The sequence below is a fragment of the Papaver somniferum genome, chromosome 7 (assembly GCF_003573695.1).
Source record: "Papaver somniferum cultivar HN1 chromosome 7, ASM357369v1, whole genome shotgun sequence".
Lineage (NCBI taxonomy): Eukaryota > Viridiplantae > Streptophyta > Magnoliopsida > Ranunculales > Papaveraceae > Papaver > Papaver somniferum.
Genome location: NC_039364.1, coordinates 264941867 through 265008469, shown reverse-complemented (window position 1 = coordinate 265008469; position 66603 = coordinate 264941867). Strand labels below are relative to the sequence as shown.

The 66603-nt window shown below is 36.1% G+C and overlaps 6 protein-coding genes and 1 long non-coding RNA gene across 10 annotated transcripts; 4 read left to right on the top strand and 3 right to left on the bottom strand.

The window, feature by feature from the left end:
- Positions 1 to 483: 483 nt before the first annotated feature.
- Positions 484 to 3151, top strand: LOC113296519. The gene is made up of 4 exons (XM_026544824.1): positions 484 to 1573; positions 1857 to 2346; positions 2447 to 2614; positions 2812 to 3151. Exons 1-4 carry the CDS (start codon positions 484 to 486, stop codon positions 3149 to 3151), a joined length of 2088 nt encoding a protein of 695 aa, XP_026400609.1.
- A 630-nt stretch (positions 3152 to 3781) lies between these two features.
- On the bottom strand, positions 3782 to 4629 carry LOC113296518. Its single transcript, XM_026544823.1, has 2 exons — positions 4504 to 4629; positions 3782 to 4315 (listed from the first exon to the last, which is right to left on the bottom strand). The coding sequence occupies exons 1-2, from the start codon at positions 4627 to 4629 to the stop codon at positions 3782 to 3784; spliced, it is 660 nt and encodes a 219-aa protein (XP_026400608.1).
- Positions 4630 to 15722: 11093 nt separating this feature from the next.
- Positions 15723 to 18719, top strand: LOC113300323. Of its 3 annotated transcripts, none has more exons than XM_026549544.1 (3): positions 15723 to 16142; positions 16440 to 17428; positions 18007 to 18719. In XM_026549544.1, the coding sequence occupies exons 2-3, from the start codon at positions 17110 to 17112 to the stop codon at positions 18195 to 18197; spliced, it is 510 nt and encodes a 169-aa protein (XP_026405329.1). In that variant the 5' UTR covers positions 15723 to 16142; positions 16440 to 17109; the 3' UTR covers positions 18198 to 18719. The 3 variants fall into 3 exon arrangements, with proteins under 3 accessions (XP_026405329.1, XP_026405330.1, XP_026405328.1); XM_026549545.1 differs by having other exon boundaries at positions 16249 to 17428; XM_026549543.1 differs by having other exon boundaries at positions 15723 to 17428.
- Positions 18720 to 26707: 7988 nt separating this feature from the next.
- On the top strand, positions 26708 to 29718 carry LOC113300322 (FACT complex subunit SPT16-like). Its single transcript, XM_026549542.1, has 3 exons — positions 26708 to 26897; positions 27345 to 28784; positions 29177 to 29718. The coding sequence occupies exons 1-2, from the start codon at positions 26842 to 26844 to the stop codon at positions 28771 to 28773; spliced, it is 1485 nt and encodes a 494-aa protein (XP_026405327.1). The 5' UTR covers positions 26708 to 26841; the 3' UTR covers positions 28774 to 28784; positions 29177 to 29718.
- A 1364-nt stretch (positions 29719 to 31082) lies between these two features.
- Positions 31083 to 32698, top strand: LOC113296517. Its single transcript, XM_026544822.1, has 2 exons — positions 31083 to 31652; positions 32552 to 32698. Exons 1-2 carry the CDS (start codon positions 31083 to 31085, stop codon positions 32696 to 32698), a joined length of 717 nt encoding a protein of 238 aa, XP_026400607.1.
- A 17111-nt stretch (positions 32699 to 49809) lies between these two features.
- On the bottom strand, positions 49810 to 52624 carry LOC113300320 (FACT complex subunit SPT16-like). 2 transcript variants are annotated; one of them, XM_026549540.1, is made up of 3 exons: positions 51727 to 52624; positions 50630 to 50677; positions 49810 to 49946 (listed from the first exon to the last, which is right to left on the bottom strand). In XM_026549540.1, the coding sequence occupies exons 1-3, from the start codon at positions 52561 to 52563 to the stop codon at positions 49905 to 49907; spliced, it is 927 nt and encodes a 308-aa protein (XP_026405325.1). In that variant the 5' UTR covers positions 52564 to 52624; the 3' UTR covers positions 49810 to 49904. The 2 variants fall into 2 exon arrangements, with proteins under 2 accessions (XP_026405325.1, XP_026405324.1); XM_026549539.1 differs by having other exon boundaries at positions 49890 to 49949.
- A 2358-nt stretch (positions 52625 to 54982) lies between these two features.
- Positions 54983 to 58456, bottom strand: LOC113300321. Its single transcript, XR_003335711.1, has 3 exons — positions 57929 to 58456; positions 56795 to 56860; positions 54983 to 56586 (listed from the first exon to the last, which is right to left on the bottom strand). It is a non-coding gene; the product is annotated as an uncharacterized LOC113300321 (long non-coding RNA).
- Positions 58457 to 66603: the final 8147 nt, after the last annotated feature.

The following is a 66603-nucleotide window of genomic DNA, read 5'->3' as shown; positions in this document are numbered from 1 at the left end:
TAAGTTTTTAGCTTATTTTAGCTTTCGATTTGATTATCTTTCTGTTTTCTTTTCAAAATCAGGTTTGTTTTCACTTTCATATCGTATTATCCAACAGTACATATATGACATACTCATTGTTTCTGCTACAGTTTTTGAATCATGTTTAAGATTTGAATTCTGGATCATGGAGATTGGTTGTGTTCTGTTTGTTTTTTATGAATCTTGTTCGTATTTATTCAGTTATTTGGTTAGATTGTTAAGTTTTTAGCTTATTTTAGCTTTCGATTTGATTATCTTTCTGTTTTCTTTTCAAAATCAGGTTTGTTCTCACTTTCATATCGTATTATCCAGCAGTACATATATGACATACTCATTGTTTATGCTCTTAGATTCTGTTTCTTGCATAGATCTCTCACTTTTTTTAGTTTGACCCATCAGTACGTATGTGAAATACTGTATTTTAATACTGTTACATCTTTGTCACATTTGCAGGTTCAAAACATGTCTGATGCAGAGTGTTCCAATCCAAATACCTACTGCTATGCATACATTTACTATAAGCATCATCATTTTTCTCACCTCGTTACTTTTAAGTCTAGTATTGATGACCTGAAATTTCTTATTTGTGAAAACTGGATAACCTTGAACCCTTTTGAGATTATCATCACTTATGTTGAGAATGGTGTCAAAGTGCCTGTGATTGCTGACTTTCAACTTCATGGTCTCGCTGCCTTGCATTTTTCAAAGAAATCGGCGTTCTTTGAGCTGCATGTGGATTTTCTTTCTGCTGGTGGATGTAGTTCCTCTACATTCAGCGACGTCGACAACAATTCAGAACTGATTAGGGCATATAGAGATAGTTATGAAACTGAGGGAAAAGAAATTGTTAAACCTCTTCTGTCCGATGGGTGGGAGAATGTTTTTGATGATCCTAACAAGCTTTTTTGTGGTGGTGTTGATGTTGTTCGGTTGGCCTGTCAAAAGTATTGTTTAAAGACTGGGTATCGCGTAACAAAGGTGAAGAATGATCGTGAAAGGTTCACAATGAAATGCAGTAAAGTCCCATGCACTTGGATGATCCATGAAGTTGCTATTGATTCTACTTGCGATGTTTTTAGGATAAAAAATTATGTTGGGAGGCACACTTGTGGAGCTGGTGTGAAGTTGAGAAGTCCTAAAGTATCGAAGAAGCAGGTACACAACCTTATTCATGATCGTGTGATGCACAACCCACTTATCAAGCCTCGCGAAATTGAAGATTATATAAAAGTTGGTGCTGGTGTTAATATCAAATATCGACATGCATATCATGGTTTGGAACGGTCACACCATGAAATTTTTGGGAATGATGTAAAGTCTTACTCTGATCTGGTTTGGTGGGTGAATTCATTGAAAGAAACAAATCCTGGCTCTTATGCGGATTTTCAGTTTAACGATGCAACTCAGACATTTGAAAGGTTATTCATCGCAATAGGCGCTTGTATTGAAGGTTATAGACTTTGTCGACCAATGATTTTTGTTGATGCAACTTTTCTGACCGGGAGATTTAGAGGTACCCTTATGGATGCTACTTGTCTGAATGGGAATCAAGGCAAGTGCTCTTTGTTACGTTTTAATTGTTATTGTTTACAAGTTATTCACTGCTTTTAATCGTTGGAACTTTTTGAGTATACCATTTATGTACTGAAAAGTTATTGTGTCTAACACACACTAATTCATATATGTAAGCATAAGACCTTTTTTTGAGTACAGTATGTCTATTATGTACTGGAAATTCTTAGTCTATTTCCCAGTACATAATATATGTTACGTCTATGAATCTAACAACATATTTAGTGACAGTATATAATATATGTACTGTTTGTTTTTTCCAGGTTTTTATCCGCTAGCCTTTGCATTGGTCCCAGGAGAGGATGTTGACAATTCGGATTGGTTTATGTGCAATCTTAGCAACATTGTTGATGACCGTCCTATCACCTTTATGTCTGATCGTCATGAAGGATTGTTGAGGGCTATTCCTAAACACTTTCATACTTCCCATCATGGCTATTGTTACTACCACTTGCAAGGAAACTTACCAATCAGGAAATCGGACGAGAAGTACAAAGAAGTTATGGCTTGTTTCAAAAAAGCAACTTATGCTCTCACACCAGCAAGATATGAAGAAGCACTAATGGAAATGGAGTTGATGGGAAGGCCTGGGGTTGCTGAGTATTGCCGCAATATGCCTAGGGAACATTGGTCTAGCGCGTTCTTCACTGGCTGTAGATTTGGTCAGACTACATCAAGCGTTGCTGAGTCCTTCAATAATTGGATTCGGAAAGACAAGAGGTTGCCTGCCTGCGCCCTCGTTGACATGATCAGGTTTGTGTTGTGTGTTTTTTTTGTTGGTGTTTTCTTTGTTTTTGGTTCATTTTTTTTTGTTCAAAATTTATTACAGGTGTTCTTTTTGTTCCATTCATAGGTTACGCGTTATGGAGTTGATGAATGAACGTCTCGAAATGAGTCTTTTGATGGACCCAGAGAAGCTCACTCCTACCTACGAGGCGTTACTTAAAGAACATATTCAAATTGGTCGAGTTTGGAATGTTACTCAGTCATCTGCGTATGAGTATGAGATTCATTCGCCTAGGTTAGCTTTATCCCATAAAACAACTTTTACTGTACTATAACATACATGTAGGAGTGAATCATATGTTTTGTTTTTTTGTATTTGTTTGCAGTGCTGCATATATGTACTGCTTTTAAGTTATTTGTGCTGAAAATATTTTTACGCATCTGCAAGTCTCACACTGTTGATCTGCTGAACAAGACTTGCACCTGCCAAAGATGGCGTGTTTATGGTTTTCCATGCTCTCATGCTACAACAGCTATATCTGCCAAGGGTGATCGATACGTAGATTATATCGAAGACTACTTCAAAGTTACAAATTTTCAGCAGCTGTATTCAATTGCTATCAGACCAATCCCCAACTACAACAGGCCAGAGCAGTATCTGCCAGAGGATACTATTTTTCCACCCCATCCACGAGTTCCACCAGGTAGGCCAAAGGGAAATCGTATCAAGAATGCATGGGAGAAAGCTAGGAAGTCCGTCCGTTGTTCCAACTGTAAGAAGAAAACTCACCACAACAAGGCAACGTGCACTGTCATTCCTTCATACCCATGAGTTTTAGATTTTCAGTTCTCCCTTATTAGTTCTATTGGTCACAATACAGATTCTGTTTTGCGCATCATTTTAAATACTTTTGTTCGCTTTTTTTAGAGTGCTGAAATTATGTACTGTTTGATATCTTTATGGGTCAAGGTACTTTGTGCTCATTTAAGACTCTTTTAATGGTACTTTGTACTGCATTATCCACTTTCAATATTATTGGTTTTCAGGTTGATTTCCAAGTTTGTTCAAGACTTTCTGAGCACAACTATTATGTACTTTCTGTTCAATTAAGACACACCAAACAAAGAGACCAGCTCTGAGATTCATGTTCTCTCCCATCATGATTAACAAATTTAGAGAGTCATATTCTTCAATTGACTCTAATAGCTGGTCTATGTTACATAATACACACCAAAACACTTCATACTATGGACTTTTACCATCCAACATGTCAACATTTTTATAAATCCAAACAACTGTACATAGATTAAACACAAACACCATAGTTTCGAGAACAATTGTTATCAAAATAAATAAGAATAATTACTAAACTTTGATATTTTCTAAAACAAACTAGCAAACTCTGAATATGTTCTCTATGATAACTTCTACTATGCATTCCTAATTCATATAAGCACTGTCTTAAAAACCTTTTGGAGCATGAATATTCCAGCTCTCCGCAGGAGGAGATGTTGCTGAGAGTATTTTGCATGCTAAAGAGATCCTATTCTTATGTATTTTGTCCTTTAGTTCTTCTGGGTCTCCCAAGCTCATTCGCACTCCATCAATTACTTCCTCCTTTGCAACTTTCTTCATGATGTGCATGATATATATTGCACAATCTGGATAGTCTCCCTGTTGAGGTGTTGGGTAACTAATCATCTTTACTCTGCTTACAAGTGGAAGGCGCAGGCTCGACAAGCGTTCATTAATTGCTAACAAGCAGTATTCTGCCATAAGATTAGCATTATCGAGACACTCATTTTTGGATACAGCTTCCCAAGTGTTGTAGTGGAAGAATTCGCCTTTCTCGCATTCATACACAAGAAGCGTCCAATGCACGTTTTGGTGTGACATTGGAATAATAATCTTCCTGGTTCCTTCCTCCATATTCCTGATGGGTAAGAATACAGCAGTGTTTGCTGCTACTTGATGTACTGGGTCACTTAAATAAAACTGAAAAGAATTAAATTTATCAGTGTAGTAAATATGTACTGAAAATTATAGTGTAAAACACATATATGAAAGCATAATATTTGTTACAACATCAAAAAAAAATTGTTTCGTTTTATTTTCGCAGATATGCTATGCCCTTTACAAAGACATGATGCATGTTGTTTATCAAGATAAATTGGAAAACATACCCAGCCTGTTGGATCAATGTGGAGTACTGGAATGTACTTTCTCTTTCCATTCACTGGTTGCTCATTATGATATGCTTTTTTCAGTTGGTATTGCCAGTAATTTATAAGATCTCCCTCTAAAGCCATGTTATGTAGCAGATCTTCAAATGTCTCTGCAGATAATATGTGATGACCAATCACAGCAGGAGCTTTCCAAGCACTGTTGCTGCAAATTCAAATAATCCAAATCAATTATAAGTTTGATTCTAAACGAAGTACATAAAGTTTTGTTAAAATGAAAGGGACATATCCAAGAGAGACTCACATTGAGGTAGCTTTGTCAAAAAAAGGAGAGAGAAGCGCTCTTTGTTGTGAACTCAAATCCTTATAGAACGGAGATTTCCTTAGGCTCAACAACTTGCGTGCATTCTTCACTTTTTTAGTAAGTTCTTGCAGATTTGGATCACCTTTAACTTTTCTCTTTCTCACATTCTCGCTATCCTTTTTCTGAACTTTCTCTGTTGGGCAATCTTTTCCAACTGGGTTTTCAGTTATGGACTTTTTTTTCCGCCTTTTATGTCCCGACAGTCCTTTGCCACTAGAAAACTCAGGATCAACTCTTTTCTGCGGGTGGCTCTGAGTTACTGGCTTCTGAGGGGTGTATGTGATTTTTGGAGTAAGTTTCTTCTCCTTGGCTGAGATAGTCGGCTTTTTCTTCTCCTTGTCCATGACTGACGTAGTCGACTTCGCTATTGGTTTGACTTCATTACTCTTTGTAGCCAGCCTATCTTCGAGTCTCTTGGAAAGTGTTACGTCATCTTCCTATGATGTTTGACTAACTCCAGGTTCGTTATCCTTCAATATACCATAAACGTAAAAAAAAAATGAGAGACTAAAAAAGCAAAAAAAAAAATGAACAGAATAGAACATATGTATTCTTGGATTCTTTTCAGTACAGAAGTTATGTACTTTTAGTTTCACTGAGTACATAACATATGTACTGTTGGTTTTTCCCATGTTATTGAACATATGTAACATAAGTGGTCCATTAAGTATTGATAAATTTGTTACTTTTCACTTTTTTGGTAATTATAATTACCTTCTGTAGCTCAGAAAGAAGTTGGAGAGTCTCAGCATATGCTTTAGCTTTTTCGGCGCTCATATTCTTCTTCAGTCGAGCTTCCTCTGCCTTTTCAGCATCTAAAACTGGATACTTCTGTTTGAGAATCGGCAGCATTAGTACATATGCTAAAAGCATCATTAAAAACAAAACATAAATTCATTAAACAGAAGTAGATTTAGGTACTTACAAGACTCTCTAATTGTTTACTAGGCTGTTGTTTTCTGTCATTCTTCATTTTCTTCTTCCTTTCTACTTCATTGAATGGAATGGGATCCCAAGGTTTCCTTATTCCCTGCATTTGAAACAAATCAGACTACGAGCTATTTGACCAAAAATTGATATACGTACTGCTGGTTATATGTATCAGAAGGATATATGTACTAGGTTTAGAACATGTTCATACTTCTTGTTCAGGTTGCTGAAGATCAGCTTTCAAACGAGCTTTTTCAGCTGCAGCTAAAACAATTGCAGAGGCTTCATTAAGTATAGGTGCAGTATCGATTTGAGCTTGCTCATCCGAGGGATCCGTTTGAGCTTGATCTGATGCTCCTATAGCAGCTGGAGCTTCATTATGCGCAGGCGCAACTGCAAGATGGATTTGAGGTGGATCAGGTGCACCTAGATCAATTGCAGGATGCTACACCTCTTCTCCATTTTGATCACTTGGTCCTAAACCCAAGTCAAAAGTTGGTCTTGAAACTTGTGATGGAGGATCCAGATCTTTAGCATAAAATTTGTCGAAGATTTGAGAAGATTCCATTTTTTCCAAGCTTGGTAAACTACCAGTCGACGGGTACTCCAGACTAAGAATTCCTAAGGATGGATAAGGATCTCCCATAATTTCAGCTTGTAGATATTTTGAGTACTCATCGGTATAAATACCCTTCCCATGGATGGCCAGGTCAATCAGTTTCTCCATCGTCACGGTATGCAGTTCTTTGAGACTCGGCAGCTCACAAACCAAAGGCATAAACTGCATATTCGGCAACATTTCTTCAAGCGATGCACCCTACATAAATGCAATGCCAAACCGTATTATTTTATAGGATGACAAAGTATAAAATTGGTAACTAGTGTAACGTTCAATTCGCTCACCTGTCTATCTCTAAGAGAACCAATTTCCACTTCAATATTACCCAGAACTTGTGTCGCTGCTATTTGTTGGAGTTCAGCCTTTTCAGTCTGTTATTCAACATAAGGTGATATGTTTTTAATCAGTATTGCAGATATGTACTTGTATGTTTTTTCAGTATAGTATATATGTACTGACAATTTTTATTTTTTTACAAACTAAACTAATACTAGAAAGAATATAACTTACCTGTGATGGTTCTGGCATGCTCTTTTCCTCTTGCAGCTCTTTCACCTTTCGCTCCAAATCAGATCTAGCCCAAATTTTAAACTGTGAAACTTCAATATCGAACTGTGTGAGATTTTCTTCAGAGCCCCCCATAACAGGAATTGTTGGAGTAGCATTTCCCTGTTCATTCGAATTTTCTTGGGTATCATCTGGAATTTCCTGTTCATCCTCTGTTACCAAGGGAGTAGTTGCTGATGGAACGGTGTCATCCAAATCATCATGCCCTTCTTCAGAGCTACTGCTAGATTCTTCTTCTCCCGAGTTTGGTTGTGGAGGTGGGTAAGCTCTGTGATATATATCATTCAAAAGCTCTTCTAGGATACTCACATCAATGGGGAGGCCGTCCTCTTTCCTGCTCTGTAATTCACACCATTTTTCTGCAATTGTCAGCCTCAAATCTTCATTCTTTACTTCCAAATCCTCGAATTTTTCTTGCCAATCTACTGTCAATGGCACTTCTTCAACTGGAAGCCTTTGAGCAATTTCATTCAACATTTATTTTTCATACATAGTATATTCATCCTTAAATTCTTTAGAGAACTGTAAAAGTACATATAACGCACACATATAACCAGTTTTTGTATCAGTATAACATATATGTACTCAAATAAATAGTGCATATGACACACACACAATCATTTTGGTCAATCAGAAAAATGCTTTTCTGATAGTGTCCTACCTAAAACAAATCATTTAAGTATAATTATTTATGAAAACACAAATAATTATACTTAAATTCATCAACTTTAATCAGTTTTTTAGATATGTACTGGTGCATCATTGTTTCCTAAACCAAAACTACAAGAAGCATCATGAAATAAAACTTATCCTAGTAATATGTATTGTTTTTCTTAGGGACTTACTGTGTATTGTGAAGCCTCCATATCCTTTAGAAACTCAACAGATATTTCTTTGATGTTCCACCTTTCCGCTCTTGGAAGGTATCGATCATCTGGTAACGTCACTGGTTTCACCAAGTGAGTATGCTCCGCATACAACAACTATGACAAAAATAACATCAATAGAATCAAATACAGAAACTTAAATGACAGTAGAGTAAATATGTACTTGGAAAAAAAAAAGCTTGTACTAGATGATCGATACCAACAAATAGACGACACAACCAGTGATGTCCTCGGGAGTGTTGTAGTTCTGATTGATTTTCTTCTCTAAGAAACTATGTATCAGGTCAGGCCAAGATACATTCTTTGACTTCTCAAGATCATCAACTAAACCAAAGTACTTTTCTTTGAGTTTATGAGCATCTTTTGTTGTAAAAAACAAAGTAATACACATAAACAGGCATAATAGCTTAACCATATCTTCAATTATTTGTTCAGTTTCTACTCTTGGTATCCTGTACTTCATATCTTCATCATCTTCACTATCGGTTACTTGTTCATCATTGTCATCATCATTGTCTTCGCCACCTTCAGATTTACAATTCTTGATACCAGTACGCTTGAGCAGTTTCAAGATGGCATCTTGTAGCATTGGTCTTGTAACCGTGTTGCTATCACCAAAGTGTCTAATGTAGAATGGTTTCTGCCTCCATCCACCACCTACCATCAAAAAGGTGTCATCAGTTCTTCTTCCTGCCATTCTTGGCATTCCAAACATTACACCCATTTTTTCTGGTGTCGACGTGATAATGTGTGTTTCACCTCTTCTAACAAACTCAAATGTGAGCTCATTCTTGACTCGACCCCTTTTGTAACACTTCAAGTACTTTTTCACTGCAGCTTCCAACTTTTCCCAATGACTTTCTGAGTACTTAGTGTGCCAGAACATCAAAAACATCTGTCCATAAGAAGATTCGGCTATCTTTTCCAATGTGGCTTCACTCAAAGTATATTTACTCGCCTTCATTCTGGCAACCAGGCTATGTAATGCTGTGAAACCAGACCTATACAACTTCCTAACAGATTTTGGCACAACCTTACCTGCAAAATTTAATTGGTTTTATTTCAGTACAACATTTATGGACTACACATTCATCATCTCAGAAACACAATCAATCACTATTGGCCTTATGTTCATATCCAAAGATCATTATCACATAAACAAAGAAACAGATGAATTTAGAGTACATAAACACTACAATGTCTCAGTTTTTAGTTATGTACTGCCAATTATGTGCCAGAAACACAAATAGTGGTAAATAGACACATAAACAATGTTACCCATTCACTACTGGACTTATGTACTGCCAAAAAACAACCTAATTAAGAAAAAACCTCAGTATTTGATATATGTACTGCTGGCTCTATGTATTAGAAATAAAATGAAACAAATTGCATATCACTTTTGATTCTTATTCTACAGTTTTATAGTTATGTACTGCCAATTCTAAGTGCTAGAAACACAAAGTAGAAGTTGCATGTAAACTCTGATAGGTTTTCATAAATTTTTAATCAGTACTTCTAACATGTACTGGTGGATCTATGTCCCCAAAACAAAAAATATACTGAAAGTGTTAGAAATAGTACCTTTTTTCTGAATTGGTGCGTTGTTACTCGGTTTTCTTCGTCTTCTTTTTAGTACATCTGTATATTCATCGTCCGATGAACTTTTTGAAGTTTTTTTCTTCGATTTCGGTGTTTCAACCTTGTTACTCTTTTTCCTCTTTGATTTTCGTCTTGAAATTCCTGATTCTTCTTCTGATGACCTAAGAGCAGTACTATCATCTCTTATTATTTCTTCTTCTCTGATTGTTCTTTTGATTTTTCATGTAACCATTATTAGGTTTTTAGATTTTTCTCTGAATCAGACGTTGTTTTCAAAGGGAAATCGTATGATTGCGAATGAACTTTGAGATCTGTTTTGTTAGAATATGGATATCTCAAAATGATTGAGATTCTCTTTGAATTTTCTCTGTTAATATTTCAGTTTCTCTGTGTAACGTTATAAACATTAATGATTTTTCTGACCGTTTAAGCGGTTTTGTACGAGAATAGATAGTGGGTGCATTCTTCACACGTGGTAACTACTAGGGTAAGCTCGTCATTTTGCTCTTTTCAAAATATTATGGACCTACTGATAAGTATAAAAACCGGTTGGACCCTACTATAACTAAATATATGGGCTTAGGACCAAACAACAAATTTTCCTTTAATCAATTATTTGGGGATTTTCAAATTTAAGGCAATAATAAGGTTGATTTAGATAGTAATATGAATGGGATGAGACGGCTATTTTTCCTCGAAACTTATGTAAGAGGTATTTACATGATTTTTACTCTCATTTTTTTATAGCTAAATGACTTCTCATATTTTAATTTTATATTAAAATAAATAAATAAAGAAAACGATGACAGATAGAGTCCTTTACATAGAAGGCAAGCGAGTAACAAGCTGCACCGCAAGCCCTTTTTGGATAGCAAAACTTATCCTTTTAAAAACAAACTCCATCGAACGGGGAGTCATGACATTACTGTGCATGACTTTCTGAACTCTCATTTCATTGAAAAATTAGTAGGGTTTTCGGTCACCATGACCGATTGAAGAAGGTAAAATTAGAAGAAGCTATTCAATCTTTAATCAACGCGTTTGGTTAAAAGGAAAAAAATTGTAGTACTTGTCTGTAGCAGCTTAATGCAGTTTGGTATTCAATTCTGGATGAGGTCCCGGGGATTTTCTACTGTTGCAGTTTCCTCGTTAACAAAACTTCTGGTGTCTTATATTTTCCTTTTCTACATTATATTATTTATCTTCATAATAGGATTTACACAAGTAGTACTTATTCAATCTTAGAAGATAAGTCCATATAATTGTGATTACGAGACTTGTTTTTTGTAGAATTCGTATCTTAAAAAATAGATAACAAGTTTATTACTTGGCAGAATTCGTACCATGACCGATTGAAGAAGGTAAAATTAGAAAAAGCTATTCAATCTTTAATCAACGCGTTTGGTAAAATTGAAAAAATTTGTACTACTTTTCTGTAGCAGCTTAATACAGTTTGATATTCAAATCTGGATGAGGTCCCGAGGTTTTTCTGCTGTTGCAGTTTCCTCGTTAACAAAAATTCTGGTGTCTTGTGTTTTCACTTTCCGCATTATATTATTTATCTTTATAATATAATTTACGCAATTAGTACGTATTCAATCTTAGAAGATAAGTCCATATAATTGTGATTAGGAGACTTCTTTTTTGTAGAATTCATATCTTAAAAAATAGATAACATGTTTATTACTTGGAAGAATTCCGATTTGATTATTTGGGTACGTCTAGGTTGATCTTGGATATCGATTTTTGAAATTTTCCAACTACTCTTCTTAGCAATCAGGTTCATGGACTCCTTAGTCTATACATACTGATTGAGAAGGGATAGATATATAAACTCTACATGCATATTTCCAAGTAAGATCATTAAGGTGGGTATTCTTAGCTTGTTACACACAAATTAAATATACGTTCATTAAGATATCGATAACCGTACCTAAACGTGTATGCCGAATTGGCTCAATAATAGTCAACCGAAGTTAGCCATATGAACACTTTCCACTTAGCCATATTCATCTAACACTTCTATACCAAATATGATGATTAATCAATCATGATAGATAATCAAATGAATCTAAATGTGTTTCATTAGAGTTATTCAATTTGTTCAATATCTCATCAAAATAATCATGAACAAATTGAATCAAAATCGGATTGATTCGTAATCGTACAAAGTACTTTTACGAGAATCGATCATGAACATTAAACCCGCGGTTTGAAAACATAATTTGCATTCCTTATATAATTAATGTTTTAGTTCATGAGTATGAAGATCACAGAAAAATTGATTTCAGAACTTAAACCACTGTGTTCGCAAACTGGGAAAACAACAGTTCCGGATTTGGCATAGTCAAGTCGTTCGCAAAACTGGTTCGTGAACAATCGTTCCGGACCTAACTTGATCCAGTTCGCATATTAGGTACGCAAACAAGAGTTCCGGACTTTTTCAGGTAAATCCATTTGCGTAGTAGGTACGCAAATAAGAGTACCGACTTGAATTTCACAATATAGTTCACATACTAGGCATGCATATCCAGACATGGGTTAATCGTTCTAAACTCTTATTTCAATCATTGAAAAATTAGAAATTTTTGTTTGTTTGTTTGTTTTTTTTTTTGGGAAAAATTAGAAGAGTTTTGAAAGTAAGGATGAGTGAGTTTGAGAAATTCTATAGAAATTTATAAATTCTTGTGTGGTTGAAGTTGAGTATCTATAAGATGGATTTCTGGTCGTTGGATGATCAGTCACAAAGCGATGATCTTAAAATCGATCGGTTTAAAGACCAGCGCTGGCATTTCAATGATCAACATGTTGATAAGATCATCGGGTGATGGAGTCTTTATCGCCCGGTAGAAACTCCATCTCGTATCTTAAGTGTTTTTCTTGACACTCATCCTTATCTCGTAGGTAGGGCTGCCAACGGGTACCCGATTACCCGGAACCGAACCTGACTCGGGTGTATCGGGTCCGGTTCCAGGTCCTTAGATTGGACCCAATAGCAAAATCACTACCCGGCGGGTGGATCCGTTAGGAACTGATAAGCTTTCGGAAACGGATATTACCCGCCGGGTATTTGAATTTTTATCTTTTACTTGTTAATTTTACTTAAAATTAAAATAATTTGTGTAGTTTCGCTTAATTTTGTTTCATTTTTTCTTTAGTTTCTTATGTTTGATGTTAATTAGAACATTTTCATAAATATAATAATAATTTTACATGAAAGATTATTAGCATCAAGCTAGCGTAACAAATATAATTGATTTTAGAGGACGTGATAAATACTCCGACCTGACGGGTATTTAAGAATTTTATCGGGTCCGGGTCCATTAATTTGGAAATCGGGACTCGGAACTGTTAGGACCCGAAACCGATTAAAATACCCGGATCCGACAAGACCTGTTGGCACCCCTACTCATAAATATGCGAATTTGACGTTTTGGTATATATGATCATAAGTGCTAAGGTGCAAAATCATGGTTCTTGACATGTACATATGAATAGGCTTAATTGGAGGCTAAATGTGTGTTAAGTACAAGATGGAGGACACACTAAGACAAATGGATATACAAATCAACATTGCTCTAACAATGATGAATTGTGATGCTAAATCGGGAATTGGGCTGACTTTGTGTGATTATACAAGAAATACCAAAGAAGCCAGGGGGATGTATTCCACAGCAACAACAACAGAGCAACTCGAGATAGAAGGTGCTGAAGCAGATTTTAAATGGGCCACAGAGTGGAGTGGTCATACGATTACCTTCAGAAGTAATTCGGAACCTACTCTTTTGTTGCTCATAGGAAGTATGCAAAGGCAAGACAACAAAGATACAAGATCGGTGGGGATTTCTGCAACAACACTAAATTCGACATCAATTTCTTAGTTAACTCTTTTGTACTCGTTAGGAGATCAACTTTAATTTGGGCAGCTAATATATCAGCTTTTTGTAACAAATTCTCAATCAATCATGCTTGGACAGGCTATGCCTTATGGGAAATTTTAACTTTTTTGAAAATCCAGAATTGGAATGAATACGTAATGGTTCACATAACCTTCAACTATGGAAGCCATAGAACTTTGTCTTATATAACAGGACGGAAACCTCTTTTTCTATATAAAAAAAAAAAGAAAAAACACAAAGAAAGTGTCACAGTTTCCAAGAACTTCCCATTGTAAAAGAATAAAGCACACACTTGACTAGAACTTTTAAAGTTATCTTTGTCCATGAATGAGTTTGACGGCACCATCGGAACAACAATCGATTTGTGGGTTTACATCTCTCGTATTCGTTTGGGAAACCATTAGCAACAACCAAATTGGGTCATGTGGTGATTGAATTGCTTGTTAACTGATTTCCTTTGCCGTCAGTTGAAGAAGAATTGTAGCCGGTGACTAGCCGGACTATGATGGTAATTACTGGAATTTGGAAACAAGAGGTAGTATTTAACCAGATGGATTGGGCTTTGGCAATATTTGCTAGGTCTTAGTTGGATTTCTACACAACATCTGATATATAAACAACAACAGAGTCAGATCAAATGGGAAGCCGGAATCAGGGAGAAAATAAAGGTTGGAGCTAAATCCCTTGTCGGATGAAGGATGAAATGGTAGGTTGATTTGCTTGTTTATTTGAAAAGGTTACTACCAATTGAGCTAATTGCTAATGTTTTGTTTCTCTATCTATGTTTTACCTTCTGACTATAATTTCTACATGTTTCATGCCATGTATAGTCTATCGTTAGGTTGTTAGAAGAACTCATTAAACCTTGGTAATAATTTCCGTATGAACATTCATTCACTTTGTATGCCATGTATATCTTGTGGTACAAGACTCACTTTGTATGCCATGTATATCTTGTGGTCGAAGTTCTACTTTAGGTTGAGAACAAATATATCTTTTTGTGAATTCTTGTCTATGAATCTTAAAAACAATATCTTCCATGTATGAGTAGCTAGGTTTGCCACGGTACATGAGTAAATTCGAGACCTTGGTAGGATAACATAAGTCAACCTAGCCTACAACGAATTTCTAGATCCATAACACCTCCACATCCTTGTTACATCTTTAATTACTCTGCGTTTCTAGTTTCGTAATCTTAATCGACAATCCATGAATCTGTAAAATATTGAATATGATTAGTTAGCTGATTATATTACTTAGAAGTAATTTAGAACACTCCTCTTGGGAACGGACCACATTTGCTATTGTCTACAATTTCGAGATCGTGCACTTGCGGCAAATCAAAGTCGATTTTCCGACACATCATACACTATCAATACAGTTGCATATATAAATTATGAAGATTAGCATTATGCCAAGTTTTCATTTGGACTAATGGGTTTGTTAATGGTGCCCGGGTTTGCTTCGAATTCTATTTGCCATCAAATATCTAACATTGGGTGGAGGAACAAACCCAGCAACTCTTTGGGTACTTTGTGGTGATCTTATCTGCGAGTAATGATATCTTGGCCCTTGTTCATCTTCCCTGATTCTTCTGTTGGTTTTCAAGTTTGTTTTGAACATGAATGCCAGTAAGGATGTCTTGGCTCGGCCTTTCTCAAATTTGACCTATCAAGCATTAAGTCCGGCTCTACTATGACTGTCAAGGGGCGTGGAAAAGCAGTTTTCATCATACGCCGCACTGGGGAGAGGATGATATAAAACTTGCCAACAATGTCGACCAAGGCACCCTACGTGATCCAAAGGACGATGCAGTTAGAGTCAAGAACCCATAATGGCTTATTGTTGTTGGTGTTTGTACCCATCTTGGTTGCACCCTTTGCCTAATGCCTGGGGATTTTGGTGGTTTTTCCTGTCCATGCCATGGTTCTCACTACTGACATTTCCGGAAGGATTCGAAAGGGCCCAACACCAAAGAAGCTGGAGTACCTACCTGCTAACAACTTTTTGGAGGATAACAAGTTTCTTTATGCTTTTAGGATTTTAAACTTGAAATTTACTTTAGAATTTATCGTTTTGTGATATCTGATAATTTTGATTGTATGAAAAAGAAAATGGTTCAGAGTCTGTTGAATAAGTTGGTGGTACTAGTAATTAGTAAATGCTTATGGTCTAAAATGTCTGTAAGGGTATTTTATGTAAGCAAAAGATCAGTCACTTGAGTCAGGTCCGACTCAAAAAACAAACACATTTACGAGTAACCCAGAGAGTCCGACCCATGCGAGTCAGTTAAATCAGCCGTAAACAAATGAGGTGTAAATGATACATTGTCCACAACCCAATGACTTCCCTCTTCTTCTCCCCTTTTCTGCTTCGAAAGAAAAAACAACAAGAAATCTCCCCCTTTTCTCCTCCGCAATAAAACCCCATTTCTCTCAAACAACTAAACGTAATCTCCACTTAAAAACATCACCTTTCACTGTAAAATCCATCTCATCACCAGCAACTAACACACAATTACCAGCAATGAAGGAATTATATCAAATGATTATGGGACCAGGAATTGCACCTGAAGGACTTGGATTAATTTCCGAGAGAGATATATCAAGTCATTTTAGAAATTCCCAAAAGTTTAGGAAATTCAGATTTAGTAGCTTCAAAATTTGGAAATTCTGGTGGTGGATGAAAACCTTGGGATCTGTTGCTCTGTTTACTGGTCTAGTTACCTTCAAATCATATTATAGAGAACTGATTCTACCTTATATTTGCAGGTAAGCTATACCTTTGATGATATCAGAAGATCATGTCTTTTAGTTTTTATTTACTGTTGTAGTCGGTGAACTAGTAGCAAGTAATCATGGGTTTTTTCCAATTTAGGTTTTGGGGGTTGGGAACCTGAAATCTGTATTAAAAGTGAAAATAAATTATGGGTTAATTTAATTTTCATAGTTTGATGGATCAATTATGGGATTTTGAGGTCAAACAAAGAAATTTCCATGACATCAGCAACTCTTGAGGTTCAGAACCGCCTTATTGATATATTTTTGCATTGAGTATTTGATTTGCAGGAAATGCCAAACTATTGTTAGATTGCCTGTGAAGTCAATCTTACGGGTCAAGTGTGTTTATCGAGGGCCTGGTGCAAGTTATTGAAAGCCTCTGATTTTGTCGGAAAGCATTTAAATCATGCAATTGTAAAAAAATAAGATTCAGTGTGATAACGCACTCTGGTTATGGTTATCATATATGATCCATTATTGTCTACATTGAGTAACCATGTTGGTACTGACTATCCTTTGAGAAATCAAAGTCCGGGGATATAAGATTTGGGAACTTCTGATGGCTTGATTTGTGTAAGCCCCATTAGCGAGAATGATGTTGTCCTTTGGAGTCCAGCTGCTAAGGAGTTGAAGGAAGTTTCAACTGGACTAATTGAGTCAGCGAATGAATTTTGGTACTTAATCATGGCTTTGGTTGTGATTATGAGAATGGAGATTTTAAGGTTGTAAATTTTGTGGGATATCAGAGTGAACATCTTTGTAAAGTTCAGGTAAATGCACTCGAATCTAATTCACGGAGAAGACTTGGTAATGTACCTTATGTTGGATAGCAGAAACTGATTCTGACGCCGAGACAGTCATCTTCTCTTTTAATTTCAAGGTGACACATTCGACGACATATTTGTGTTCATAAGGAGGGTTCCTTTGCTTGCATGGTTCTATTGGCTGTCACAGTGATATGTGGGAGACGACTGAATCTTGGGCTAAACTCTTTACCATTAACAAAGTGACTATCTGTAAGCTCTCTAGACAGTTGGTTCCGCTTCAGTTTGTCAAGAATAGTGAAGTTCTATTAGGATATGGTAGTTGGTACCACTTCAGTTTCCGAAGAATGATAAAGTTTTATTTATATGGCACTGATGTTTATTATCATCTGGATTTGTGTGACTTCAAGCTTGGAACATCCATAAATCTCAAATTTATTGTCTATGCGGAGAGCCTTGCTATGCTTAATTCGGGTAATTATGTTGCGCTACCAAAAATAGAAGACTCCAAAGGTATTTTATGCACTTACTAACTTAATATCACATATATTTTCCTAGCACAATGCGAGCTTAAACATGTAAATTTCTTGATCCTGCACCATAGCTGTTTTGCTTAGTTTTTAAAACTTTACATTCTCCAGTACAGAACGAAAAGTAGATTTTTAGGAACGAACTACTTACCTAACCAAACTTAACATTGTTTTACAACTTGATTGCTGTTATTTCATCGTTTATGTTCAAAACAATATACAGTTTTGTTGGCTGTATTCACACCATCGACATTTGATAGTGAAAATGTTCTGTTTATTTTTTTTCTTTCAAATTAGCAGTTTCAGGTTTGGTGTTACTGAAGAATCCTATTCAAGACAGTAGGTTGTGATACTAGTGACTATCTGAAGCTTATTTATGACACCTGTTGCCTGTGTATGCATTTTCTTTAACTTCAATTCCAATTATCGGTTTACAAAACCGAATGGGGCTTAGTCCATCTTTCGACAAATTGAAACTATTAATATTCTCACATGCAAATCCCTCCGTTCTTGTTGTCACTCGATATTATCAAGTTCTCATCAATTATGCACTCCATGCAGCTAGCGCAGGAACAGTAGATCTGGAGAACTTTAATTCAGGTGCTCATGTTGGCGGAGTACAAATGGCCTTCGTAGATGATGATGACTCAGAAGATGAAGACGTCGCAAAAGGACTTCCTGTAAGTCCCAAATCAGTTACGGAGTTAAGGAAACAAGTCCTCAAAAGAGTTGTGAAACTTGGATGGATATAATTGTTATGTGGAAAAACAGATGGATCTTAAAAGAAGAAAACTAGATTTGGAAACAAGAGAGCTCAATCTCGAAGTTCGTGAACAAAAAGATCAGCATGTGCAACAACGAATCTTTTGCAGTTGAAGTGGCAGCAAATGAGTGCTAATGAGATTGCAGAAAAGCCTACAGTTTCTGACATGAGCATTTGGTGATGTCAATAATGGTAAAGAAGATGGCGAAGACCGGAATGACGTAGAACAAGAAGAGCATATCAAGAACCGAACGAAGAAAGTGAAGACAATGCGAGTATCTCATACATCCTTAATCTTTTGTCACATAGTTTCCCATATCTTTGCCTAGTTCTTTGAAAGTGTGTATGAGTACTTTTGAGTGTCTTACACACTTACATAGATTTTCTTTCTATGTCGTTACACTATTGCTTTTTTTTTTATATCTTTGAAAACTACGGAACAATGTTCATCTTTAGGGGAAAACTTGATACATTTATATTCAATTTAAGTGCAGGTTGCAACATAATGATATGATGAACAATGTTCAGTAGTTATCTCTAGCTTCTCTTGAACTAGCAGTTTAAAATCTGGCACTAATGACGATCTCAGTACAGTTATATATTGTTACGTTAGACTGGGTTTTGGTTCTAGTCAATTCAAGCTTATTTATACCATATGAGTGTAGATGTATCGCCAGAACAAAGTAGTGTTACATCAATCTTCAAACGAGTTTAAACTGTTCTTTTTTGTAGAAATTCGTCCTTTTATGTCACTCAATAATTCTATCAGGTTCTCATCAGTTATACGCCTCATGCTGGTAGTTCTCGCAGAGTTATTAGTTATGGGCAAGCGAAGAACTCAGGTGGCAATCTTCTTACTACTGTATATCGGCAATGTAATTCTCTATTGTATTAAAAGAATCTGTTGATGTCATCTGTGGGCATCGGTAGTTATAAGTTTTTTATTTTTTCATTCATTCGGTGCTTAAGAAGATGTAAACAAAAAACTTGAGAACGTATTCTGATTCATATGTTAAAGGCAGTCTTTCATATGTCGATATGCAAGCACTGATGGAAGATAGGATGAACTTTTGATTACGAGGATTATGTCTATTGTATGTCATTGTGCAAATAGTGATGGAAAATAGAATGAATCCTTGTCTATTCCGCAGTATTGATCTTCCCTGATCCATTTTTTATGTATATACTGTGCGACTCCGTAAGTTCTTAAAGAAAATTTCCCGAAAATTTTCAGGACAGACAGAGGTATTGCTTCCTTTTGTTAGTTGATACCTAAACCAAGCAAAAACATTTAGGACTCATACTGCACCATTGGAGACTGGTGAATGGTGGTTGAATGTGGACTAAGGCTAAGTCCTATGGACTAGATTGAGCTGCTATATTAGCAGTTAAGTGTTGCAATTCAAAAAAAAAAGTGTGGCCTAAAAGTTAACACTAGTTCTCTCTCTTAGCATGTGCTCGCAGTTGAACTAGCAGCGAGCTGGAAGCGCTGAATGGTTCAGCGCTGAAAAAGTGACCTTTATGCTGAACGGTTCAGTGCTCATAAAAATCACACGGATCACAAAAATCAAAAATTTGATCTGGCGGCTGAAATTGGTTGCGTCGAACGGTTCAGCGCTGGACAGCGACCTTTACGATGAACGGTTCAACGCTCACTAAAATCACAAAAATCATACGGATCATGAAAATCACAAAATTTGATCTGACGGCTGAAATTGGTTGCGGTGAACGGTTCAGCGCTAGACAGTGGTCCCAGATGACGTGGACTTCTAATCTAACTGCTAGATTAGCACTCTCATAGAACTGAGGAGATTGCCTTAGCTGACATGGATTGCTAATCTAGCTGTTATATTAGCACCCATTGGACTTGTAGAAATTGACGTTTAGTCCCAAAGTTTGTGGGCTTTGAACGTGCTAGTCCTGTCCCCCAAAGCCTAGTATTAGGAGATCCAAATTGGCACAATTTAGAACGAGTTAATCCATTTCCGAACGATTCCATCCAAAACGTTTTTCTATAATGACAAAAGCACTCGTCGTCAAAATGTGATATTCCTTTTTCATCATAATTTAGTTTCTGTTCGTTCATTATTTATTTTTTCCTGTATCTGGAAACAACTCTCCCGAAGAAGAGATCCGAAAAGCTAATCTCGTCTTAGTGAATATTCAATCCCCAAATGTAAGTCTGATAATCAAACAAACACTTGATTCAATTTGAGAAACCTAAATCGTCATCATCAGTACCTTCTCTTGAAGATTTAGGGAAAAAGCTGACGGATTCAATTGTTAGCTAATTTGTTTGAAGATTTCATCGTCGATAGAGATTTCAAAGATAGGTTTATTATATTCTTATCGTTTAATTTGATCGGAACTGTTACTTTATTGATTTTGAAATCAATTTTAGAAAACAAAACTCTGATTTCAAAAACCTAATTACTTCCATTTAAGTTTGATTTTCTTATCGATTCATGATCTGTAATCATCTCATTTTAATCTTTGATTTGAGATAAAAATCTCGACATACGAAATTTCCTAGAGATCATCTTTATAAACGAAACCTAGCTTTCAATTTTGTTTTGCTTCATTGTGATTCATTTGTTTTAACTGTAGTTTATGTAATTGTTGATTCCATTTCTTAAGTGTATTTTTTTCCCCTTGTGCCAGAAATATGGATGCAGTTTAGTTGAGTATCACTTCTCTGTAGTTTGTTTCCGTCATCGTAGCCTAATATATACGATGGTGTACTTTTTAATTATTTTTTAACCATGGAATGATCTAATAATTATAGAACGTCAATTTTCTTATATTGTGATAAGACTTGGTTGTGGGAAATTAATCAATTGAAATTCATTACTAACATTCCTCATTAATGGACATCTATATCTTACTAATTAAAATTTTGTTGTTGCAATAATTTAGTACGGGTCACTCGATTCTGGTTAATGCATACATAGGAGGAAGAGGATAAGTATATTGGCGTTGCTCCAGATACAGTACAGGGAAGTATAGATGGTAAATTTTTCCTTTGCCTGCTCCAAACCTCTATTCTTGTGTTTGCCTAATATTTCTGTAAAGATATAATTAAGCATGTTTGTGAACAATTCAATTTTTCGTTATTTATTTTATCATTCCACACATACAGGACCGGTATAAAGGATTAGATTAGGTGGATTATGCATCCAATTATTTAGTTTCTGTCTCGTTGCAGCATGCTTACGAAAAAATTAGGAAACCACTACCCCATTATACATTTGCATGACTTAGAAAGATATCTTACCATCAATGCATCCAACCTGAGATCACGAAACGAAAGCGTAGCTTCTGTAGTTGACAGTGCTGTCTTATCACTTACAAAATGAACATAAAGTCTCCCATTAAGGTCCGCGGTACTGCCAGGCCGATGCTCTATATGATCTTGCTCCATAGTTTTGTCCTATACTATCAACGATGATTATCCAAAATTCCAGCAAACTTTTCATTTCTATACACAATACTTTATAAATAGTATGTCATATACTATATGCTATATATGCTTTATATTAATGATTATTCTAGCAATTACTAATATAAACAGTATGTCACTTGAAAGTAGTTGAACAATTTGAAAAACACTTGAGATAGTTTTTGTGTTCGTTTAATAGGCTAGACTCTTGTTAATTAATATAACTTTACTGTATATAAGATGTTGTATTTGCATGTTACAGGTCTGTGGAAATTGTCTATCCACATTTAGTTTTGCATAGAATCCATATTCTTATAGTTGATAGTAAGGTTTGCTAATTTTAGATTAGCCTTAGCTAGGTTATCTGCCAACTGGTATATTTTCATTGTGGGAGGGCCACCTGGTGTAGACTTTTTGGTGAGCTTGCAATTTCTAAAATATAGGCGTAGTTTCTTGTACACTATTTGTATGCGGTGCACGTAAAAGTGCACTGTTTTTATTGTGCTTGTTATACGAGGTGTATATGCTTGTACACCAATTATATGTAATGCACTATATCTTATTTACTTTGTGGTTTTTATACAAGGATCACATTCGGTTCCAATGAAAAGCATTACATGGAAACTAGGGTGTATAAACTAGTGCACATGTGAAACAATGACTCCATAAACTTATAATTGACTTGGGTGTACAAACTGGTGCAAACTTATTCTTAAAGGGATGATTTCAAAAATTAAAGTGTCGATATATCTCTTTTTTATGACAGACTATGACAAGATAAAGTCTGCAGCTTCAATGCTTAATCATTGGATGAGGGCCAACTGGTAAGCTTGATGTTCATTATGGGAGGACAAATGGTGTAGACTTGTTGGTGAGCTGGCAATTTCTAAAATATAGGTGTATTTTCTTGTACACTTTGTTGTTAACTGTACTTGGATATAAAATGTCATTTTATATCGCAAAGGATAGGAAAAAGCTGTGAGGGTATCTATCCTCCCTTGAAGAGAAAAATAATTACATTTCCATTTAGTCAAGCTCTTGGGAAACTAGATATTGGTCATTCTAATGAACCATTCCATCTTGTTCTTATAGTTTGAGCTATTTTTTTACATCCACCAGGTACCAAATTTGACTTTGTTATATTGGTGGTGCGTGTATGTGGCTGATGCTCACACTTAAATTATTTTTGAGTAAGTCCAAATTCAATCTCCAATTATTCAAAAAGGTAACTATCATACACATATTGTTGTTGATTTCTGATTTTCGTTTGTTTATTTGGAAGTATTGATTTTTACCAGTTTTTGTGTCTTGTGGATGAAAAATGGACTTTGCATCTTGTTTTGAAGCTACACCGTATGAATTAGCTAAAAATACAAGTAGGAAAAAATGATATATTGCACGTAAGTTTCATTTTGGCATTTTTCCCTGTCTCTTTTACAGTTTCATTAATATTTTAGTAGCAACATTTTACGTTATGAAATTTAGATTGTGAATGAATGATCATGTAATAGGTAACCATGTATTAGTAATATACGGTCCGGAGAAGAAGCATTTGAAAATTGGAATGCTAGATGTTAATTTAGGAGGTATAAGACTAATAAGTTGTTAGGAAACAACAAGGTGTACTTGATATAGTACACTTTTTCATGGCGATGACTTAAGAGAGGAAATGACTTGTTCATTCATATAGGATGTGCACACTATTATACACCGCAATTTCACTGGGTGATGAATGGATAAAGCAAATTATAATCTTCATTATGGATTATGAATGCTATATTTCGTTAGGTTTTCATAGATGTGTACATTTTTGTACACTAGTATGCTCGGTGATGAATGGATCCCTAGGTTTATAGGTGTGTACATAGTTGTACACCATTGTGATAAATCAACAATATATGGCATGTTTTGCGGGGTGGATGTTAGATTCTTGTAGATATGTACATAGGTGTACACCATTCTCATGTGTACATAGTTGTACACTATTTTGGATATGGAGTTAAGTTAATTAGTTAGTCTATGAAAACCTGAGAAATGTCACGTCTACCCTATTTGGCAGCAGTACACCTTGTATGAAGTTGACTGTGTATTCCTAAATTCCGACCGTATGGATTTCCTTTTCTTCTTCTTTTTTTCCTTTTTTTCTTCACGTTCTTGTTGTTTTATTCTTATTACTTGTACTTTTGACTTTTTTCTTCACTTCAGATTATGCTCTGGAAGGAGGTGAAGGAACACCATTACAGGTATATTAAATGTTTCCTACTGTCTAATAAGAAGATACATCAATTTTTAACTCTACTTAAGGATCCTTGTTGGTCATTACAAAAAATAGAATTACTTTTTGGTGCACTAATGTAATTCTCAGGAAAAAGTAGGTTTGTGTGGGTTTATAATGAGTGATCGATTTCATGAATTTTTTTTTTGTAGGTGTGTACAAAGTAGTGCATGCGAAAAAATGACTTCATAAGCTTATGTAAATTTTGTGTATAATTATTTTTTTGTGCAAGTTAGATAGGAAAAAGAAAATTATTTTTTTATAAATGAAAATTGTAATCATATGGGTCTCTTTTTTGCAGGTCTCAGAAAGAGCGTTAGTGGTGCTTAGGTCGACGATTTTAGTTGTATGTGATGTGCAAACTGCTGTACCTTGTGGTCTTTGTCTTGTTTTTGGATTTTTTGTAGATATGTACATGTTTGTACACCACTTTAAACTAAGATTAAAAAAAAGAGAGAATTATATAGTCATATGGGTACTCTTTTTGTAGCTCTCGGAAAGAGCTTTCCAAATATATAAAATTTGCGAATTTTGGACAAATGGTTCAAAAGATAAATTGTTTTTTAATTATTTTTATATTATTTAAAATGACTGACATCATCATAAATCATTTTGGACTAAACTGTAAATATTTGGACTAAATTGTGAAGTGAAAACTACAAGGAGACCCATTCTACAGATTTTCTACACCGTGAAATCCACGGGCGGAAAAGTTCACGCGCGCACCCAGTTTTCGTGAGAAAATTTCTCCCAAACCCACAATTTATAAAATTTGGTTTCTTCGTATCTTATCTTCTTCTTCTTCACGGGAATTTCTTCTTCAATTATTTTTCTTTTCTTCCTCCCAACTGTGACTTATGATCAATAATATTGATAGACAATATAATCACATGAAGATTGGAAATAATAGATGAATGAAATCGAAAATTAGGGTTTGAGGTGATGTTATGAGATGAATCGAGATCTTGATATTTGTTATTTCCGAAAGATGTATGAATGTGTTTTTTTTTTATGATTGAGAAGATGGATCTGAGATGTTTTCTGAGATGGAGATAGGGTTTTGTAATTGTTTCAATCAAATAGAACAGGAAGAAAAGTTAATTAGAGATTTAGAAAATACAGGGAATAATAATAAAGCTTATTTGAGCTTGGATGATGAACAACGACGAAGAAGAAGAAGAAGATGATGTTGTTATGAGTGCATAACATGGCATGCAGTCAAAAAATGGATGCATAACACGTTATCCGGCATCTTTGTTATTTTATGTGAAATTGAAAATTGATGCATAATGCGTCATGCAGTCGAGAAAATGGATGCATAATGCATTATGCATCGAGAAAATTGTTGCATAATCTTTTACGCATCGAGAAAATGGATGCATAACCTAATATGCATCCTTAAATATGGCTGCATAACCAATTATGCATCAATTTATTTATGTACGGGCTAAAATCAACCAAAACAATGGCTACATAACTCGTTATAGATGCATAACAAAACGAGAAAATGATTGCATAATTCGTTATGCATCTGCATAATGTGTTATGCATCTGTTTTGGAGGCTGCATAATGAATACTTAGTCAGTTTTCGAAACTTTTCCCTAAAACGATGATCACCTCCGACTTTTTCGTGAAAAACAAAAGTTTGATATTGTTGTTACTCGTTGTGTAGCTCTCTTAAAAAGATTTCCAACGATATAAAATTTGTAAAATTCCAAGGCGCGGGTTTTTAGATATGTTATATCCAAGTTGTGTTGCCAATTATACCCCTGAAAAATTAGGCTGCATAACGAGTTAAATCTGAAAAAATAGTATGCATAACGAGTTATGTATTGGTTCTTAATAATTTCGGATAATTTTGTGTGTCACGGTATCTAAAATTAATTCCCAATTGTAAATCATCAAGGTTATATGTACATTTTCCATGCTTTAAATAACTTTTGGACTAAATTGTACTTAGTTGAATGGGTGTGGACTAACTAGTATATTTTGATGGAATTTTGACCTAAATCGTATTTTTCCCATTGGACTTAGCCTAAGTTGCTGCTGTTAAAGGTCAGACGCCTTGTAGAAGTTGCAAATATGAAGCTCATATTGGATTACGTCTAGGTTTTGTGAATTGATTTTCTAGACGTAATTGTGTAGGTCTAGGTTCGTGGCTTATTTTTTCTGGACGTAATTATCTATGTCTGGATTTTTGAAGAAAATCTAACTCAGACGTTTTAGATTACGGTTGGAAATCCAAAAATCTAACCTAGATGTAAAACGGGTAATAAATACCCATGCAAAACATATTTACGGTTGGGTTGGGGAACCCAGACGTAATTCAACTTTTGTCTTATTGGAAACCAGTTACGGTTTGGAGTTCTTCCAAACCCATGCGTAAAATTGAGTTACGGTTGGAAACGAAGCCCAACCCAGACGTAATTTGTCACGAAAGTCTAAAAATCTGAAAATTTTTACGTACTTAAGCAAGTTTTGAGCGAAATTGAACCCATGGAAGATAGTTTAGAGGTGTACGTGTTGATTTTCAACCATTAGTTCTTCACTTTGTTGATTTATTTCTTCAATTGGTGGAGATTCATCATCACTTTGTGTTAAACCCTCTCTACCATCTAACAAAATTCATCTTCTTAATTTAATTATTATCTAATTAAATTAAAATTAACTAAATAAGGGTTGTTTGGTCATTACAAAATTATTTGAGATAAGGGGTTTTTGATATTACTTGTGGGTGACCCATTTTTGTCTTTTGGGTGACGCCTCTCTAATGGAATGTGACGCCCCAAAATTCATCTGCTAAAAGTTGCGTCTGTATGAGCCGTCTCTGAGTCTTATTATTTTTCTCACTTGGCAGAGTTGTTTTCTCAGATCTTCTTCTGTGAATCGAGTAAATTTCTTAAAACACGTTCTTGGCCATGGAATTGAGACCAAAAATGGATTGGTTAGGCAACATCATTTCAGATGATGAAAGGTGATACACAAAACCTAACTGAATAATCATTAATCATGGCTTTGTTTTCATAATCATGTCTCAATGTTTACAATTATTTTATCGGGTTTCTTCATTCTAACCAGATTCCATGTTTGTAATGCTTTACAATTGTTTTAGGTCTTCTTCATTCTAGGGTTTTCAATTTTTCAATAATCATGGCCATGTAATGTTTGATCTCAATTTCATGTCTCAATGTTTCAGATTCCATGTTCTTTTCATTCTAGGGTTTTGAATTGTTCAATAATCCATGGTTTCTGTTTCAATTTCATCTCTCAAAATGTTGTTTCATATTATATTATACTGTAATTGATTCTCATGATGATTATATGTTTGCTTCCCTGATAGTCTCATCTCTTTTTGATATTGGATGCTATTTACCTCTCTTTACCATTTGTTAATGTTAACTTTGTTTTTTCCCTTTAACAGTTCTCTTCCTGCAGAGGAGGAGAAGAAGGAGGAGGACGACGATAGATATGAATTATTGGGAGAGAACTTTGAAACCTTCCGCAAGCGTTTGAAATTTTTGAATCGGTACCGCCCAGACCTCCTGTACCAGGAGATTTTCAGGTCTAAGAACCCTGACAAGTATACCAAGGAGTTGAGGAAGCAACATCAGGCTAAACTTTCACGCACATTACACAGACGCACGTATGAGAGGTTGGGTGTCAAAAAGCGTTTATACGACGTTAAGATGTACGAAGAACTCTCCCGAAAAGGAGCCGAAACCACTTCGGATTCGCTTGAAATATTAAAAGGAAAACTCCCCCGTGTACGGTTATCTAATTTGTCAATCTATCCAGCAGTGGTGATAGGAACCCGTAGGGAGATGATTGGCACCCTTGAAGCATATTTGAACGGTTTCCGTTTTTCACCTTTCCAGATAGATATCATGTACAGTAATGTAAAACATGCTTTCTTTCAAGATGGAGAAGAAAATAAAGCTGGAGATGAGACCATATCCCCGCTCTTGCACTTGCACTTGCACAACCCAATCAAGGTGGGGACCAAGATGGTAAACGATATCCAGTTCCGTATTGTGCATACCTCGAGGGGAATGAAGAGATCTGCTCATTGTTCATGTAAGTTTGAGGATCTTAATCGAGTTATGCGCAACTTTCTCGCTGAAGTTGGTTGTATTTGGAGACAGTTTCCTTACCTTTCATGGACAGAGGTCCAGAGGGTGCATGGATTTAAGGGGGAACTTCCCCTGAAAGAACCGCGTGTATTTTGCCTGACTGGATATTGCGTAGTTGATCTCGTAAAAGCACCTTTCCTTATTGTCACACTAGAAGAGGTCGAGATTGCTAGTTTGGTGCTAGTTAAACCTGAGATGACGGTGTTTAACATGACATTCGTGTTCAAGGACTTCGAGCTCGATGTGCTTCAGATATACTCAATTCCTGGAGTGAAACTCGATCGCATCAAACAGTTGCTTGATATCAGACGTGTCAAGTACTACGAGAACGATAATCTTGATTGGAGTACTGCACAGTGGAAATCCAAGTTGGAGACAATAAGACTTCACCCAAAGACGTTCATGGAGGAGGGCGGATGGGATAAATTCAACTCAGAGGAGACTGCTGCTGTTTACTCTGACAGCTCAGCAGCGAGTATTGAGAATTACTCCTCAGGGCTGGATTACGACTCTGACGAGCAATCATCTCATAGAGATCAGAAGTTGGAGCCACCTGCAGAATTGAAAGAGCAGAATACTTACTACGCCAATGACACACCTGGTCAAGTGTCTAGTTCTGGCCGTAAGAAGAGAGAAAAGAATAAAATCCCTTCAACTCGGGTATACTTACTACGCAGACAGCGGGGTGGTGGTGTCGGGATTGTAAAGAGTAGAGTTTGATTGCGAAGTTGGTGAGTTAATATCTTTATCTTTCTTATATTTCTTAATGTTTTATAAAATTGACACTTTCGCTAAGATTGTTTTTGTTTGTTGACTCGGAGAAAAACATTGATTTCAAGAATTTAAACTGTGTAGGCTGTTTTAATTCGAACGAGAGGGATTTCTTAGAGAAAATGGTAGCTGTTAGGATATAAAGAATTTCTGACTTGCAGTATTTATTTAAGATTTGGCATGGCTTTTTATGACTAAATAGTAAATATCTAGTCCTGACTAGGTGTCTGATACTAGTTCTATAAAAACCAATTATCATTATCAAGTAAATTTGTCCTTCTCATATGTTATGCTTTTGTATGCATTCTTTTCAGACTATCCGGATTTGGTCTAATTCTTTTTGATTTTTCAGGTACAAAGGACTTTGAAGTCCTTCAATGGTGTTGGTGCTGAATCTGTAGCTGCAGGGTCCAAAGTCCTTCAGGCATCTTTTCCCCTTTTGGTGTTCTCAGTCACAGCCATGTGATGTTCTTTTGGTTTCTGACTGTCAAGTTGGAGTTAAATTTATTACTAGGGTTTCTTTCTATATTGGAAGCATGCTCTTAGTCATCTTAACAGCTATGCTGATAAGATGGTTGCTTTTGCTAGGTAGGTTGCAGTCTGTATAATCATCCTACTCACCAGTGTCCTCTTTTTTTGTTGCTGATGTAAGGCTAGGCGATCTTAAAACGTATAGTATGAAACTTAGTCTGCTTAATTAATTTAAGTTTCTTTTTTCAACAAAATAGGTTATATGTTCAGAGGGCACTTTTTATCACTTAGCTTGCAGCATTTAGAATGGTGACAGAGTTCTCCATCGACGCAGTGTACCCTTGTAGTAAGATTTTTGTCAAGGTACTCGTTAATAGCTAAATGGATATTGTTTTAGTAAAAAGCAACCTCATATGAAGCTAGCATACGTGTCTTCCGCTTCTACTTTGTTTTTTTTTTTTGCTTCTATGTTATTTTCAATGTAGCAACAAATGTGTTTGTTGTTTGAAAAGGATTTTTGTCTCTGATCGTAGTGTATTTGTTTTGGTTCACGTTTTGACCTGCTAAAAGTGTTTTCAGGCCAAAACTTATGTTTTGTAATTAGTGATATTTGTCTGTATGGAAAATGCATTTTAAGGATATTAGAGGATGGAATTATTTGGATACCTAAGAGCTAGCAGTATGGTGCTAGCTATCCCTTCCGTATCCCTCAAATGTAGGGAAGGGATGGCACTTGAAAGGCAGTCTTGTTATGGTGCCCTCTCATCCCTTCCCTACATGAGACGCATACTCAGTACCCGTATGAATAGTGTCATACGCGTACTCAGTATCCGTATAAATCAACTCGTTGACTTGACAAAAAAACGAGTACTCAGTACGCGTTCCATAGGTTTAAGAACACAATACTTGGTTCAGTCGACTATTTCTTCTTCTTCTTCTCTTCCTTTCATCCTCTCAAAACCCCTCTTACCCCCTTTCGATTTTCATGTTGATTCATTGCGATTCGATTGCTTAGATTAAAAGGGTTTGATGGTTACTACAAGGTGAAACAAATTCATTCTTTAATTTCGAATTTCATCCAAAAAATCATCTAAAGGTGAGTGATTCTAATGTTAGGGTTTCAAATTATTTTGATTTTGGGTATGTAGTATGCAATTCAATAACGTTATTGAAACATATATTTAGTGAAAAATCCATGATTATTTGTTGTGTGTCTTGATTTATGTTGAATGAAATGAATTAAACAACCATCTCAATGTAGACTTATATTTATGTATGGTATACACAAATTGATAGTGTTATTTTTGTGTGTTAAGGTGCATAATGAGTCTAATGCGTTCTTATGTGAGAGCTAAATATGGAATCTATTTGGATACCTCTAGTGATAGTGATGAAGAAGAGAAAACTTTGCTAATGTTTACACAACTATATTTGGATGAACGATTACGTATTGTTAGACAACCTATACCAAAGGAGGTACAAACACGTAGTGTAATAACGCGTGATCGAGTGTGGCATGATGCCAAACTGATGAATGATTATTTTACGCCTGGAACCGGTTATACCTCTAGACAATTCAAATAACGTCTAGGCATGAGTGAAGACTTATTCGAGAAATTGTTAGGAAAATTGTTTCAAGTGGACCCGGAATGGCATCAACGTCCAAATGCAACCGGTACTATGGAGCATTCTCCGCATATGAAATTAGTTGCGGTGATGAAATGTTTATGCAAAAGTACGCCAACTGATAGTGTTGATGATTACACTCGTATGGGTGCTACCACAACATGCAAGTATCTAATAAGATTTTGCTACACCGTTTGCATGACTTTGGAGCAAGATATTTGTATGAACTCACTCCTGAAGATGTTCAGAGGTTGCTAGCTGAGAATGACGACCGAGGTTTTCCTGGAATGCTTGGTAGTGTTGATTGTATGCAATGGCCATGGAAGAATTGTCCGGTAGCTTGGCAAGGAACTTACCGGTGTAAAGATAAAGAGAGTAGTTTGGTATTACAGGCGGTGACATCATATGATTTGTGGTTTTGGCATGCCTTTTTTGGAATGCCTGGATCAAACAACGATTTGAATGTGTTGGCACACTCACCCCTTTTTGATAACATACTAAAGGGTGTAGCACCTCCATGCAATTATGTCATCAACGGTCACCAATACAATATGGGTTACTTCTTAGCCGATGGTATCTATCCAAAGTTGACTACAATTGTACAAGCTTTTTCTCAGACATTGGACATTCCCTACTTTGTTAGGTTCAACAAGTATCAAATGGATAAAAGAAAGGATGTCGAGCGTGCTTTTGGAGTGCTTCAGTGTAAATTCAGAACTGTCGGATCTCCCGTAAGTTTTGGCACCAATCTGACTTGAATCTAATTATGAAATGTTGTCTTATTTTACACGACATCATTATCGAGCATGAGCGTCGGGATAGGGATTGGGGCATGGTTGTTCCTGTTCCACTTCCGGAACCTACTGTTAATGGTCGTGTATTTATGTCATCTCTGAAAAACCTAGAATTCTGACGGTGATGATGAGGCTGCGTATGTAATACCATACTTTAATTTTTTGTTGAGCTTCAATTATGTATGCAAATAATTAAGGTTTATGTTTGATGGCATATGGTTTAACTTATTTAAAAGTCGTTGTACAGTGTATGGATATGTATATATATCCATGAAATCTGTCTGAATAGTATGCGGATTAGTAAACTTATCCATGAAATCCCTTTGTACAATGTTCAAATAGGTATACTCACCATGTATAAAGGATTCACATATTGTTTTCAGATATGAACACATTATTCTCTTCTCCATCTTCAAACTGTAAACACTTATTTTTGTCTAAGTTATTATCTACAACACTTTTCTTTCTTAATTCTGGTCGGTTTAGCTCCGGAGGATGATGAATTGATAGTTACTTTATGGGTTGATGTTCATCTAGAGATTGAAGAAGAAGATGAACAACTAAATAACACAAATATTTTAGAGCAATTGCTACAAAGGTTGACTATACATAACGGGAATCCTAATGAAAGAACGATTAAGTATCTGAAAAGAAGGTTAAACGTTATCACTTCATATGTGAAAGTATACGTATCGACACAAAGATCCTTATATCTATGGAGGGCAGCAGTACCTTCGGAAATCGCAAGAAACTTACCGGTTACTTATCCAACAATTTTTTGTGTATGTGTATTGAATTGTTGAATAATTGAATTGTGAATTGATTTTTTTTTGTAGGAGCATTCTGCTTTGGAGAGTTACTTGAAAAAGAAGGGGAAACCTTTTACATTTTTTAACCGCTATGTGATTCTGAAAAACGGTTTCTCAAAGTATAACCCTTCCCCCTTTGAAGATTCATCCTCTGAATCAACAGATGAAGAATAAATAATTTAAATAATGATACGTTTTGTGGGTATATCTCTCTGTAAACCCTCACGAGACATAACTCGTCCAATAGGGTCGCCTATTGGTTTAAATGCTAGTTGCATATGCTTAATGTAATCGTTAATCATACGAATATGAAAATAACTATTATTATTTATTGCAGAATCATATTACATCATGTTCATCACATTTAAACTCCAACACACACATACTAATTATAAAAAAGCACATTACATCAATTGATATCCAAACTCTTAATTGAACTAAAACATAACAACACTTATTCGGCCCATGATACCGTTCCACACTCAAGGCATCTCCAGTAACGTTTTCCAAATGTTTTCTTTGCACTTGACCGGTGCATTTCCATAAAGAAATAACAACCCTCAGTTTCATACGGAATCCCTTTGGTGCATTCAAACTCCACCTTTCCTTTTAGTTTCAAGTCCTGGCAGAGTTCTTCAACTTTTTCTTGTTTGATTGCATCTTTCATTGCATCCTCCAAACATTGTGCTTCTCCCGGAAATTTAGCATACTCACATTTCAAATACCTTATCTTCTCTGGTATCGACTCTTTTACCTTCCTAGTGCCGGTGCAACCTCGTTCTGGACATTTTGTATATAGCCATGGGCATTGAAGAAGACTATGATTATCCATGAAACAACATGGACAAACCTCTTTTGCTTCCATACATACTATTTGTTTCCTTTTTCTACTCGAACTGTTAGAATACATGATTGATGTTTATATTTAAGAATGAATTGAGATTTATGTTGGTTAGAAAAAATGTTCTATATTTATAGAAAGAAATATATAGCTGTTGGATACCAATTCTAAGAAATTGAGACGTTGGACACCAGTTCTTAAAAATAGATCCGTTGGACACCAGTTCTAAAAAATAGATCCATTGGACTCGGTTGTTGAGAAAAATAGCCGTTGGACACGACTTCTAAGGAATAGAGCCGTTGGGAACGATTCTTATATAAGGAAGATAACACATTCTTCTTTGCAGTATCAATCTACCCATTCTTCTTTGCACTATCAATATTTCAGGCGAAATTCAAATCTAAACGTCTATTCAATGGAAAATCGATCAAAAACTACCAACTCAGTCGAAGAGATTCTTAGAAGATGCAAGCGAACCACCCAATCAATTTCTGCAATGGAAAAAGAGATTAGGAAAAGAGGAGATCAAGCTACCACGAAATAAACCACGTCTTCATCACCTACTAAATTTATTAACAAGATGGATGAAGTGTTAAGAGAACGGAAATGGGAGACAGAAAAAACCAAAGATTCATTATCTGCTGCGATACAATACGAAGAAAATCTCAAGGAAGAGAAACGGGGTCAAGAACAAATGCAGATGAGGGCTAGGATAAAGGATGTTGAAGAAGAAACGAAATGGATTAGAAAATTTTACCTTCTGAAGGATGATTTTTCAGAAGATCCTAATGATCAAAATGTATTCTGGATTAATGTTGGTTGGGGTCCTTTCATTAAACCGACAGGCAAACGACCACGATTTAATTATGAACCATCCCACATTTGTTTAAGGACAACTCATGTTATGAAATTATGCAAACAGTACAATGAGTTTCTCCATGGGTACAGAAGGGACAGGTCCGCTGCACAAGATGCATATAATGTCTGGAGAGGAGAAATTTTTTATCATATCGAAGCGGCATTGATCGTTGAATCTGATAACAAGGAAAATAATAACATGTAATTTAGAATGATCTGTTGTAGTTTATTTTTAAAGTTGTTTATGAACATTAGTTTAATGAAGTTATTAATTTGAATTTGAATATCGATTGGTTACCAGACATTGAAAATTTAATTAATTCAAACAACAATTTCAATAAATTTAGACAACCCATTTAAAATTAAGCCAACAACAATACTAACTAGAAATTTAAGACAACACTTTTAATTTAAACATTTATTATAAATAAAAACCTAAAGTCAATAAAAGATAAAACCATTAGAGATGGATTACATCTTCATTTTCTGAATCTTCAACGCTGATTATACCCTTCCCCTTCAAAATATCCTTTTTCTTGCGTACATAATATTGTTTTTCATAGTGGGATAAACGACTAAGGTCCATATACATTATTGTATTGTCTTCATTTAAATGCATTTGTTGTTGATGCATTTGATGAGTCTGTTGTTGAAGCGTTTGCAAATTGATTTGATCTTCCATTTGATAACTCGGTGGTTGAGTATGCCCCCAAAAAGTTTGGTATTGGGATTCTTGTTCCGTTCTCATTTTTTCCTTCCTTGATCGTGTTTCCTTAAGATACTCCAAAATACTACAACTTTGTTGATAGATCTTATCTTCTTCCATCTTAACCGAATATGTTCCCTCATTATCTTCTCTATATATACCTTGCTCACGATCCTTCTTCTGTCTGGCTAGTTTTTTGGCCTTCTTTGTTCCTATAGGACGTGCATTTTCCTTGTATTTCCAACGAGTATCTCCATTGGGAAGAACTTTAGTACCATCTTCGACTGCGACAAAGTCACGATGATTATCCCACAACTAACTGTTTTGGCTCACAGTTAGTTCATAATTATATCCAGGGACCTTTGCTCTAAACAATTCATAACATGCATCATACTTGAATGGTTGATTATGTCGATCCTGAAATTGAAGGCGAGCACCTCTTGTCTGAAAAATTAAATAACAAACATTAGGTTTATTACTATTATCACCAACTATTCGGAAAAAATTAAAAAATTAATAAAACTTACCAAATCTTCGTGGTTCGCACCGCTTTTGGTTTGCCGATATAGAGCGTTAAGAATGGAAACGAATTATTTGACATCTTTTTTAATAGTTCTCATCTTGGTTTTTAAAGCTTCCCAATCTCTTTGATATGGATTTCCATTGCGTTGCTCAAAAATTTCAAGAATACGTTTCCAAAACAGAGCGGTTTTTTGCGCCGAACCCACAATTTCGTCCATACTCACATAAATAAAAGCAGTAATAAGATCAACCTCTTCTTGTGTGACAAAATTAAGTACCATTTTGAAAACTACTAAGATAAAAAAAAATGGGTGGTTTTATAAATCTAAATACCAAATACGTATAGTAAGATGAAGAGAAAGAAGAAATCAATTGATATAAGAAGGAGAAAATAAGAAATCAATTGATTTGGTGTGGTTTGAGTATAGAATTAGAGTGGTATTCATCATATGATTTGTGGTTTTGGCATGCCTTTTTTGGAATGCCTGGATCAAACAACGATTTGAATGTGTTGGCACACTCACCCCTTTTTGATAACATACTAAAGGGTGTAGCACCTCCATGCAATTATGTCATCAACGGTCACCAATACAATATGGGTTACTTCTTAGCCGATGGTATCTATCCAAAGTTGACTACAATTGTACAAGCTTTTTCTCAGACATTGGACATTCCCTACTTTGTTAGGTTCAACAAGTATCAAATGGATAAAAGAAAGGATGTCGAGCGTGCTTTTGGAGTGCTTCAGTGTAAATTCAGAACTGTCGGATCTCCCGTAAGTTTTGGCACCAATCTGACTTGAATCTAATTATGAAATGTTGTCTTATTTTACACGACATCATTATCGAGCATGAGCGTCGGGATAGGGATTGGGGCATGGTTGTTCCTGTTCCACTTCCGGAACCTACTGTTAATGGTCGTGTATTTATGTCATCTCTGAAAAACCTAGAATTCTGACGGTGATGATGAGGCTGCGTATGTAATACCATACTTTAATTTTTTGTTGAGCTTCAATTATGTATGCAAATAATTAAGGTTTATGTTTGATGGCATATGGTTTAACTTATTTAAAAGTCGTTGTACAGTGTATGGATATGTATATATATCCATGAAATCTGTCTGAATAGTATGCGGATTAGTAAACTTATCCATGAAATCCCTTTGTACAATGTTCAAATAGGTATACTCACCATGTATAAAGGATTCACATATTGTTTTCAGATATGAACACATTATTCTCTTCTCCATCTTCAAACTGTAAACACTTATTTTTGTCTAAGTTATTATCTACAACACTTTTCTTTCTTAATTCTGGTCGGTTTAGCTCCGGAGGATGATGAATTGATAGTTACTTTATGGGTTGATGTTCATCTAGAGATTGAAGAAGAAGATGAACAACTAAATAACACAAATATTTTAGAGCAATTGCTACAAAGGTTGACTATACATAACGGGAATCCTAATGAAAGAACGATTAAGTATCTGAAAAGAAGGTTAAACGTTATCACTTCATATGTGAAAGTATACGTATCGACACAAAGATCCTTATATCTATGGAGGGCAGCAGTACCTTCGGAAATCGCAAGAAACTTACCGGTTACTTATCCAACAATTTTTTGTGTATGTGTATTGAATTGTTGAATAATTGAATTGTGAATTGATTTTTTTTTTGTAGGAGCATTCTGCTTTGGAGAGTTACTTGAAAAAGAAGGGGAAACCTTTTACATTTTTTAACCGCTATGTGATTCTGAAAAACGGTTTCTCAAAGTATAACCCTTCCCCCTTTGAAGATTCATCCTCTGAATCAACAGATGAAGAATAAATAATTTAAATAATGATACGTTTTGTGGGTATATCTCTCTGTAAACCCTCACGAGACATAACTCGTCCAATAGGGTCGCCTATTGGTTTAAATGCTAGTTGCATATGCTTAATGTAATCGTTAATCATACGAATATGAAAATAACTATTATTATTTATTGCAGAATCATATTACATCATGTTCATCACATTTAAACTCCAACACACACATACTAATTATAAAAAAGCACATTACATCAATTGATATCCAAACTCTTAATTGAACTAAAACATAACAACACTTATTCGGCCCATGATACCGTTCCACACTCAAGGCATCTCCAGTAACGTTTTCCAAATGTTTTCTTTGCACTTGACCGGTGCATTTCCATAAAGAAATAACAACCCTCAGTTTCATACGGAATCCCTTTGGTGCATTCAAACTCCACCTTTCCTTTTAGTTTCAAGTCCTGGCAGAGTTCTTCAACTTTTTCTTGTTTGATTGCATCTTTCATTGCATCCTCCAAACATTGTGCTTCTCCCGGAAATTTAGCATACTCACATTTCAAATACCTTATCTTCTCTGGTATCGACTCTTTTACCTTCCTAGTGCCGGTGCAACCTCGTTCTGGACATTTTGTATATAGCCATGGGCATTGAAGAAGACTATGATTATCCATGAAACAACATGGACAAACCTCTTTTGCTTCCATACATACTATTTGTTTCCTTTTTCTACTCGAACTGTTAGAATACATGATTGATGTTTATATTTAAGAATGAATTGAGATTTATGTTGGTTAGAAAAAATGTTCTATATTTATAGAAAGAAATATATAGCTGTTGGATACCAATTCTAAGAAATTGAGACGTTGGACACCAGTTCTTAAAAATAGATCCGTTGGACACCAGTTCTAAAAAATAGATCCATTGGACTCGGTTGTTGAGAAAAATAGCCGTTGGACACGACTTCTAAGGAATAGAGCCGTTGGGAACGATTCTTATATAAGGAAGATAACACATTCTTCTTTGCAGTATCAATCTACCCATTCTTCTTTGCACTATCAATATTTCAGGCGAAATTCAAATCTAAACGTCTATTCAATGGAAAATCGATCAAAAACTACCAACTCAGTCGAAGAGATTCTTAGAAGATGCAAGCGAACCACCCAATCAATTTCTGCAATGGAAAAAGAGATTAGGAAAAGAGGAGATCAAGCTACCACGAAATAAACCACGTCTTCATCACCTACTAAATTTATTAACAAGATGGATGAAGTGTTAAGAGAACGGAAATGGGAGACAGAAAAAACCAAAGATTCATTATCTGCTGCGATACAATACGAAGAAAATCTCAAGGAAGAGAAACGGGGTCAAGAACAAATGCAGATGAGGGCTAGGATAAAGGATGTTGAAGAAGAAACGAAATGGATTAGAAAATTTTACCTTCTGAAGGATGATTTTTCAGAAGATCCTAATGATCAAAATGTATTCTGGATTAATGTTGGTTGGGGTCCTTTCATTAAACCGACAGGCAAACGACCACGATTTAATTATGAACCATCCCACATTTGTTTAAGGACAACTCATGTTATGAAATTATGCAAACAGTACAATGAGTTTCTCCATGGGTACAGAAGGGACAGGTCCGCTGCACAAGATGCATATAATGTCTGGAGAGGAGAAATTTTTTATCATATCGAAGCGGCATTGATCGTTGAATCTGATAACAAGGAAAATAATAACATGTAATTTAGAATGATCTGTTGTAGTTTATTTTTAAAGTTGTTTATGAACATTAGTTTAATGAAGTTATTAATTTGAATTTGAATATCGATTGGTTACCAGACATTGAAAATTTAATTAATTCAAACAACAATTTCAATAAATTTAGACAACCCATTTAAAATTAAGCCAACAACAATACTAACTAGAAATTTAAGACAACACTTTTAATTTAAACATTTATTATAAATAAAAACCTAAAGTCAATAAAAGATAAAACCATTAGAGATGGATTACATCTTCATTTTCTGAATCTTCAACGCTGATTATACCCTTCCCCTTCAAAATATCCTTTTTCTTGCGTACATAATATTGTTTTTCATAGTGGGATAAACGACTAAGGTCCATATACATTATTGTATTGTCTTCATTTAAATGCATTTGTTGTTGATGCATTTGATGAGTCTGTTGTTGAAGCGTTTGCAAATTGATTTGATCTTCCATTTGATAACTCGGTGGTTGAGTATGCCCCCAAAAAGTTTGGTATTGGGATTCTTGTTCCGTTCTCATTTTTTCCTTCCTTGATCGTGTTTCCTTAAGATACTCCAAAATACTACAACTTTGTTGATAGATCTTATCTTCTTCCATCTTAACCGAATATGTTCCCTCATTATCTTCTCTATATATACCTTGCTCACGATCCTTCTTCTGTCTGGCTAGTTTTTTGGCCTTCTTTGTTCCTATAGGACGTGCATTTTCCTTGTATTTCCAACGAGTATCTCCATTGGGAAGAACTTTAGTACCATCTTCGACTGCGACAAAGTCACGATGATTATCCCACAACTAACTGTTTTGGCTCACAGTTAGTTCATAATTATATCCAGGGACCTTTGCTCTAAACAATTCATAACATGCATCATACTTGAATGGTTGATTATGTCGATCCTGAAATTGAAGGCGAGCACCTCTTGTCTGAAAAATTAAATAACAAACATTAGGTTTATTACTATTATCACCAACTATTCGGAAAAAATTAAAAAATTAATAAAACTTACCAAATCTTCGTGGTTCGCACCGCTTTTGGTTTGCCGATATAGAGCGTTAAGAATGGAAACGAATTATTTGACATCTTTTTTAATAGTTCTCATCTTGGTTTTTAAAGCTTCCCAATCTCTTTGATATGGATTTCCATTGCGTTGCTCAAAAATTTCAAGAATACGTTTCCAAAACAGAGCGGTTTTTTGCGCCGAACCCACAATTTCGTCCATACTCACATAAATAAAAGCAGTAATAAGATCAACCTCTTCTTGTGTGACAAAATTAAGTACCATTTTGAAAACTACTAAGATAAAAAAAAATGGGTGGTTTTATAAATCTAAATACCAAATACGTATAGTAAGATGAAGAGAAAGAAGAAATCAATTGATATAAGAAGGAGAAAATAAGAAATCAATTGATTTGGTGTGGTTTGAGTATAGAATTAGAGTGGTATTTGTAGGGATTTTGAAAAAAATGACCGTTGGGATCCGACCGTGTAGAAAATAGAGCCGTTATTAATGATGGATGGTTAGGATCGGGTGTGAGAGAGGTGTAAACGAGAAAAGGTCAAACAAATATAATTTCGGAAACGCTTAGTCAGTACCCGTGTAAAAAGCTACACGTACTCACTACTCGTATCCACGGCTTTACAGGTACTCAGTACGCATGAAGCGTAAAATAATACGAGTACTGAGTACCCGTGCGATTTTCCTTCCCTATAAGGCTTATCAGATCTGATCAGCCTTGTAGGGATACATCAACCATCCCTTCACTACATTAAATTTGGGAGACCATAGTAGATGGTTTTTTTGGGTTTTGAGGGATGGAGAGGGATAGGGAAGGGATATCCCTCTCCATAATGCTAGCTCTAAGCTCGATGTCAGAACGCAGGAGTTCCGCCACGTCTATTCCATATAACCCTTTAGAATTGAAAAAATCTAATTTGGATTTTAACCTTTTAGGGTGTTATGAGGATCAGATATCTCGCGGACCCTAAACAAATTTCTTAATTTTGTGAGCTAAGCCTTGTTTTTTTTCTCGTTTGGGGAAATGGAACCATTCTAAGAATGGGTAAGGGTCACGTTGAAGGAGTGGGGCTCATATGGCTTTGGATTTTAAAAGATTAGATGAAATATGCTACCTTATATTACCGGGGGGGGGGGGGGGGGGGGGGGGGGCATCAACGTCCAAATGCAACCGGTACTATGGAGCATTCTCCGCATATGAAATTAGTTGCGGTGATGAAATGTTTATGCAAAAGTACGCCAACTGATAGTGTTGATGATTACACTCGTATGGGTGCTACCACAACATGCAAGTATCTAATAAGATTTTGCTACACCGTTTGCATGACTTTGGAGCAAGATATTTGTATGAACTCACTCCTGAAGATGTTCAGAGGTTGCTAGCTGAGAATGACGACCGAGGTTTTCCTGGAATGCTTGGTAGTGTTGATTGTATGCAATGGCCATGGAAGAATTGTCCGGTAGCTTGGCAAGGAACTTACCGGTGTAAAGATAAAGAGAGTAGTTTGGTATACAGGCGGTGACATCATATGATTTGTGGTTTTGGCATGCCTTTTTTGGAATGCCTGGATCAAACAACGATTTGAATGTGTTGGCACACTCACCCCTTTTTGATAACATACTAAAGGGTGTAGCACCTCCATGCAATTATGTCATCAACGGTCACCAATACAATATGGGTTACTTCTTAGCCGATGGTATCTATCCAAAGTTGACTACAATTGTACAAGCTTTTTCTCAGACATTGGACATTCCCTACTTTGTTAGGTTCAACAAGTATCAATGGATAAAAGAAAGGATGTCGAGCGTGCTTTTGGAGTGCTTCAGTGTAAATTCAGAACTGTCGGATCTCCCGTAAGTTTGGCACCAATCTGACTTGAATCTAATTATGAAATGTTGTCTTATTTTACACGACTCATTATCGAGCATGAGCGTCGGGATAGGGATTGGGGCATGGTTGTTCCTGTTCCACTCCGGAACCTACTGTTAATGGTCGTGTATTTATGTCATCTCTGAAAAACCTAGAATTCTGACGGTGATGATGAGGCTGCGTATGTAATACCATACTTTAATTTTTTGTTGAGCTTCAATTATGTATGCAAATAATTAAGGTTTATGTTTGATGGCATATGGTTTAACTTATTTAAAAGTCGTTGTACAGTGTATGGATATGTATATATATCCATGAAATCTGTTGAATAGTATGCGGATTAGTAAACTTATCCATGAAATCCCTTTGTACAATGTTCAAATAGGTATACTCACCATGTATAAAGGATTCACATATTGTTTTCAGATATGAACACATTATTCTCTTCTCCATCTTAAAACTGTAAACACTTATTTTGTCTAAGTTATTATCTAAACACTTTCTTTCTTAATTCTGGTCGGTTTAGCTCCGGAGGATGATGAATTGATAGTTACTTTATGGGTGATGTTCATCTAGAGATTGAAGAAGAAGATGAACAACTAAATAACACAAATATTTTAGAGCAATTGCTACAAAGGTTGACTATCATAACGGGAATCCTAATGAAAGAACGATTAAGTATCTGAAAAGAAGGTAAACGTTATCACTTCATATGTGAAAGTATACGTATCGACACAAAGATCCTTATATCTATGGAGGGCAGCAGTACCTTCGGAATCGCAAGAAACTTACCGGTTACTTATCCAACATTTTTTGTGTATGTGTATTGAATTGTTGAATAATTGAATTGTGAATTGATTTTTTTTTGTAGGAGCATTCTGCTTTGGAGAGTTACTTGAAAAAGAAGGGAAACCTTTTACATTTTTTAACCGCTATGTGATTCTGAAAAACGGTTTCTCAAAGTATAACCCTTCCCCTTTGAAGATTCATCCTCTGAATCAACAGATGAAGAATAAATAATTTAAATAATGATACGTTTTGTGGGTATATCTCTCTGTAAACCCTCACGAGACAAACTCGTCCAATAGGGTCGCCTATTGGTTTAAATGCTAGTTGCATGCTTAATGTATCGTTAATCATACGAATATGAATAACTATTATATTATTGCAGATCATATTACATTCATGTTCATCACATTTAAACTCCAACACACATACTAATTATAAAAAAGCATTACATCAATTGATATCCAAACTCTTAATTGAACTAAAACATAACAACACTTATTCGGCCCATGATACCGTTCCACACTCAAGGCATCTCCAGTAACGTTTTCCAAATGTTTTCTTTGCACTTGACCGGTGCATTTCCATAAAGAAATAACAACCCTCAGTTTCATACGGAATCCCTTTGGTGCATTCAAACTCCACCTTTCCTTTAGTTTCAAGTCCTGGCAGAGTTCTTCAACTTTTCTTGTTTGATTGCATCTTTCATTGCATCCTCCAAACATTGCTTCTCCCGGAAATTTAGCATACTCACATTTCAAATACCTTATCTTCTCTGGTATCGACTTTTACCTTCCTAGTGCCGGTGTGCAACCTCGTTCTGGACATTTTGTATATAGCCATGGGCATTGAAGAAGACTATGATTATCCATGAAACAACATGGACAAACCTCTTTTGCTTCCATACATACTATTTGTTTCCTTTTTCTACTCGAACTGTTAGAATACATGATTGATGTTTATATTAAGAATGAATTGAGATTTATGTTGGTTAGAAAAAATGTTCTATATTTATAGAAAGAATATATAGCTGTTGGATACCAATTCTAAGAAATTGAGACGTTGGACACCAGTTCTAAAATAGATCCGTTGGACACCAGTTCTAAAAAATAGATCCATTGGACTCGGTGTTGAGAAAAATAGCGTTGGACACGACTTCTAAGGAATAGAGCCGTTGGGAACGATTCATATAAGGAAGATAACACATTCTTCTTTGCAGTATCAATCTACCCATTCTTCTTTGCACTATCAATATTTCAGGCGAAATTCAAAGCTAAACATCTATTCAATGGAAAATCGATCAAAAACTACCAACTCAGTCGAAGAGATTCTTAGAAGATGCAAGCGAACCACCCAATCAATTTCTGCAATGGAAAAAGAGATTAGAAAAGAGGAGATCAAGCTACTACGAAAAACACGTCTTCATCACCTACAAATTTATTAACAAGATGGATGAAGTGTTAAGAGAACGAAATGGGAGACAGAAAAAACCAAAGATTCATTATCGCTGCGATACAATAGAAGAAAAGCTCAAGGAAGAGAAACGGGGTCAAGAACAAATGCAGATGAGGGCTAGGCTAAAGGATGTTGAAGAAGAGACAAATGGATTAGAAACTTTTACCTTCTGAAGGATGATTTTCAGAAGATCCTAATGATCAAAATGTATTCTGGATTAATGTTGGTGGGGTCCTTTCGTTAAACCGACAGGCAAACGACCACGATTTAATTATGAACCATCCCACATTTGTTTAAGGACAACTCATGTTATGAAATTATGCAAACAGTACAATGAGTTTCTCCATGGGTACAGAAGGGACAGGTCCGCTGCACAAGATGCATATAAGCCTGGAGAGGAGAAATTTTTATCATATCGAAGCGGCATTGATCGTTGAATCTGATAACAAGGAAAATAATAACATGTAATTTAGAATGATCTGTTGTAGTTTATTTTTAAAGTTGTTTATGAACATTAGTTTAATGAAGTTATTAATTTGAATTTGAATATCGATTGGTTACCAGACATTGAAAATTTAATTAATTCAAACAACAATTTCAATAAATTTAGACAACCCATTTAAAATTAAGCCAACAACAATACTAACTAGAAATTTAGACAACACTTTTAATTTAAACATTTATTATAAATAAAAACCTAAAGTCAATAAAAGATAAAACCATTAGAGCTGGATTACATCTCATTTCTGAATCTTCAACGCTGATTATACCCTTCCCCTTCAAAATATCCTTTTCTTGCGTACATAATATTGTTTTTCATAGTGGGATAAACGACTAAGGTCCATATACATTATTGTATTGTCTTCATTTAAATGCATTTGTTGATGCATTTGATGAGTCTGTTGTTGAAGCGTTTGCAATTGATTTGATCTTCCATTTGATAACTCGGTGGTTGAGTATGCCCCCAAAAAGTTTGGTATTGGGATTCTTGTTCCGTTCTCATTTTTCCTTCCTTGATCGTGTTTCCTTAAGATACTCCAAAATACTACAACTTTGTTGATAGATCTTATCTTCTTCCATCTTAACCGAAGATGTTCCCTCATTATCTTCTCATATATACCTTGCTCACGATCCTTCTTCTGTCTGGCTAGTTTTTTGGCCTTCTTTGTTCCTATAGGACGTGCATTTTCCTTGTATTTCCAACGAGTATCTCCATTGGGAAGAACTTTAGTACCATCTTCGACTGCGACAAAGTCACGATGATTATCCCACAACTAACTGTTTTGGCTCACAGTTAGTTCATAATTATATCCAGGGACCTTTGCTCTAAACAATTCATAACATGCATCATACTTGAATGGTTGATTATGTCGATCCTGAAATTGAAGGCGAGCACCTCTTGTCTGAAAAATTAAATAACAAACATTAGGTTTATTACTATTATCACCAACTATTCGGAAAAAAAAAATTAAAAAATTAATAAAACTTACCAAATCTTCGTGGTTCGCACCGCTTTTGGTTTGCCGATATAGAGCGTTAAGAATGGAAACGAATTATTTGACATCTTTTTTAATAGTTCTCATCTTGGTTTTTAAAGCTTCCCAATCTCTTTGATATGGATTTCCATTGCGTTGCTCAAAAATTTCAAGAATACGTTTCCAAAACAGAGCGGTTTTTTGCGCCGAACCCACAATTTCGTCCATACTCACATAAATAAAAGCAGTAATAAGATCAACCTCTTCTTGTGTGACAAAATTAAGTACCATTTTGAAAACTACTAAGATAAAAAAAAATGGGTGGTTTTATAAATCTAAATACCAAATACGTATAGTAAGATGAAGCTAGGTAGGGGGGGGGGGGGGGGGGGGGGGGGAATTTTAGCGAAAAATTAAACAAAAATAAGCCTGAGCCCAAAAACTAGAATGGTGCGGATTGCTCAGGAACAGATATCAAGCTAGGTAGGGGTCGAAATTGTCTTCTACAAGGGGATAGGAGTTTCTCATAACTCTTCAATTTGATGTCTACTTCTGTTCAATGTTTTGTTTGTTCATACATACACACCATTTTAATTCTATAAATCTTGTTCATAAACTTCCTCAAAGTACCATGTTTTTATCATATCGCACAAAAGCATCTTGGTTTGAAATACATACGGAATCTTGGTTTGAAAGACATACGGAATTGCATGTGATTTTGAATGGAGTAAATGTTTTTCGGAAGATTAAGACAGCTGTCTCGGCGTCTAGATCTGAGTCAATCCCTAATTCAGGCCGAGTCAGTAATTAGACCGTTTGATTTCTATTTTGAGTCAGATCTGACTCTATTTCTGACTTAGACATAATCTCTGATTGGGACCCATTTGATTTAGGTAACAAAATACTCCTGAGTCCCGACTCACGGGACCAAACTAGTGACTCAGATATTTTTGAGTCAAATGAGTCAGATCCTACTCAAAACAAACATATCGAGTTAGATCCAGATGACTTGGGTGAGTACACTCGGATCCATATGACTCAGATTCAGACGACTCGGATGAATTTAGGAGTAAACAAACATGGTATGAAAATGATTTGCAGAGGTCCAAGTTCTATTTTGAATTATAAATGTAAATCTTTTTAAACTAGTGTTTTCCGCCGACATTTTCACTGTGCTGTTAAGAAAATTAACCATGAGAAACACAATGGACCACACTACCAGTTGATACAAAACATGCGTTTGAAAAGGCTATGAACCGAACTGGTGGGCATGCGACTTATCATACGAGGTTTATTGGAACATGGCATGATAAAAATAGGTAGAGAGGAGTATGCTGTTACATGTGAAATGAAATGTGATTTGGCTCATGTTTTGGTTCCCTCTCTGTTTCCACATCCGTTAAAACATTGAAGACCCCTGCTGAAACAAAATGAGACCGGAAACAAATTATTCAGCGGCCATCATGGTAGACTGTTGACCCTCTATGCCCAAGGCTGCTTTCTATGAGCTTTCTAGATTTGTGTATCTTGCTGCCAGTGCTGGCTAGGTAACTCGGCGTCCTTCATTGCGGCTTTCGCATGGGAACATATTATTATTCCTTAAAATATTATTGATGCCAATGTGCATTTTTTCATGCTGCCCTTGTTGGCAGCTTGTCCAAGGAAGCTTTTTACAACACCTTATTAAGTCCGCGATTCCATCGTCCGATTCTCTTCATATGAAACTTTGGAATACTCTTACGCACCTATGGCTGGCGATAGACCGGGCAAGTGTTGTTCAGACATAACAAAGTTATTTAACATATCAAATAATGCACCAAGCAAGTTGAGTATTAAATTTATTATTAATATGCAAAGGAGAGACTTTTAAGTATACACATATTAAGAAGCAAGCAATTGTATAAGGTAAGTTTTCGAAGCAGAAAATGACATCCATTAACAAAATTTAAAAATGTTGATTGGGGGCCGGTATCAATCCAAGTTCCAGTTACACCATGTTTTCCCGCCATACTGGCAATGGAATCAGCACCAAGTTGTAAGTTCTGTTAGCATAGTTTTTTTTATTTTGACACGATCAGCAGGGATTAAAGGGCCCTAACCCAAACAAAAGAAAACCAAAAACAAAGAAAAAGAAAAAAGAGCAGTCTGTTATAGAACACCAGACTGTAACCAAATACAACCAAAAATACTACTACTGTTAATTAGCAAAACTACTGCAAAAAGATCCCCAACTGATCTCTCCAACATCCCAAACTCACCTCCCTGGAAAGCATGATCCAAACTCAACTCCCCGGAAACCATGATCCAACACAGTAAAAGCCAAACCATACCTTGCTACTGCCAACAGGCTAACCTATGTTTCTCCCTGAGAATAATGACACCAGGATCCACACACCACTAAATTTTTCTTCCAAATTAAATTTTTATCTTCTACTTGAGACATTCAATCCCCTAAAATTCCAACAACCAAGCTTAAACAACATTTATTACTAGAGGTTTACCCTTCTTACCTCTAGGATATTTCTTTAAATCAGTACCTGTATGATGAGTACTCTTCACCACTTGATGCTTCTTTGCATTTAGATCTCTAACCCTACTACCAACAGAAATTGTGCCTTGTTGTTGGGCCACCAGGTTAGGATCCAGATTCTCAGCAGCTGAAGCATTGACAACAGAAGAACTACCTCTTGTATTACATTCTTAGTATGGAGATTAGTCACAACTCCAATACCAGATTTAGATACAGGATGAGAAGGCCCCTGAGCCATATCTCTTTCATCATACATCCTCTTTCTATTCTCCATCACCATCTCAATAGCTGTAGGACTAACATCAGGGATGTCATGAATCACTCTATCCTCAGCAATGTGAATTTCCATAACATCTTCAGTAACATCATCCAAATTAGTGGCAGGAATTGAATCTTGTGCTTTATCTGTATTTTTAACCACCCAAACAGTTTTCTGAGGTAAAGAAGTAGGTTGCCCCTTCTGCTTCTCAACTGGAGTGTGCTATTTAAGAGGACATTTAGCATTTGAATGTCCAAAGGTCTGACACCCAAGACACCTTGGTGGTTTCCAAGAACACTCCACAGGTATATTAAAAGTCTCCTTGCCATCAATCACCACTGGAATCTCACTAGGGAAATCACAGCTAGTGTCAATCTCCACACAAACCCTAGCAAAGTTCATTCTATATATCTCCAGGGTTTTCTTATCAGTCATCAAAGGAATGCCAAGGTAACTAGCAATAATCCCAATCCCCTTCTGGTTCCACATAAACATAGGAATCTTCTTGAGAGTGAACCGAACATGAATAGTTTTAAGATCCTCTGCCATTTGTTCAACCATTGGAGACCATGGTCGAATCATAAAAAGTCTACTAGCAATATAGACAAGACCAATTTCTAGTACTCTTTGTCTATCCTCATCATTACTAAAATCAAACACAAAAGAGGCATCACTATGCAAGGTCATGTGAACCTCCCCTTTGAGTTTCCGTAGCCTAAGTAAAATCTTCTTAACAAAATGAAAAGGTAATCGACGACCCACAAAAGCCCCAACAACCAATTTCTCATACTGTCTAATATCATCCTCAAAATCAGCTAAAGAGGCAACAAAAGCTTTCTTACCATTGAAGAGTTGAGGAGCACGATACTTCAAATCATCACTTTTCATCTGAAGATTCCTTGGATCTTTAGAAACCATTCCTGCCCAAGAAGAAGTTCCACCACCCAAAGAACCAGGAGGATTTCGGAGATCAGACGAACAAGAACCCACAAGTGGAGGAAAGTTCTCCATAAAACTCTTCTTAGCAGACTGTAATGAATCATCTCCCTGGATAGCATCCTCAGTCACCATGGGAGAAGATGAAAGAGGGTTAAAGATCGGAGTGGGAGAACCCACGACACCACCAGATGGCGGTGCCATGACATTCGAAGCAGCAGCAGAAGAAGGAAATCGCCAAACCCTAAATCGCCTTGGTCAAACCAGAACGGCCAAGGTCAAAGAGAGAGAACATGAACGAAGTAGATTTTCTGTTAGCATAGTTACAAGAAGAGAACTGAAAAGTAGAAGTACGTTTTTTTACATTGAAAAATAAGAGGCTGGGTAAACAAAGAAGCATTAGAGAGAGTAGAGCAACGAGATGCGTGGAATACTCACTCCCTCACAGTGCTCTTCAAAACACACAGTGCTCTTCAAAACACACCTTCTGCAGCTTTAATTCTAAACCCCATATGGCTGCAGAAAAAAACTTCAGCTTCTCCTTGATCAGAAGCTAAGTCTGTATTTGATTTTCTCCATGCTCCCCTGAAATTGCCTGCCGCATCATATAAGATTATAATCAACAATTAAGCTGTAATCCTGCTGAAGAAAAGAGGCAGCAAAACAGATTCTCATGGAACCAGTGGGTACTTGAAAAATAGAGTCATTACACTCGTGCACTAAAGGAGGAGAGGACTGCTGAGAACTAACCATAAAAAGAGCATTTCTAACAGTTGTATTTGGGTTAGGATGACAATTCTCAAAACAACCGTACACTCTGTTTTCCAAATTTTTCCCACCAGATGGTAACAAGTCTACAAAGCACACTAGAAGCATTGTTGTCCCTGGCACTTCTGGGAGTCCATAATTTAGAGAGAGCTATAATGTCAGCTAAAAAGGAGTTGAAATTTGAGGGAAGGGGTATTGCAAGAAAAGATGGTCTCACTTATGAAACCACATCGAGAGCAAACAGAAGTGAAGGTAGTGAAGTTCTGACCAAGCATGAAATTAATTGGCAGCAGTCCCTAAATAATTTTTTCAGAAGAAAAGTAAAAACTTGGGAGGCAGTAACAATTTCCACATTTTTAACCAAGAAAAATCCAGATGTTAGGAGAGTGAAGCTGAGAATCGCCAAGTTTTTTCTAAAGCTAAATTTTTAATGTGTTATGGACTTAAACTGTGACTAGACCTATGCTAGTACGTGACTTCAAAATCAAGTATCAGGTAGATAAAACTTACAAACACATCACCGAGTTTGAGCTTTTTCCTTGCATGTTCTTCTAGTTCCTGCATAAAGAAATTAAGTTTGCTTCTTAAAAACTTTTAACTCCACAAATAATGAACATTCAATCGGTATAAGAACAAGGACAATAAATTATAATTATTTCAAAGCATTACATATTGATAGATCCACATCTCCACAACGAGTTTCAAATTCAAGTAAAGAAGCGGTTCTTATGTATTTGACAAATGTGGCTATTTGTTCAATATATCTGTATATGGTTAAAATCGGGATTATTGCAGCACAACCTCCGAATGGTTCACGCTCTGTTATAATCTTTATCTCAATTTCTCTAAACAAAACTAACGAAGTAGGCAAGAAATGGATTGCAGTGTCTGATGATGTTTCCTATAGAGAACAGGAGAATCCAACACTAAAATGATTGTGACCTGTATCAATAGAATAGGAATAAAGGCAACCATTGACTGATTGACGTCTAGTCGTCTAGCTAAGAAAAATATCAAACAAGACAAAGTACCTTTTGAGAAATAAAAATGGAAAATACATGTAAACAACTAGCAAAATGGGACTAGTTGTTATTCAAACCTTCTTCTGACAAGTCACTTTCAGTGATATGTTTCAAAAGATCTCATGGAGAGCGAACCAGAATCGCCAAGTTATTTCTGAAGCGAAAATTTTAATGTATTGTGGACTTAACTATGAATAGACCTACTCTAGTGGCCACTTATACACATATAAGGATGTTGAGGATTAATGGGGAATAGAAGCTTTAGGGCATAAGATGCTTTTCAAACCAGAAAGATACAATCTAACATTCTAACAGTGAGTGTGAGAATCAATCAGTTGGCATATGCTCAGAAATAGAGTTGGAATCCATCTGTAGTTCCAAACCAAGACTTTCCTATTCCTACAACACCAAATATACAGCATTAAGAAAGAAAGAACATTTCTCCACAATACACTTGTGTTCTGCAGTACCAATCTTAAAGTTATTGACAACACACGCTTGACATTTACAAGCCCACTAATAATATCCTGCATAAGTCCCAATACCTGATTAGTAGAAAGTAACAAGTGTCTGAGATTAAAATACCTGATTTCCTGTTTCTGACTCTTCTTTCGATCTGAAAACGACTTTTTCAATTGTCTTTTGGCTCAAAGAAGTAACAACACGAGGCACCTCACCCTTTTCAAGGACAATTATCGTATCCCCAAGAACCATCGAAAAAAACACATTCTCATTCATCAATGGCACATTTTTCAAGTTTACAGCCACCCTAAAAACCATTTTTGTTCTTAAAATGACCTCATTTGTGCCATTTAGTTTGAGATACCTTTCACTAGACTCAATACCAATACCCATCCCAAATGTATTTTCCATGTATTTAACAAACCCAAAAATATCTTCTTTAACAACTACATCCATGGCCGAATTATAAGCGTCTCGAATCCTCCTTCCCGGCTGTAGAGCAGCAATTGCTTCCTCTTGGGCCTTTAAAAGAAATCTGTAAGCATGCAACTGACGTTGATTGGGATCGAATAGATACGTTCTTGCAAGAAAGGAGCAGTAACTCCCATATGAAGACACAGCACAACATGATACAACATTCTCAATACCAGGTGATAAATGGGTTTCATCTTTGCTTTGTATGATGACGGGAAGACAGCAGGAACGAACCTTTTCTGGTTTTATATGTTGAAGTATCGTTTCTGTTGGGCTAAGTGGCACCCCCACCCCCACCATGTTCAGCTTATTTATCTTGACCTTTATCTTTTGAAGCTTTTGTGCTTGGTCAAGTATCGCGTTTTCAATCAGCTCTGGTAACATTGAATGAGAAATACTTTGATCATGTGCAGTGACAATATTCTTCAGATTTCTTGGTACAAACGTATCCATGACATCACTAATCACTGCTCCAGCCATCTTCATATTTCGACATTCAAATATATCTTTGACACATATCAAATCAGCAAATCCATTGGAAACATCAACTTGGGTCATTTTTATATCGTTTGGATTAATTCTAGAAAACCATTTATAGAAACTCCCAGCAAACTCTCCCTTATATGTCCAACAACAGTGGTTTTATCTTGGCCTGCTCTATTCCTTACACTATTCCTTACAGACATACAAATTTTCTCAATTTGTTTAATCTGCGCATTACGATCTCTATCCTTTGTTGTTGGGTCAGACATAGCTTTTGCTGAATCATAGGTAGCCTCTTTTAATAATATGATTAAATCTTGGTCATTACATAAGTAATGGATTCGCTTTTTTCCAAAAATGATAGTAGTATTCGGGAATTCAATCCCGAATAACCAAACATTTAAAGCCGAAGATTTAGACGACCTATAATATTTAGAAGAAGGACTTGTTTCAATAACGAGAACATCCGAATTATGCCAAAGGGGAGCATTCTTATCATCTTTCCAATAGTCATAGAGTTTCTTTAAGCGATTACTGAACTTTCCCTTTATATCAATTGTGCCGTAAGCCCCACCCCTAATGTCACATGGTCTATATTTAGACATGGGGACTACTAAATCCTAATGGAAAAAGAGAAAGAAATCAGGGAGGGAAAGAAATGACTTACTATTTTCTGGTACACTTCCTTGATTACTTGATTTTCATCATCAATTTCACCCAAACTTGAAATTAACTCCACAAACCCTAACCCTAGTTCTTCCTATTTCAAATTCCTTCACTCAACAAGAGATCTAAATCCAATCCAGTCTACAATCTCATCAAACCTTTTATGATTCATCTATTTCTGTGATTTTCTTCATAAATAACTAGGGTGTTAGTCCTCAAGGGAGTTGGGGGAGTTGGGTGTAGTTTGGTTTTTTCCTGTTAGTCGTGGGGGAGTTTGAAAGAAACTCTCAAACTCCCTGTTAGTCGTTAAAATTAGAATGATAGGGAGTTGGTGTTTTTGGGGGAGTTCCGGGGAGTTTTAGGGAGTTTATAGTGTATTTTTTCCTCACTCCAAATCTCTCAAAAAAGTAAAGATTTCTGGAGAGTCTCTCAAACTCCCCACACTCAAAACACCAAACTCTCTCAAACTCCCCACACTCTCTTACACTCCCTCAAAATCCCCAAGATTCAAAATACATTAAACTCCCCCAAACTCACTCGTGGACTAACCCCATGAACATGTACATTTCAGTGATGATGCCACTGGGAGAAGACGAAGAACAGAAAAAGAAAGAGATAAAACCTATTTAGACAACGGGCAATCGGGTGCCCAGAGTAGGCATCCGGATTCAAAACATTTCTCTGAAATAGAAATGACCATTTTACCCTCCATACCTTTTTCGTCTTTGTCCGGTAACCGAGCAACACGTTCATATACATTTTGGACAAGTTTTCGACATTCCAACGTACTAGTTCATCTCCGGATACATGCTCAACTAATTTCTATTAATTGTTTATATTTTTAATTTCCATTGCCAGGAGACTAGAATCAACAGTATATGAGATCCGATAGTATGGTATAAAGATATCAATTTCTTTCTACCATACTTTTTGTTATTGTATTGTTTAAGGTGTACGAGGTATTAGTATTGTGTAAAGAGGTACTTTTTTGGAAGAAAGCAAGCATCTTGATAAAGATCCAAAGAACTTAGACAGAGATAGAAATAAGTTTATGAAATTGAAACTTTTTCTTTGGCCAAATTAATTAACGTTCATATTTAATTAGTCAGCTCTTTAGTTGTTAAAATCATCTTTTGGCCGGTTAAATAGTGTTGACGAACTTGCGGATTCTTATATTCTACCCACCTTTAAAAAATAATCATCCACGAAAATTGTTCGATCGACCTCTCAATGTAACTATCGCTCATACTAAAAAACGCGTGAAATTCAACGCATTTCAAATGAGCCCGAAGTAATATATAGTTGAAGTAAAAGTTACTTGAGATGGAAATATAATTCCAACACTAAAATTACTTTATAGAGTATAGCCTATGACACGACATAGATTACCCTGTATCTTCTTTTTTAACTTTTGAAGCCTTTGTACTTGGTTAAGTATCGCCTTTGGAATCGCTTTGCTCAGACTTCTTTATCTTCTCTTTTATCTTTATAACATTGATGAGAAATCATATGTTTGCTGATAATATTCTTCAGACTTCTTTGTACATATGTGTATCCATGACATCACTATCAGCACTGGAACGAGAAGCAAATGTTTGTTTCTTACTTCACCAAAATATTAGAGAATTTCCAAGGAACATACAATACCCAGTGGTTGAACGACGATTAGTAACATGGCCTGTCCAGTCGGAATCAGGATATGCTCGGAGATGAAGGTCAGATGTAGAAGAAAAATGCAACCCCTGATACAACGTAAGATACATAGAAAATCTAAATAGTGTGTTGAGCACGGAGCAGACATAAATTGACTCAGAATATGAATTGCATGGTTAGGGCCTTAGGGGTGTACATACCCAACCCTACCCCCACTGTTTTATCGGTATCCTATCCTACCCTACCCGTCAGTTGCTGGGTCGGGTGAAGGTTAAAAATTTCTTACCCGCCGTCAAATAGGTAGGGTGATGTGTAAAACTCGAAATTGACCTACCCTACTCGCCTACCCTCCTAATATTGAAAATAAAAAATAACCCTTTCATTATGTACATTCTGGTTAGGATGAACTGAAACCAAACCATGTACAAAGACATCCTTCATGAATGGTTAGCCGAAACTAGCCAATTGAATACTAAGCTTAATCATTTTCATATAACACTTAAGACTTTAATCTTGGATCACAAATTCACTGTACGATATTTTGTTCTCAGTGAAAAGAATTATATGAGTTTTTATAGTTAATAGATCATGAAATATACATGAGTATATCAAATCAGATATGGCATTCTTTAGGTCTTTCATATTTGAAAAAACATGAAAGGTTCGAATATGAGTTAGGTTATTATAAGATTTTTAACCTCTTATAAAAAGAAACTTTTTATTCGAATTATTTGAAGATTTTTCGGAAATCTTACTTAAGAGGAAATAACTGGAATTACCTATTTTAAACAAATTTATATAACACATGAGTGCTTGGGTACGGAGAAATTTGTGCTTACGTAACAGTGCATTATTTTTGACTGTTTTTCCTCTTCCATTTCTTGAGATATGATACATCATCATAATCGAAGAATGGTTCAGAGACTACTCATTTTGAAGGATGAGAGACAAAACTTGCTCGTTTAAAATCATTTTTCGTATTCCCTCTTTTAAATGATTTTGGAGTATAACGAGTAGACGAAGAATCAACATAATAGTCTTTTACTCTGTTTGTTAAGAGTCGAGAATCAAAGTTTATCTTTCCCGATTCCTTTGAAACAAAACGAAGAACATTTTGCATTTTACGAATCTTGCATATCATCTGAACATGTTTTTTACTACCACAAGAATAACAATGTTTGGTATTATTAGAGTGATAATGTTGGGGGACCAAAATACTTCAATTGACAAAATAAGGGGTGGATTTATTAAAATTCCTAACTAAAGGACTTCGGTATTTTTCGTCCTTGATAATTTTGAAAATGACATTTGCGTCCCAAAATTCATGCCTATTTTTTTGTTGTCCTCGACTTCGTGTTGTCCAGGACAATTCGCTTTACACTTCGTTATCCACCACATACACTCGGGACAATTCACTTTACACCCACCGGGTTGATAGCGAGAACAACATACATAATTCGCTTTACACCTTGGTATACACCGGGTTTGGTAACGTGGACAACATGGACAACTCGGTTTACACTAAACTAAAGCGAGTTGGACCTATGGGCCCGTGCCAATGGGCTCGACTCTTCAAGAAGGGAAAGTTCCCTGGCATCTCATGTACTTAGAACACCCTGAAAGCTGAACACAAGGTTTCGTTCTGTTGTGGCCGCAACAACAAAGAGGCTTTCAATAGGCAGTGAACCCAAAATATAACCAAGGAGTCTGCAGACGACACGGCTAGTTAAAAACCTATATTGGTTAAGGTCCTTTCATGTGGGCTATTCCTTAGTCTACTAAATTTTCCACCAAGGTTCCCGGGAAAGATACCCACTAGGAATGCATTAACAACAACTGAAGATAACTACATAAAAAAATAGACATTGTGTTTGATAAACCCTATAGCTTGAGCAATGGAAGTTCATATGCTCACCTTGATCATTGTTTCATGTATAGAAGGCTGGTCGAGATACTCCCTATCTTACACTGCTGCATAAGGCTGAGAAGATAAACATCAGAAAAATAATGACTGACAAGAAAAGAAAACAACAGGAGAGAAATTTTCCCGCCTTGTCAATAATGGATTGGATTAAAACACTATAAAAATATGTATGAAACACCATGAATAAGGCTATAACAAGCCTGAATCACCTATGAATAAACTCAGATTTACTAAAAACAAAAAGTCAAGATGAAGTACCAATACTAGTTAACACAGTACATTAGTATAATCTTCATAACTGGTATGAGTGACTAATGGGAACACTAAGACGAAAACATACGCTCCTATGAGGCCTCAATCTACTATAATCTTCTATTGCAGAAACAAGGCATCTCACTTGGCACTGGTCAGCTCTGGTACGAGTGACTAATGGGAACACTAAACGAAAACATCAAATACACCATGCATTGTCAACGATAAAGTTATAACACCAAAGACTAGTCTATCTAGATTGTCCGCTTAAATCCCCCGCAAAATGTAAGTACATTACTAGTGGTAACCTCACATCCTTCAACACCACCAAAAGACAAATTAATCAACAAAAAGAAAAAACCAAAACTTCTGTAAAACACATGGATTGAACATAAATTGTTAGAAATTTTCGTACCAAAACCAAAATCTCGATTTGTCTAGAAATACAAAGCATATATCAGGAAAACCCATAGGAAAAAAGACGAATAAAGGGAACCTATTTTGAATATAGAGGTTAGGGTTTCATCCCTTCTTCTACTTTAGTTGATGAAATTAGGGATTCTCGATTGATTTCAAGTTGTCTTGTTCCACCCAGAGATAAGTAAAGCCTCTAAATGCAAGAAATATACTTCTTATTTTCTCTTTTGAGAAGTCTCTAGCTAAATCAATTGGCGCTTTTGTATTGCTTTAATAATGGAAATTTAAATTACCTAATCTTTTAAGATTTAAATCAAAGATAAAACCCAAAAATCAACCTACAACATTGAACAAATCTATGAACAAAAAGATCTTCGAAACACAAAAAAGAGTTTATTCTGAGAACTACACAACTAGCCAAAGTCAAATTGTAGTCTGCACAAAAGAAGAACTCACCTTCAATGGAGCTGATGTTCGGAAGAACAAGCCCTGAACTAAATCTGAAATAATTAATAAAATAAACTCAAAATCCTTCCTTCCTAAGATAATCAAGCACAAAAGGAATTCTCGAAATCAATCAATTTCGATTTTACTTATCGGAAAGCTTCAATCGATTAGCGGAAGAGATTATCGAGTGAAGAACGCAGATGCAGACAAAGAAGTAAGAGAAACCTTCTATTTTTCTTTTCAAGGTCAGACAGAAAAATCACTCTCAGGGAAGTTAGGGTTTGTCTGCAAGTAGAGATTAGGTTTTCTTCTTTAGGGTTTCTCAGATGCTTCTTTGAACAACCTGATATACAGCACAAACAAAACAAGATGAGAGAAAACAAGATGAGAAACATGTTGAAATCGGACGAAGACGTGAAAAATAAATAGTCACAGTCTAATTAACCCTGTCGTTGAAAGGGGGAAAACGAGATGAAGCTCTGCGGAATGGTGGAAAGCCAGAGAGCTCTCGTATGAAAAACGATATATAAACTCTACTCTCCGTTATCCGGGACAAAAAAGACTTTGGGGTCATTAGCATTTTTGTTTTAAACCTTCTCGGTACAGAGTTCCTTGGTTAGGAAATGCCAATTGGCACGTCCATATGAGGGAAATCATCAAAAGGCCCTGTTAGAGAATTTCTCGGTCGAACTCGCATGCGTTGCTATCTCAAGCATGTTTGTCAATGTTAGTGATCAAAACTATAAGTCTTGATTTCTAGCCTATATAGCTAAAGGTCTCGGACTATGATAGAAAGTGTAGTTGAGTTCAAGACTCCATGGAAATCATCATACAACACGAAGGACTACTCAAGGAACCAGTGGATCTTCACCGACTAAAAGGTATGTGGAGACTTGAACTTATCTGTCACTCAAAAGTCTATGTACTTTATGTCCTACTAATAGGCATTCGGGATTGCCTATATGTTTAATACCGCAATCGCACGATGTCCAACTAGTAGACAGAGACAAGTACGGGTCGTTCCCACAAGAGCGGTGGAAAATACGTAATCAATATTCTCAATCAATTAACCAACAATGATGTTTTTAGGATTTTTATAATTGAAGACGAAATAATAAAATTAAACTGATAAAATAAAATCAATATGAAAGAAAGTAACCAGGGTTTTATGGTGTCCACCACTATTTCTATTTAATTACTGAAAAGAGACAATTCTAAAATATTTATTTATTCATTGTTCTATTGGCATCACCTATTATGCATAGAGTCGCAAATATCACTAGTATACGAGAAGCATAGCACATCAAAAGATTAAATCCAAGCATGCACCATCAAAATGTATTAGTGAGAAAATTATACGAAACTAATTTTAGTTCACAAATATTATTTAGCTATCCTAAGCATAACCCATCAAAGAAATGAATCCGAGCATGGACTATCAAACAATGAGAAAAATATAATTGTAAAACTACCAATTACGCGCATGAGGTTTTTAACCCGGTGAAGCAACAACTAATATCATCATTTGTTAATAAACAAAATCATAGAATCATTAAATCAATTCATAATAGCCTCCAAAACATATATATCTCAAATCAAACTGTTCTTATGCTCAAAGTGGTATCTACCATGAACCCTAGTTACATGAATCTAGTAAGATATGGCTTTCTTAAAAGCCATAAACATATGAGAGAAAATCACTAGCAAACCAAAACGGAAATGGAGAAATGGAACTGCAAACCCTACTCCCGTTTTCCTCTGTAGCCGCCGCTCTCTCTGTTCTTTCTCCTCTTTCTCTTCCACCTCTGTGGTCGGGCGCCCCCTAGTATATTTTGAAACAACACATAAATATAGCTCACAAATGAATTCACGTTTTTCTTCTTCGTCGCCACATCACCTCCCAATAGAAGTCTGCCACATGTCATGAAAATATAAATTCACCCAATGATGTTGTGCCGCGTGTCATAATATGACGAGACATTGTAAAGTATCACCGGATCTCCACTTTCCATAGTATATGAATTTCATTTAGAAAGCATGATATTTTCTTGCATTTGCTGGGTCCCACCTTAACTGTATTTGCAAAATGACGTCAGTTGGCTTCAAATATTCCTTCAGATTCTTTATATAAATATAGCAAGAGAACTTATGTAAGGACAAGATATATTAATCTTTCCTTTTTCTTCATTTGCATGTGATCATGGAGGTGATATTCTTCCATTCTTATGCTAACAATAATAAAGTCACTCTTGACCAATCTTAGGTGGCATTAGTGTGCTGACATCGACTCGCTTCACCATTAAGTCTCACATTTTGATGTTTATTCGCTGGATGATCGAATTCACTTGTACTTTCTATAAAAGCACTAAAATAGTGTCATTAGTCAAAATATTGAGTCATAGCTAATATAAATATGGGTATAAAATGTAGCACTTTCGTTCTTATCAACACCCCCACACTTATATTTTGCTAGTCCACGAGCAAAACAAAGAATTGACCCACTACACAGCTGGTCATATGAATATAGAGACCCGCTACATAGCTGGTCATATCATTTTTTTTCTTGTTTTTTTAGACCCGCTACACAGCTGGTCAAATAATAAGATAAAGAGAGAGAGACCCGCTACACAGCTAGTCATAGAAAATACCATACAAAAGACCCGCTACATAGCTGGTCATGACCCTAAAAACCATAACGATAATAATAATTTTTTTTAAGACCCGCTACACAGCTGATCATTTTTATTTATTTTTTAGACCCGCTACACAGCTGGTCATAATTTTTTATTTTTTTTAAATCCTAACCAAAGTGCCACTCCCCCACACTTAAATATTACATTGTCCTCAATGTAATTGAGTCATCCAACGTAGAAATCAAGGTGGGAAATTATAAATTGCAAAAAAAAAAAGAAAAAAAAAAGATAGAGAAAAGGGAACAAATCTGATGGGTTGACTCCCACGAAGCGAAATGTATTGTTTCCCTGCTTTCAATAGCACATAATCTCAAACAAAATGAGGTTGATACCCCAAAGTAAGATGCCAATCATATATATAGAGTCTGAAAAGTTGGGGATCAACCCAACCAATCCGGTCAGCTGAAAATATGCACCTGCAAAAACTATAATCATCCAAAGATATATGTGAATCCATTCACCATAAATAACAATCCTTAGTAATCAATCCATGCATTGTCAGGATATGTAAATCATTCACACAAAGAGGTATAAAATTTTCAATAGCTTCTAGTTGAGGTGCACGCCCTAAATCAGGTTCTAAATCAGCGGAAATAACTTTTATGGCTGATATTGGTTCCAGTTGAGCAAAATAGGGCACACGAACATATGTTGGCTCAAATGGAGCAATTATATCATGACTCATAGACCCGTTATCATCTAAAACGGTTTCATTATCAATATCATCAAGACAAAAAAAATATGAACTTAATGGCTTAAAGGTCATGGTCGAAACTTTCTCGACTGATGGAACTAGTCGAGACTCGAACAAAACTAGAGGTTCTAGTTTGGATTTCCATTTATTAGTGTCTAACAGCGGTGTGGAGTCTAACAAGGAATTGACTTCACAAATAACACTATCGTCATCAAAATCATACCCAAAATGAGCTAAGCAAACTCTAATGGATCTCCCAAGTGGCTCTTGCAAATATCTTGCGAGTGCATACTTTCTTTTCGCCCATACTTCAGACTAAAGTACCTAAAAAAAATCAAACAAACTGCTTAAAAAGAACTAAAAGAACAATAAAAATAAATTATTTACAAAAATTAAAAATAAGCTATATACAATGATATCAACTAGGGAGTATTTTGCTACCACTCCCCGGCAGCGGCGCCAAAAACTTGGTAGGTTCGGAAACCTACAATAAAATACTGTAAGTGCACAATGTCTCACTAGTAGAGCAATGACAAGTACGGGTCGTTCCCACAAGAGCGGTGGAAAATATGTAATCAATATTCTCAATCGATTAACCAGCAATGATGTTTTTAGGATTTTGTAATTAAAAAGGGATTCCCATGGACTTCTTCATGTTATAAACACACACCTCATCCGGCTTGGTTTCCCACTTTTCAATCAACTGGACTTCACTTGTTGCTTGATTTCCCAAGTGTTTAAAATGGTTCGTATAGGCATAAACAAACCTCTCTTTGTGCGGTGTCAACCATTGACAAAGAACATACGATACAACATCGAGGTAATCGGGAGTATCCCAATGCGCGATAAACTCCGCAAGATTTAGATGATATTCTTCCTCGGTAAGAGACCAACACACCGACTCCCATTCACCATTAAAAGCAACCCATTTAGCGTAGTTTAGTTCGTATTCATTTTCAACTTTCTCTTTTGTATCCACTTGTTTATATTCCGGTAGATTTTTAACCGCATCATATAGCTTTTTCTTGGGTGGACATATTATTGGCTTGCACTTATGGATTAAATTACACCATATATGAAACGTACAAAGCATATTATGGGCTAATGGAAACACTACCTCTATTGCATTCGTCAATGCGACTTCATTATCGGTCACTATAACCCCGGGAATATCATCGCATCAGAAGATTTCCTTAACTTGTTGAAGTGCCCAAATGTAACTAGGTTCTTTCTCGTCGCTTAAGAAACAAAACAAAACGGTAAACAGTGACTTCGTCGAAGTACGCCCAACAATATTAAACAATGGAATCTCGTACTTGTTCGTCTTATAAGTGAAATCCATTATTAGACCTTCATGAAAGCATTGGGCCAATTGAACACTCGTCGGATGCGCAATGAAGAGTTGGGTTATCTCTTCATCCGAATCCACATCCTTTTGAACCGCGTAGTCATTCTCTTTGGCCAAAAAAATTTTCTTTTGCATCACTTGTCTATCTCTCAATTCCTTCTTTTAATTGTCTCAATTGCATTGTAAATGGTGGATAAAGACGAGTGGTTATCCTTGTTATCTTCCTTTAGTATTTGGAGCATTTGAACCGGTGAAAGACCCATTTTCCTCATTTTCCCCACCTTGTACATTTCTTCCGGAGTTAGCTTTGCCGCCATGAAATGTCCTTCAAGATGCTCCGGACGAGGGTGGTTATGACGACCTTCCATAACCCTGTAGAGAACCCATCCATTCAAATCTTTGTTGTGATTAAATGATAGCTTGAATGGGCATTTAAATCTTCTTTGAGAAAGTTTTGTTCTTCCTATTTGTCTTTCCATTATAAACATAATCCTTCCTCTTGTGGCTTCTGTCGGGATCACCGCTTCTCTCACAAACAATTTCAAAACGAGTTTTTGATTCATTCCCATTTAAAACTAATACGCACATTTGTTTTTGTGCATGTTGTCTAGCCCAACTCTTTGCACATTTCATTCATGTAGTGACGGAATGTGTCCTCGTACATAATTTCAACTGGGGAAGGTTAATTTTCCATTGGTATTTGATCACATTCAACCTACGATAAATAGGACAACGTCAATGACAACCAAAAACAAGAAACACCTACAAGTTCGGCAATAAAACAAATTTATCGGCATTACCGAACTTAAAGTTCGGTTTTCTAGTCACTTGATATGTTTTACGAGCTTGCCGAACTGGCATAAAAAAATTTCTACGAAAAAGTTCGGCAACCCATATAGTATACTAGACAAAACCGAACTATTCTATGTCTACTCTATACTATTAGTTCGGCAATGTTATCTGGAAAAATGTAACCGAACTTTCAAAAACCTCCATTAAATGTAGTTCGGTTACCTGCGTCTGATACGTTAAGTTACCGAACTGCACATACAAAGGAGTGCGGTTACATCGCATTGCATATCTGGTAACCGAACCAACTTGACCTAGCCGAAATTTTTTACTAAAATTTTCATTTTGGCCATTTTTTTGCACATTTCAAGCTACATTAACTAAATTTGAGCCATACCTGAGTACCCATATCCTTATCTTCTGGTTGTGGCTGATTAAATTCATCATTTGGGTCGTTTTCTTGAGTTTGGGGAAAATAACATTCATCATCTAACAAATAACGCATACCCGGATCGTTAGAAGTATTGACAAATACTTTAGGAGATGAAGGAGGTTCTGATTATGAGGAGGAGTTATCATCACATGAATCACTCATTTCATATTTAGAAAACTCAAAAAAAGATTTTTTTGGGTGGAACCCTATTTTCCTTCATCTTCTCTTCTTCTTCTCTCTAAATTATTCTGATTCTAATAAAAATACCCTATTAATAACTCACTAACAACTAATTAATCATTACACTAACACTAACACTAATACTGTTTTAATTAATAAGGGTTTTTTGGGAATTAATAAAAACCAAAGATAAGAGGCGGCTGGATTTTACTTCAAAATATCCACCCCCAAATTAATGGGTAGTCCCCCATCAAAATGGGCTAGTGCCCAAAAAATCGCTCATAACTAATTCTTCTAACTGGACCAAATGATGTAAAGTCCAAACTATATACAACCCATTTACAGAGATCCGATACACAAAATAATTTCTATTCATATGAAAATTGTCAAATCAATTACAATTTTCCAACAATGAATTATAAGTAAAAAAAATTTATTTGAAGCATATAAGCAATTTTTATGTTTATTTATGTGTGAAAATAATGTCGGTAAAGTTTCGACTCTCCTACAACCGAGACGGTAGAGGCTTGTCCAATCTTGGGACACGACGTGACACAATCTGAATGACAAAGAGTGAAATGACTCTGGCATTGGGACTGATAGTGAGGTGAATAGGGAATGATCAAAGGTCAAGATTCATTGATTTGGACTATAAAAGTTGTTCCAGTTATCGAGTTTTCCGTAAAGTTTTAACCATCCAAAATTGGGAATGGCTCTAAAGCTAGTTATGACACCCGCATAGGATATTTTTAAGACCCCGTGATTAGTGGTTGGATGGATAGTTACTGTCCAATCACCATAATCAAGTCTTGCATTTTACACACTGGGTGGTTCAGTTTTAGTTGAAAATACAAGCTAGCGCTTGATGAATAAAAATCCTAAATAAAATATCAATACAAAGATTTAGACAGGCAACGACAGTACGATACTCTCGAATATTCACACATTTAACCCGAAGCTTTTACTTGCAAGATTGTTAATAGGGATATCAAATTGCTTGGGAGTGTACCTATACATATAGGACAAAATAATTTTTGTCTTTGAATTGGTACAATCCCCAGCAATTTGGTACCCCTATTAGCAGCCTTGTTTACTTAGATGGAGCTCAGAGAGCTGCTGTAACTTGTAAGTTTGTCGTCAATTTGGACAACCAAATATTAGCATGCAATTCGGTGCACTGCACAAACACTTTTCATGAAAGTGATGTGCTCTCTATTTAAATCCATTTGTGATGAAGTACCAACAGTGATCATTAGATTTTTTTCATTAATATTGGCAACTACTACTTTGGTTTGCATCCAAATCACTCCCTCGAAAAGTTTTCTTTTTAAGAGACTTGTACCCCTATTTTGATATATTTGCCCTATATTTTTTCGGCTTTTGCTAAAAAGTGAGTAGTATCTTTTTTTCCAGTCCAGGTAACGTACAGTTGTGGTTGCAGCTATTACTCCTTCCAATTTGCACCTTGTCTCTTTTCCGTTCACGAAGTTCTGCCGAGGCGAAATCTGGTAATAGGAAGAGACTGCAGGTTGCCGCCATCAACCATGCATAGGCATTCTGGAAGGATCCTGGTGGCTGCTACGCTCTGGCTAATAAGCTGCTTCAACAACCGATCCATCCTGGTTCTAAGAAGACAGACTTGAAGGATGATTTGAAAAAATAGGGGGTTGCTAACTTGATGGCATGACGGAGGAAGTTGGAATGCCGCCACTTTGCTGCTGCTATTCGTGTGCTCTCCTCCTCTGGGGTGGCTCCTCGCTGCGAGCAAACCTATCTAGACCTGCAGGATAAAAACCCACCAGCTCCTCCACCTGCCGTTCCCACTGATGCTGTTTCGGTTGATCCTATTACGGTAGATTCACGTGTTCTTTTGAGAGATATAAAAAGCTTCCCAAAAGGTACGTCTTGCGGTCGAGATGGTCTATGTGCTCAGCATTTGGTTGATGTTATGAGTGGTGCGGATGCTGCTGTGGCAGACGATTTGCTCACTTCGATTATAGGGGTTGTCAACCTTTGATTGGCTGGTAGATGCCCTGGAAGCTTAGGTGAGTTCATCGCCAGCGCCCCCTTAACCCCTTTGCTTAAACCTGGGGGTGGTATTCGGCCTATTGCAGTGGGTACGGTTTGGCGACGGTTGGTCTCAAAAGTTGCGGCTTTCTCTGTCGGAAAGGACATGGCTTCTTATTTAGGCGACTACCAATTTGGTGTTGGTGTGCCTGCTGGAGGGGAAGGGATTCTTCATGCTGTTAACTCCTTATTGGAGTTCAAAGGGAAATATGATAAAATGTCAATGTTGCTTATTAACTTTTCTAATACCTTTAATATGGTAAGCATAACTCAGCTTATCAAGGAAGTTCATCTTCATTGTCCAGGTATTTCTCGCTGGGTAGAATTTTGTTACTTGCGTCCTGCTAAGCTATATTATGATCATTATATTTTATCGTATGCACTTGGAGTTCAACAAGGGGATCCCCTTAGTCCCTTATTGTTTGCGATGACACTTCACCCTCTAGTGAAGTCCATGGCTTCTCGTTGCACACTTGATTT

What these genes read in the sequence shown, in the direction of transcription:
- LOC113296518 (XM_026544823.1), bottom strand. Translation starts at nt 4,629, where the DNA reads ATGGCTTTAGAGGGAGATCTTATAAATTACTGGCAATACCAACTGAAA. An exon ending in ACATTGATCCAACAGGCTGG is followed by an intron (nt 4,316 to 4,503) that starts GTATGTTTTCCA and finishes AATTCTTTTCAG; the next exon opens with TTTTATTTAAGTGACCCAGT.
- LOC113296517 (XM_026544822.1), top strand. Translation starts at nt 31,083, where the DNA reads ATGCAAGTATCTAATAAGATTTTGCTACACCGTTTGCATGACTTTGGA. An exon ending in TCAGAACTGTCGGATCTCCC is followed by an intron (nt 31,653 to 32,551) that starts GTAAGTTTTGGC and finishes TTTTTTTTGTAG; the next exon opens with GAGCATTCTGCTTTGGAGAG.
- LOC113300322 (XM_026549542.1), top strand. Translation starts at nt 26,842, where the DNA reads ATGGAATTGAGACCAAAAATGGATTGGTTAGGCAACATCATTTCAGAT. An exon ending in ATCATTTCAGATGATGAAAG is followed by an intron (nt 26,898 to 27,344) that starts GTGATACACAAA and finishes TCCCTTTAACAG; the next exon opens with TTCTCTTCCTGCAGAGGAGG.
- LOC113300323 (XM_026549544.1), top strand. Translation starts at nt 17,110, where the DNA reads ATGTGGGAGACGACTGAATCTTGGGCTAAACTCTTTACCATTAACAAA. An exon ending in AAAAATAGAAGACTCCAAAG is followed by an intron (nt 17,429 to 18,006) that starts GTATTTTATGCA and finishes CACTCCATGCAG; the next exon opens with CTAGCGCAGGAACAGTAGAT.
- LOC113296519 (XM_026544824.1), top strand. Translation starts at nt 484, where the DNA reads ATGTCTGATGCAGAGTGTTCCAATCCAAATACCTACTGCTATGCATAC. An exon ending in TTGTCTGAATGGGAATCAAG is followed by an intron (nt 1,574 to 1,856) that starts GCAAGTGCTCTT and finishes TGTTTTTTCCAG; the next exon opens with GTTTTTATCCGCTAGCCTTT. An exon ending in GCCCTCGTTGACATGATCAG is followed by an intron (nt 2,347 to 2,446) that starts GTTTGTGTTGTG and finishes TTCCATTCATAG; the next exon opens with GTTACGCGTTATGGAGTTGA.
- LOC113300320 (XM_026549539.1), bottom strand. Translation starts at nt 52,563, where the DNA reads ATGAAGATGGCTGGAGCAGTGATTAGTGATGTCATGGATACGTTTGTA. An exon ending in AGTCAGAAACAGGAAATCAG is followed by an intron (nt 50,678 to 51,726) that starts GTATTTTAATCT and finishes TTCTTTATGCAG; the next exon opens with GAACTAGAAGAACATGCAAG. An exon ending in TCAAACTCGGTGATGTGTTT is followed by an intron (nt 49,950 to 50,629) that starts GTAAGTTTTATC and finishes TATATGATGCGG; the next exon opens with CAGGCAATTTCAGGGGAGCA.